This window comes from Sorex araneus, chromosome 1, assembly GCF_027595985.1.
Source record: "Sorex araneus isolate mSorAra2 chromosome 1, mSorAra2.pri, whole genome shotgun sequence".
Taxonomy (NCBI): domain Eukaryota; kingdom Metazoa; phylum Chordata; class Mammalia; order Eulipotyphla; family Soricidae; genus Sorex; species Sorex araneus.
The window spans coordinates 9,643,866-9,715,954 of NC_073302.1; the positions used below are offsets into that span (position 1 = coordinate 9,643,866).

The 72,089-nt window shown below is 39.9% G+C and overlaps 3 protein-coding genes across 3 annotated transcripts in view; all 3 read right to left on the reverse strand.

Moving 5' to 3' along the window:
* Positions 1-6,958: 6,958 nt before the first annotated feature.
* Positions 6,959-11,717, reverse strand: LOC129400973 (olfactory receptor 1J4-like). Its single transcript, XM_055124183.1, has 2 exons — positions 10,783-11,717; positions 6,959-7,007 (listed from the first exon to the last, which is right to left on the reverse strand). Exons 1-2 carry the CDS (start codon positions 11,715-11,717, stop codon positions 6,959-6,961), a joined length of 984 nt encoding a protein of 327 aa, XP_054980158.1.
* Positions 11,718-28,680: 16,963 nt separating this feature from the next.
* On the reverse strand, positions 28,681-48,081 carry LOC101538464 (olfactory receptor 2M2-like). Its single transcript, XM_004613525.2, has 2 exons — positions 47,147-48,081; positions 28,681-29,647 (listed from the first exon to the last, which is right to left on the reverse strand). Exons 1-2 carry the CDS (start codon positions 48,079-48,081, stop codon positions 28,681-28,683), a joined length of 1,902 nt encoding a protein of 633 aa, XP_004613582.2.
* A 21,540-nt stretch (positions 48,082-69,621) lies between these two features.
* The window catches only part of LOC129401586 (uncharacterized), a 17,214-nt gene continuing 14,746 nt past the window's right edge, over positions 69,622-72,089 (reverse strand). The window contains exon 3 of the mRNA XM_055124308.1: positions 69,622-70,638. Within this exon, the coding sequence (XP_054980283.1) occupies positions 69,622-70,638 (1,017 nt within the window). The remainder of the gene's footprint in view (positions 70,639-72,089) is intronic.

The following is a 72,089-nucleotide window of genomic DNA, read 5'->3' on the forward strand; positions in this document are numbered from 1 at the left end:
CCCATGTGTGAAGTTCTGGTTGCTTATTGACATGTACAATGTGTGTCCTAACATCCTCACTGTGAAACCAGAAGATTAACAGACCATGACTAACCAGGGACCTTGACAAGGCTGGACTTTGTGTAGAAAAAAGCTAAGCATGAGCTGGGGTAGGACAATTAGACTTTCCAAAAGTATGACAAGGGTTATGTGCGCATGACTCCTTAGCCTTCTCTCTGTAATGTCACAAACATGGGCAGATAAGAAACTCCATGATAAAAGCTCTTGATTTAGGGAAATATCATTAAGTACCTCCTTTTCACTAGCACCCATCATATGCCAGCTGTAGCATTGAGTAATTTGTGCATATTTCACAATTTAAGCCTATTATAATCAATAATTAATTCCCCTTTCTTTGTCAGTTAAAAAACTGGATCTCAGAATCAATTATATAAGTGCCAAACCAGGGTTAGACCTGAGTGTGATCTACTGATATAATTGTCATCACAGGATTCCATAATGCTGTTATGAATGCAAGGGCTTCCTATTTTTGGACATGCACACCAATCCACATGCTCACTGCAGAACTATGCCCTCCATGGAAAGTCTGCTAATCCAGTCATGTAGTCAGGTCCAATTTATTCACTGATACCACCACAGAAATGGTGGGCATAAAGGATGTCACTGAACACTTGTAAATACATAAACTTGGAGTGGCATGCAAAAATAACTAAATAACAAAAGGTAAGTTCACACATTGCCACATAACATATATTTCAAGCCATCTCTTTTGTCATGGTCATCTGTAAATTCAGAACACTTCTACTCCCTGTTGGAGAACACAGCTCTGTCTTTTTTAGAATCTGAAATCACATTACTTAACATGTGTTGGTGTACAAAGATAAAAATATGGTAGTAATAGAACAAGAGTAAGGCAGATATTGAGTACAAGATCCCCACACACATTATGAAGCAACTTAGCTTATGGGAGACGTTTTTTGTGCTGTGTTTTCTGATAAATGAGAGGAAAAGAATCAAAGTTAAGAGTCATTTATCTCTGTCAGAGTCTGTATTCTGCCTCTATCTTTCCTTTTTTCCCCTAACTTTCTCTGTATTTTTTCTCTATATACAGAAAATATGACAGAAATTTTGAAGAAATGTATGTGTGCCCACACTACGCCGGCCAGAATCAGCACAAATACATGGAATGTATATACAATTTTCTAAGAACATAGAGACATACCTCACTCTTCTAGATTCCCAAATTCATGCTGATCTCTCCACTCTTTGGTAGGTCAAGTGCCTTCTAATCCAGTTTCAGAGTTCTCAATTTCTATTATAGACATCAGGAATAAAAGAACTGGGAAAGGTTTCCATGACCCCATAACTTTCTGAGCTTCCTGTGTCTGTCCTTGAACTCCAGGGCAGTAAGGAGAATGCCATTTTATAAACCTCACAGAGGACCAAGGTAAAGTCCCTAAGCTCCTGGTTAAGGAAAGACAGTAAGGTAATTGCCTCTAGTCCAATCAGACCTTGGGGAAAAGCCAGTGCAGAAGCTAGAGGGACTGAACTGTGGCAACCACTTGAGAGAGTGTCTTTGGTGTCAGGGGCACCCTGAGATGATGCGTGTCTGTTCACAGTTACAGGTGGGAATAGGAGTGGATTGAATAATGCTCCTGTCTGAGCATGGCATTTGGCATTTGGCATTGACAACTAATGTTGTCAATGCAGCGATCTAGACAGGGCTGGAAGCAGGACTCTGCCTACCATTCATTGTTGACCCTAAGAAACTAAAGGAAATTTCATTAGCTTTGTTTCAACTGCTGTAAAATAAAATAACTATGTCATTCTGAAACTTTTATACAGATTTGGTATCATTTATGAACACAAATGCAAAATTAATGTCCATTATTTCTGTCATTAATTTTGCATATCTCAGTAATATATAAGTGCATCTATAGTCATGATGTTGCTATAGAATTGATAGTTATTGAAATACTTGGCCAATTGATTATCAATTTGCAGTTATAAATACCTCCCTCAGATTTCCAAGGGTAGGGAGTTCTGGTGCCAAAGACCTACAAAATCATGTGTTCTGGCCCAGTACATGACTGATAGACAGGTATGTTCTCGTGGGCTACCTGTGGCCTGTATGCATATATTAATTGTATGGCCCCCAAGTGATGTTATGCTTTTCCAACTGGGCATTTGGCAGAAAAAAGGGGTTTCCCTTTCCTGACATTGTCCAGATAAAACCACAACATTCTGACATATATATTTTATAAATCAGCCAATACAAGATGTCCCATATTTAACAGATATTTGCACATACTTCATAGTCAAGAGAGGGCTAAATTGCAATCAGATTTTAAAGAGTGGGGATTATTTGTTCATTATTCTCAAGTTTCCTTTCAACACATCTCATCCACCTCAACCTCAACCATCAGTTATTGTAACATATATAACTTGTTTCGGGAAGAGAGTGATGCAGAATCTCACACAGCAGAGCCTGGCCAGCTACCCGTGGTGTATTCGATACGCCAAAAACAGTAACAATAATGGGCCTCATTCCCCTGACCCTGAACAAGACAAGGAGGAATGGAGACGTTACTGGCGCCTGCTTGAGCAAATCGATGAACAACGGAATGAGAGTGAAACAGTGATATATCCTGCTCTACAGATTGAGACAAGCTTCTTTGTTATGTCTTCACAAATAACTGCACCTTAGAACAGAAGTATATAGTATAGTTCATTCCCTATTCAGAGCCTACCACAAGCCTAAACAATATTTATAATTTGCGTTTCCCCCATCAGTCTTGAATGTTTTTTTCTCATCATTTGTTTATGATAACTTTGCAATTATATGACCTGGTTTAGGGATTTTTAGGTGTTCCATTTTCTTCATGGACTTGTATTGTTGGTTCTTCTACATTTGAAAAGTTCTCAGATATTATTTACATTTTTTTAAAAAATGCTACCTGTTTCTTGTCTCCATGGCTTGGAGGCTGGTCTCTCATTCTGGGTAACTCAGGGAAGGGACCACCAAGTAAAATGTGGTCGGAGGTCATGTGGGGGAAGGGTGATGCGGGCCGAATATAGACTAGAGACTGAACACAATGGCCACTCAACACCTTTATTGCAAACCACAGCACCTAATCAGAGAGAGAGAACGAAAGGGAAGACCCTGCCATAGTGGCAGTGTGGGGTGGGGGTAGACAGGACTGGGGAGGTGGGAGGGATGCTGGCTTTACTGGTGGTGGAGAATGGGCACTGGTGAAGGGATGGGTTATTGAACTTTGTATGGGGGAAACATGAGCACAAAAATGTATAAATCTGCAACTGTACCCTCACGTTGACTCACTAATTAAAAATAAACTAATAAAAAATGCTACCTGTTCCTCCATAATTATTTTTTATTCATATGCAATATCCATTTGAACCCCTTCTTGCCCATATTTGTAGGCACCATGATTTACAATATTACTATTAATAGAGCTCCAGGTATACTGTGTTTCAACATTTACCCACCACCGAAGTGTCAGAATCCCCTCCCACAGACACCCACCCCAGCCCTTGGTAAGATCAATTCTTATAGGTCTCTTCTCAAGGTCTATTACTACCAGTTATTTGTTATTTACTTTCTGTGAATCTTTACATTCCACATATAAGAGAGGTAATTTTGCAATTTTCTTTTCCTGATTGACTTTACTTGGCATGATGGTTCTAATTCCATTTAATAGTCAAAGGTGCAGAGACATCTAAACCCAGATTTGTATTTTATCATATAACTTAGTGAATTGTTTGAAAAAATTCCAAGTGTTGCTACACACAACACACACATGCACATGCATTCACACGCACACACATACACACACACACACACACACACACACACACACACCCCTACGTCAAGACCTGAAATCAACCAGTGTCCATATACTGATGAGTATTAAATAAAGTGTGGTATTGACAGACAGAATAATTGTGCTAGTGTGGGATATAAAGAAAACCAACCAAAATATAAGACTAATACCCAAGGACAGTAGAAACAAGGGCCAGGTGAAGTGGTCCACAGCTGAAAGCCTGCCTCAAGTGCTGGGGAAGAAGGCAGTTGGGATAAAGAAGGGACAACTATGACAAGGATAGTTAAAAATAATCACTCTGGATAAGAATACTGTGCTGAAAATAGGTAAAGGAATGAACATAATAACCTCTCAGTATCCATATTGCATACTATAATGCCTAAGAGAAGAAAGAGAGAGAAAAAGAGAGAGAGATACAGAGAAAGAGAGTGAAGGAAAGTGCCTGCCACAGAGAGGTGGGGGGGTGATGGCAGGAGGGAAACTGGGGACATTGGTGGTGGGAAATGTATACTGGTGAAAGGATGGGTGTTGGAGCATTATATCACTGAAGTCTGACCATAAACAGCTCTGTAACTGTGACTCTCACAGTGAGTCAATAAAAGAAATTAATTTTTAAGTGTGATATTTATACTCAATGCAGTACTGCATAGAATATTTAAAAAATAAAATCTTGCATCTGGGAAAACATGGAAGACTGAGAGGGTTTTACGCTAAGTGAAATAAGTCAAACTGAGAAGGACAATTAGCACATGCTTTTATTCATATGTGGGATATAAAGAAACAAAGTTAAAAAACAAATCAAATAAGTGGGAAACCACAACAAACCACTCTTTTCACTGGACAAACCAACCAGATAGAAAATCAGGAAGGAAATATGAGCCAAAAATGGGGAACTGGGACGGAAAAATGATTCATAGCCATATATAGAATTTCCATCCCCCTAAAAATGGAATATATATCCTTTAGTAAACATAAAACATTTTCCAGGATAGAGTGCCTATTGGGGCACAATTCAAGCACTCATAAAGTCACAAAAATATTCACCATATCAGGCATATTTTCAGACCACAGTGACATGAAACTAGAAATTAACTACAAAAATAACCACAGAGGGACCCTCTGTGCCTAAAGACTTAGATTCCAGAGATTGGATATCCAGCGCAGCATCTAACAGCAATGCACTGGGACTGCGAACTGGGCTACAACTCTGTGCTGCCAGGGGGTGGATTTTTTTCCTCCCCACCCTGTCTTCCTGCACGGAAAACGGCGGGTTGGCGGCACCCACGTGGCAGGCGCCATCTTCCGAGACTCCAAACCCAGAGGTATTCGGTTTTTACTTTTGGGGCTCCCAGGAACTCATGGGAAGGGGCGTAACCGGCACGCCCTCGGCCCAGATAAATCCGGAGCCGCTGAGCATGAAGCGGACCCTCTGCGCCTAAAGACTTTGATTCCAGAGACTTCTTACAGCAATGCACTAGGACTGTGAGCTGGGATATGCAATTTCTGGCAGAATTTTCCCTGGACTTTATACAGAAATCCAAAACCATGCAGACACTGCCGCATCCGCGCGACTTAACATTTATAATTGTCAGCAATGTGAAACGGTTCCTTTTGAACAGGTCTGACTTGGGGGGAAACTCCAAATAATAACAGTAAGTTTTTGTTGAAATATTGAAGGTTATTAATGTAGCAGTCACCTCTCTGGACTGTGAACTAAGCAAAAGCCCCACGCTGCCTATGCGGCGTGGCATACACCATACTATGAGGCGCGGGAAGGGGGGTGAGGGGGATAAAAAAGGGAAAAGGAAAAAAGAAAAAAAAGAGAGAGTTATGTACTTGTAGCAGTGGGGCTACATATCTCTTCATTTCCAGCAATGGAAAACTAATTATCAAATGCTTCCTTGGTAGTAGGTCTGTCTCTCTTGTGTGGAAACTCCAACAACTATAGTGAGTTTTGTGTTGAATTATGGAATGTAGTCAAGGTAAAGAGAAAATGAAGTGAAATTCATTAGTTATACAGTAGGGGGTAGGGGTGGGGGCGGGGGGTATACTGGGGTTTTTGGTGGTGGAATATGGGCACTGGTGAAGGGATGGGTGTTTGAATATTGTATAACTGAGACATAAACCTGAGAACTTTGTAACTTTCCACATGGTGATTTAATAAAAAGTTTTTTTTTTAAAAAAAGAAACTTTAGCACTGTAACACTGTAAAAAAAATATGGAAGCATTGTTGAAGGTGTATGTTACCACAGCTCTATCCTTGTACTCTGTCCTTTAACTGGAAATGGGAATTGAGGAGGAGCTCAATTTCTTCATCTTTAAATAGTGCAGAATAAAATTTCCTTGAATAGTACCTATAGTCAATAGAATTAGAAGATTTTTCCACATGCTTATGTAAACTTGGGGAAATCTTTCCTCTTCCCAGTTCTTGTTTTTTTTTGTCTGTTTATCATTCATTTCATTTATGATTTATCATTTAATGAAATCATTCCATTTATTATCATTTGTTATCATTTCCACAAATGGAAATTTATTATTCCATTTTTTAATAAAGTATCTACAATTTGGTAGATTTAAAAAAATAACCACAGAAATAACTGCAGTTATGAAAGATTCTGCATTTGAAAATGGGACAATATAATGTAAAATAACTATTAGTCAAAGAGAACATCAAAGAATCCATGAAAAGTTTTTGAAATTAATGAGAATAAAGAAACCAGCTATTAGAACCTATGGTACTCAGAAAAAGCAATACCCAGGGGGAAGTTCATAACAATGCAATCTTACATCAGGAAACAAAACATATAAATAAATTCACCTCACAGTTTAAGAGTCTCAAGAAAGCATAAGAAATTATCCTAATGTAAGTGGAATAAAAATTTATAAAATTAGAGAGTCAATATGTGATGCAGAACTCAAGGAAACAATTCAAAGGGAAAATAATATCAGGAGGTATTCTTCAAAGTAGTAAACAATATTTATAGATTCTTAGCTAGATGTATGAATAAAAAAGCTATAAAACCTCAATGAACTGAGTCATAGTTGAAAGAGTAATAATTACAACAGAAACTTCAACAGATCAAAGATCATAAGAGGCCACTATAAACAACTTTAGGTCAGAAATTTGCAGATCCTAGAAGACATGAATTCTTAGAGACATAAAACCTTTAAAGATTGAATCAGGAGGACATAGAAAACATGATTATAATCATCATAAGTAATGGAATTTAGATGTAATTAAAAATCCCTAAGGAGTCACCCCCCCACACACACACACCTTCTACTGTCACCACCATGTCCACTCTTCAGATTCATGAATTAAATCTCTGAGGAGATACAGTCCAAGCTGCTAAAATTCAACTGGTATCACCATTAAAAACTCTGGGATTCTCTCAGGAGTGGGGTAGGCCAACTTCCTTCCCTGCCAAAGCCCTGTTAGACACACCCACAACACACTGGGGCCACCACACCAATGGCCCAGCTCTATAGCTTCAATAATAGCACTGTCGTCCCATTACTCATCGATTTGCTCAAGTGGGCGCCAGTAATGTCGCCATCATGAGACTTGTTGTTATTGTTTTTGGCATATCAAATACACCATGGGTAGTTTGTCAGGATCTGCCCCGAGGGCAGGACACTCTCCATAGATTGTTGAGCTCTCTGAGAGGGACAGAGGAATCCAAGTTGGGTCGGCCACGTGCAAGGCAAATGCCCTGTCCACTATGCTATCGGTCCAGTCCTTAACTTTACTAACAATCTCTACAGAAACACCAAACCATGAACATTCCAGGTATTCTAGTGTTCAGACTGAGAACTCTGGGGTCTTCTCAGAGTGGGGGCAGACAGTCTCCCCAACCCTTTCACACTTCCTGAAGCTCCAGAAGCCACCCGCCCCCTCCCCTAGCTGCTGCCATGAGGACTCACCTACTGACCCTGCTCTTCAGATTCGTGAACTAAATCTCTGAGGAGATGCAAGCAAAACCACCAAAATTCAAGGACATACCCAGTCTCCTGGATTTCAAAAACTGGAAAATCTGAAAACTCTGTGTCAACCCATCAGCCCAGTTTCATATATCATGAAATTACAGAACTTCTACAGGTCCTGACTGAAGTTACAGATACAGACTGAGTTCTACAAATCCTGAAGACCATAGTTCTATAGATCCTTCTACAGAAGACTAAGATCCTACAGACTCTAAAAACTCCGTGCCAACTCATCACCCCAGTTCTATAGACCCTGAAGTTTCTGTAGTGTCTGGTTATGTATGCCAAATATAATATAGTCCAAGTTCCACAATACTGAAATTCCAGTAGGAGCACAACAAATTATATAGGAAAGTAACACAGAAGAAAACTAAATTCAACAAACGAAAACAATAACACAAAAGGCTCAACTAACAACAGCTTAGTACATCCTCAGAAAAGTACTTTACAACTCTAGTGGTAAGATAAAAATAGTTTCAAAAATTTTCTTTTACTGAAATATTTTTGATAATTCCTTTAGCCATTTGGTTATAATAAAAAATGTAAAATATTATGATGTCCCTGCTAAAAACACAAGCTTGGAGGTAGTTGGTAAAATGGACAATGGTGGAGATAAGGTCAGTCAGGTTGGGGAGGGTAGGTGTCAGAATATCAACATTACAACTTTTTTTTTGTTGTTTTTTTGTTTTTTTATTTTAATTTTTTAACTGAGTCACCATGTGGAAAGTTACAAAGTTTTCAGGTTTAAATCTCAGTTATACAATGCTCGAATACCATCCCTTCACCAGTGCACATATTCCACCACCAAGAATCCCAGTATAGCTCCACCCCGCACCCCCACACCCCTAACACCTCCACGCCAAAAGCCCCCCACCCTTAACCCCCCCGCCTGTGTAACTAATAAATTTCACTTAACTTTCACTTTGATTGCATTCAATATTTCAACAAAACTCACTATTATTGTTTGGAGAGTCTCTCCCATAAAGTCAGACCTGCTGAAAAGGAAGCATTAGATAATTTGTTTTCCATTGCTGAGGATGAAGAGGTATGAGGTTGAGTGATAAGATATAGCGGTCTCTCGGTTTTGGATTTCTGTATTTTAGTATTTTAGTAACTAAGTCCAGAGAGATATCTGCCAGAAGTTGCATCATTGCCAACTTGTACTGCTCAGTTACATTATATTCCACATATGAGTGCAATCTTTCTATGTCTGTCTCTTTCTTTCTGACTCATTTCACTCAACATGATAATTTCTATGTTGATCCATTTATATGCAAATTTCATGATTTCATGTTTTCTGACAGCTACATAGTATTCCATTGTGTAGATGTACCAGAGTTTCTTTAACCAGTCATCTGTTTGGGGCACTCTGGTTTTTTCCAGATTCTGGCTATTGTAAACAGTGCTGCAATGAATATAGAAATACATATGCCATCTCTACTATGCCTTTTTGCCTCTCTGGGATATATTCCCAGGAGTGGTATCGCTGGGTCAAATGGAAGCTTAATATGTAATTTTTTGAGAATTGTCCATATTGTTTTCCAAAAGGGCTGAACCAGTCGGCATTCCCACCAGCAGTTAAGAAGAGTCCCTTTTTCCCCACATCCACGCCAACAACGGTTGTTTTTGTTTTTTGGGATGTGGGCCAGTCTCTGTGGTGTGAGATGATATCTCATGGTTGTTTTGATCTGCATTTCCCTGATGATTAGTGATGTGGAACATTTTCTCATGTGCCTCTGAGCCATTCGGATTTCTTCTTTAGGAAAGTTTCTGTTCATTTCATCACCTCATTTTTGATTGGGTTGGCAGTTTTCTTCTTGTGGAGTTCAACCTTGTATTCCTTGTTCAACATTGTATATCCTTGTTATCAACTCTTTATCGGATGGGTACTGCATAAATATCCTTTCCCATTCTGTAGATTGTCTTTGTACTTTGGTCACTGTTTCTCTTGAGGTGCAGAAGCTTCGTAGTATGAGATAGTTCCATTTATTTATCTCCGTTTTGACCTGCTTGGCCAGTGGCTTGTCAGCTTTGAAGATACCTTTGACTCCAATGTAGTGGAGGGTGTTGACGACCTTGTCTTTAATGTACCTTAGGGATTCTGGTCTGATGTTGAGGTCTTTAATCCATTTTGATCTGACTTTTGTACATGGTGATCGGTGGAGGTCTAAGCACATTTTTTGGCATGTAGCTGTCCAGTTTTGCCAGCAAAATCTGTTAAACATGCTTTCCTTGCTCCACTTTGCATTTTTTGCTCCCTTATCAAAGATTAGATGGTCATATACTTTGGGGGATGTGTCAGAGTATTCAACCCTGTTCCATTGGTCTGCTGCTCTGCCTTTGTTCCAGTACCAAGCTGTTTTAATGACTACAGATTTGTAGTAGAGTTGGAAGTTGGGGAGGTTGATTCCTCCCATTTTCTTTTCCCCAAGAATTGCTTTAGCTATTCGTGAGGGCTTATTGTTTTTTTAATTCGTGGGGCTTATTGTTCCATATGAATCTCAAAGGAGCCCAAAGCACCAAGCTTCAGCAGCTCAGGCAGCTCTCCACACGCTCAGGTGGAGCCTCACCCATGAGTGAATGTATTCCTGGACCTCTCATACTTTACACCACTAATATTCCAAGACTAGCACAACACATTTTATAAAGTTTAAAGTAACTTCTTTTTCATTCCTGCCAGTTATCATCTTTAACTCTTTCCCATTCCTAAACTCAACAAGCTGAAAAACGGCCCCATGAACGTTAATCATTGGTATGAAAATCCCCCCAGTCAGTGAAATCTGTCTGAGAAATGTCAGAAGAATGTGACGTGAGAATTCCAAACACTCTGACATGTGGGAGAAGACAGTTTCATCAGAACACTCAGAAGCCAGAGATTCCATGTATAATAGCTTTCATGTTTATATGGCTGTATATTTGAAAACACATTCATATTAAGTTATTGGAGCTACAAGACTTCATTCTGTTAACAAATAATTTTAGGGCCTGTTTTATATCTCTGTTTCTCAGGCTATAGATGAAAGGGTTCAGCATGGGGGTGACTATCATATACATCACAGAAGCAGCTATGTCTTTATTACTGGAGATGGATGATGAGGAGAAAAAGTATACTTCTAAAATTGTACCATAGAATAAAGACACAACAAGGAGATGGGAACCACAGGTAGAAAGGACTTTGAAGAATCTTTTAACAGAAGGATCCTTCAGCACAGAGGCCCATATCCAAATATAAGAGCCCACAATAGAGGCAAAAGGCAGGAAAACAATTACTCCAGTCTCAATGAAGATAAGCCATTCATTAACTGAGACATCTGAACAGCTCATCTTCAAGAGAACCGGGAGTTCACAGAAGAAGTGGGGGATGGTAATGTCATCACAAAAGGACACTCGAAGGAAGAGGAGGGTGTGCAACAGAGAGTGGAGAGAACAGTAGATCCAGGATGCAGAAACTAATGAGACACATTTCTCTTGCCTCATGATAGTGGCATAGTGAAGTGGGTGACAAATGGCCACATACCTGTCATAGGCCATCAATGTAAGAAGAAAGATGTCAACACAAGCAAACCATATGTAAAAATACATCTGTGACACGCACCCTGCATAGGGGATGGACTTATGAATGCTCTGCATGTCCATCAACATTTTGGGCACAGTAACAGATGAGAAGCATATGTCAGTGAGAGCCAAGTTGCTGAGGAAGAAGTACATGGGGGTGTGGAGACGAGAGTCCATCCGGATGAGCAGGATGATGAGCAGGTTCCCCAGCACCGTGGCCAGGTACATAACCAGGAATAAGGTGAAGAACAAACCCTGATGTTCTGGAGGTATAGGGAGTCCCAGAAGCAGAAATTCAGACACAGTGGTCCTATTACCTCTTTTCATGCTGCTCATGATTCCGCTGGGAATGAAATGGAGAGAAAACTCTATAACTTTTATAGCCATAACCTTACAATAATGCCATATTTATATGAAAGTGTTACATAGAAACAAGTCTCCTGTCTATTTCTCAAACCAGAGGATGCAAAAACCAGAGCCTGTACCATTCAGATGCCATTGATATATCACTTCACTATGACTAACAGATTTCCTTTTTGAACAGGAGGAAAATTTTCTTTTTCTCAGAAAAAAAAAGCATCAAACTATATCTTTGTGTCCCATGTACTACATAAAGCTCTCTAGGAATAACACGGTCTCAGTGTTGAATGAGCATTTACCTTGTGTCATGCCTGGAAATATTAGTAATTTACTATGATAACGTAAAGGTGGGATGGAGCGATAGCACAGCGGGTATGGTGTTTCCTTAGCATGTGGCCCACCAGGGTTAGATTCCTCCATGCCTCTCGGAACGCCTGGCAAGCTATTGAGAGTCTCCCCCTGCACAATATTCCATATTCCAAAACCAGTTACAACATTTCTCACAATGGAGACGTTACCGGCTCCCACTCGAGCAAATACACGAGCAACAGGATGGCAGGGACATGACAGTGACAACATAAAGATATGGACATCCAGAGCGGTAGCATGTGCATCATACTGATGTTCAATACCAGTACCTCAGATGGCTCTCTGAACACTGCCTGGAGTAAGCCCACGCATAGCGGGATGTGTCACATAGTAAAACAAAGCAAAATACATGAACATCAGGAGATAAATTTCAACACTTACCTTTAATATTACGTGAAACTACATTGGGAGAGAATTACTACCCTGAAAATTGTTGGATCTTCCCTGGTCAGATATATCGAGGCAGTATTTTTTTTACCAAAAATTAATATTAACATTAATAATAGTGGCAGATATTGATCCTTTATAGACACTATGCACACATCATTCCAAGGGATTTATATCACTGTATCACTGTCATCCCATGCTCATTATTTGCTCGAGGAGGCACCAGTAACATTTCCATTATAAGACTTGTTGTTACTGTTTTGTGCATAGTTTATATCCAATTTTATTTATAAAATCTCTACAGAGCACAAAAAAGCAGCATTAATCCATTTTAAAATCTGGGGACAATAGATATGTTATCTGAATATGCAAAATTACATCATTCATAAGTAAAATAGATGAAAATACATTATTTAGGGATAATACACCTTCTAACCACTGTATATAATTCAAATAATTCTTTTTATTATGGTATCCAGATATGTTTTATAATATCACTTCACTTCTAAAGTTATGATATTTATAAATCATATAATCCCCAGTGTTTTGAACATTTTAATTTTTTTTGTTTCCCTTAAGCAAAATATTCATTTTCATAGGCAATTTATCAAAACTTTTACAAGAGGAAAGAAATCATAATAACAATCATTTAGCTTTAGAATTTTCATACAAACTGGCACCTTGAAAAAATAAAGAAAAACCATTTTTTATAAAATGACTGATGTTTGCATATTTTTCTTCCCAAAGAATATATGTTTTCTGTTCGAATTAAATATGTTTTGTCATGCCATCAACTTTGTTACCCCGCAATAAAATTTATTTGCGAGCAATGAAAAGCTTGCATAAATGTAGACTTTTTATATCCAACTGAAACTTACATGCAATGTATCGGTTAACTATTTCTAATCAACTTTTTTTTTTTAATTTTTTATTGTGGAAAGTTACAAAGTTACAAAGTTTTCAGGTTTAAATCTCAGTTATACAATGCTCGAATACCCATCCCTTCACCAGTGCTCATATTCCACCACCAAGAATCCCAGTATAGCTCCACCCCGCCCCCTCACACCCCAAACACCCCCACGCCCCTAGCCCTCCCACCCTAAGCCCCCCCTGCCTGTGTAACTAATAAATTTCACTTTACTTTCACTTTGATTGCATATAATATTTCAACAAAACTCACTATTATTGTTTGGAGAGTCTCTCCCCTAAAGCCAGACCTGCTGAAAAGGAAGCATTAGATAATTTGTTTTCCATCGCTGAGGATGAAGAAGTATGAGATCGAGTGACCACACTTAGCGGCCTCTCAGTTTTGGGTTTCTGTAATTTAGTATTTTAGTAGCTAAGTCCAGAGAGATATCTGCCAGAAGTTGCATCGTTGCCAACTTGTACTTCTCAGTTACATTATATTCCACATATGAGTGCAATCTTTCTATGTCTGTCTCTTTCTTTCTGACTCATTTCACTCAACATGATACTTTCCATGTTGATCCACTTGTATGCAAATTTCATGACTTCATGTTTCCTGACAGCTACATAGTATTCCATTGTGTAAATATACCAGAGTTTCTTTAGCCAATCATCTGTTTTCGGGCACTCTGGTTTTTTCCATATTGTGGCTATTGTGAACAGAGCGGCAATGAACATGGAAATGCAGATATCATCTCTACTATACCTTTTTGCCTCTCCGGGGAACATTTTAATTTTAAATAAATATATATTCGGTGCTCTATGATATATAAAGCAACTTAAATGATATATATGACAGCATTATTTCAAAGATATGAACAACCTGATAGTTTAGACATAAGTGGAAAAAAGTTTGACCACAGCTCTCTAATGGTAGACTTCAAACTCAATATTCCTTAGAAGTTCTAAGGTTGAGGTTAGAATTGCCAAACAAATACTGCCAAGAATGAACCGTACTGACCTTTGTATTCAGGTATAGGAGAATATGGACAAGTCCACTAGGAACCATTATATTACTTAGGGACACTGACTATTTTGATTCGTGTCCACCTGGAATGACAGTGACTTGAGCCTTCCATCAAGGCCAGGATGCTCATGGACATGTTCTGTGTATGTCCTCCCTGGAAGAAACTAGAAGAAAATTAGCAGACCATTGTGGAAGATTCTATGCAGGCAAGACCTCAGAAGAGAGCTCAGCATAAGCTGGAAATGTCAGGCCGTGTCCAAGATTGTGAGAAGGGCCTGTATAGGAGTTTTCTTAAATTCCTTAGCTTTTTAACCTATGTTTACTCAGACATTGGAGAAATAAGAATCTTGATGACAATAACACTTCAACAGTTGGGGAGAGATAAGGGTTATACTTCATCTTCTTTGAGAACTTATTGTATGCCAGGCATGATACTAAATAACTTGTGTACATTTTTCATTTGAAGTTGTGATATTGTATTGCGATCAAATATTTACCCTTTAAAACTGGAAATTATTTCAGATACATATATGTAAGAATCAGACTTCAGATAATATCTTAATATTACATATTGAGGCACTGACACAGTAGGTATTATGTGATAGAGGTGGAAACACACATGAACATATTTAACCAGTGCAGTAATGTAATCACTATTGACAGTCCATTAGACATGCATTGGTGAGATAGGTGCTTCCTAGTCATTCACTTACACCACCACTACTTTTACAAAGACATGAGCAAATACAAAGAGTATAATAAATGAAAACTCAATAAGTCAATATTCAAGATCTCATATTACTAAGTGTTTTGAGCCTTTTTCCCATGTTGATTTTTGGCAAATTTAGAAAACTGCCCTCTGTAGGTGGAAACAAATTTGTCTGATCAGACATTACAGTCTCGTATTTAAATATTAGATCTGCACACAGAGGACAATATGTAAGTCACTGAAGGAGAACAGAGCAGGTTTTAACCACACATCCCAAAACACACTCAGAACTGCTCTTCATGTACTTAATGGAAATTTATTTGGCTCTGTGTTTTCTGATCAATGAGAGGAAAGAATCCAATCATGTATATCATGCATTTTCCACAGTCTCTACATCCATGTCTCTTCTTATCTCCTTCTGTTTTTGTCCATTTTCCTTTCTATCTAAGGAGATATATCACACACATCCAACACAATTTTTGAAGAAACATACAAATATTGACATCACACCAACAGGAATCAGCACATAGACTCATACGCAAATCACACATATTTCGAAACACACAGAGACACATATTTCTGTCCTGGATGCACACCTCACTCCTCACTATGTTCTCAGCACTCATGAGTAGCTCAGGTACCTTCCAATCCAGTTTCTCACTCACCACCTGCTATCATAGACATCAGAATAAAAAGAGTAGAAAGAAGCATCCGATAAGCCCTTCACCTCCTGAACTTTCGGTTCTGATACCCAGAACGTTAAGAAGAGCACCACTTTATAGATCTTATGGAGAAGAGCAAGCCAATCTCCCTAAGCTCCTGGTTAAGAAAAGAAAGTAGAGTAATTGCCTCCAGTCCAATCAGACCTTGGGGAATAGCCTAGGCAGAGGCTGGAGGGACTGACCTGCCTAGGCCACCTGAGAGAAGGTCCCAGGTATCAGGGGCATCTGGGCTGTTCCCTGCCTGCTTAATTCAGGCCGAAGCAGAAATCGCTGAGATGCTCCAACAAGAGCCAATCGGTTGGTAGCCAGGGCTGGATGCAGGATCCAACAGTCATTCACTGTTGACACTACTAAGTAAAGTAACTTACCCCATCTTTTGATCCAGCAGTTATAAAATTCAGAGTGTAAATAGTCAATCATCATGAAGCTTTCATTAAGTATCAATGAGGTCAATCATGCTTAAGGACTCAGATGCATAGCACATGCTCACTATTTCTATCACTTTGTATATTCCAACAAAAGAATAATGCATATAGAATCCTTGATATTGCTACACAATTGGAGTGACTGAATCACTCAGACAACTGGTTCCTATCACCCTCAGTTACATACTCCTACTTCCTTAATAAAGATCTAAGTATTTCTACAAATAGACATAGTTATAAGATACAAATATTCAGAAAATCAGCCCTCTGTATCTAACAGGCTTCCTCTAATCCTAACATATAGTGATACATATCCCACATGTTGGAGGTCGGATTGGGCCACTTTCAGACTTCCTGCAGAGAGACCATTTGCATATGATTCTTGGACCCTCCCTCTCCAAAAAAAATTTTCCCAATAGCACAGAGGATAAGCAACTTATTCTTCCCTCTCATACCTTATCGCAGCTTAGTATAATCCTGAAAATTTAGTAGGATTCAAATGAGGTCATGTTCTTTTAGTCTATACAAGCTTCCTTTAATGTATAAAAGCATCCCTGTCATCTCAATATTGATACCTGCTAATGGTGTCCCTTCTTTCACCATCTTTTAATTGTTCAGCCAGGGAAAGACAGAACTTATAATATGAAAGTTTTTTCTTAGTTCAAGCCTTTGACCCACTTTATTTGAATAACCTACCTGTGTAGGCACAGGTAGGTTATTCAAATACCCAAGTCTAGAAATGATAATCTAAAATTAATTTTCAAAGACAAGTGAAAAAGTAATAGAATAATAGGAATTCAAAAAAAATTGTTCAAGACAAGAAAAATATATCAAGGGCATACAGTAGGAAAGGAAGAGGCCAATTTATCACTATTTGCAGGGAATTTGATACTATACTTAGAAAACCCTAAAGACTCAACAGAAAAGCTCCTAGAAACAATAGGTCCATGTAGTAAAGTGGCAGGCTACAAAATTAACACCCCAAAATCCATGGCTTTCTTATATATGAATAATGAAAGAGAAGGGACAGTTTAAAGAGATTGTCAAGATGGCCAAAACTTTTGGATGTTTAAGATCTCCAGGGGTATCAACACAAAGAACATATAAACATTAAATGGTTTCACAACCTCCTGTGAGGCATCATGATGAGAAAATTCATGGAAATTCTCCATATTCAATGAATGAGAAGATTTTTCATTATCTCAACGCTACACAAGTCAGAACTGTGGACATTTGAAGCTAAGGAACATTTCTATTACATCAGGAATGGGGAGAATCGAAGTTAATAAAATGCAAGATATCAGCAATCTGATGAGCTGGTATTGGACAGAAACGTAGGACCAAGTGCATAAGGGAACTGAGCTAAAAGGACTTACAACATCAACTTTTATACTGCCAGTGGCTAATCTACTATTATTTATTTTTGGGGATTGATGCACAAGTGGTGATAACTAGAAAAATACTCCTGGATTAATTCCTTTAAGTTCCTGGAGCATGTGCTGTGCTAGAAAGTGTACATGAACCTCCTCCATAAGAAACGTCTGCTCCAGACCCTCAAGTCCTCTCCTAGACCCCCTTTGGATGGTGGTGCTCTTCTTTTTTTGACTATTGCTAAAGACTTGTCAATTTACTTGTCATTTCAAAGAACCACCTCTCAATAAGCTTCCTGTATTGGGTTTTTAAAAAATCTTTATTTTACAATGTTGAGTTTTGCTTTGATTTAAAGAAATTTTTAAAATAAAAAGCTAGGTTATTTATTTATGGTTTTAGTTTTCTTCTGAGGAAGGACCTCATACTTTCAGCTTTACTGCATCCAAAAAGTTTAGGAAGGTCATTATATTCATTTGCTTTGTCTCCAGGTTTTTCTCATTTTTCCTTTTTTTTATTAATCCAGTTATTGTTCAGGAACATGTTGCTTAATCTCCATATATTTGTGATCTCATTAAGCACTTCTCTGATTAATTTTGAGTTTCGTACAATTATTCTTAAATATTGATATGAATTTGTTTTTATTAAATTTATTGAAAGTTTTTCCTGTCTCAACATAACTTTTTTCTTCAGAATTTTCCAGGTTTACTCGAGAAAAATGTGTATTCTCTTGCTTTAAAAACTTATGCGACACTATTTCAAAAGAGTATACATGTTTCTCTGTCTCATTTATACTTCAATTTCTACAGGTAACATAATAGCAGAATGGTTTATACTGTTTTTCTCTAAGATATACATCTTGTTAATAGTAGTACTGTCACTGTCACTGTCATCCTGTTGCTCATCAGTTTATGCGAGTGGGCACCAGTAACGTCTCCAGTGTGAGACTGGTTGTTACTGATTTTGGCATATCTAATTCGCCACGGGTAGCTTGCCAGGCTCTGCCATGCGAGCGAAATACTCTCGGTAGCTTGCCAGACTCTCCAAGAGGGGCGGAGGAATCAAACCCCAGTCCGCCACGTGCAAGATAAACACCGCACCAGCTGTGTTATCGCTTCAACCCATCAGTAGTACTAAGAATCCAAAAATTTTTATTTTTTAATTTTTCTATTGAGTCACCATGTGGAAAGATACAAAGTTTTTACATTCAAAACTCATTTATCCAATGCTCGAACACCCATCCCTTCACCAGTGCATATATTCCACCACCAAGAATCACAGTATAGCTCCACCCAGTCCCCCCACACCCCTAGCACCCCCACACCCCTAGCCCCCCTACCACCCCTAGCCCCCCCCTTGCCTGTGTAACTGATAAATTTCTCTTTACTTTCACTTTGATTGCATTCAATATTTCAACAAAACTCACTATTATAGTTTGGAGAGTCTCTCCCCTAAAGTCAGACCTGCTGAAAAGGAAGCATTTGGCAATTTGTTTTCCATTGCTGAGAATTGAGAGGTATGAGGTCGAGTGACCACACCTAGTGGCCTCGCATTTTGGGTTTCTGTATTTCGGTATTTTAGTAACTAAGTCCAGAGAGATATCTGCCAGAAGTTGCATCATTGCCAAGTTGTACTTCTCAATTACATTATATTCCACATATGAGTGCAATCTTTCTTTGTCTTTCTCTTTCTTTCTGACTCATTTCACTCAACATGATACTTTCCATGTTGATCCATTTATATGCAAATTTCATGACTTCGTGTTTTCTGACAGCTGCATAGTATTCCATTGTGTATACATACCAGAGTTTCTTTAACCAGCCATCACTTTTGGGGCACTTTGGTTTTTTCCAGATTCTGGCTATTGTAAACAATAAACATAAAAATGCAGATGCCATCTCTACTATACTTTTTTGCCTCTCCAGGATATATTCCCAAGAGTGGTATTGCTGGGTCAAATGGAAGCTCAATTTCTAATTTTTTGAGAATCGTCCATATTGTTTTCCAAAAGGGCTGAACCAGTCGGCATTCCCACCAGCAGTGAAGAAGCGTCCCTTTCTCCCCACATCCACGCCAACACTGGTTGTTTTTGTTTTTGGAGATGTGGGCCAGTCACTGTGGTGTGAGATGATATCACATGGTGGTTTTGATCTGCATCTCCCTGATGATTAGTGATGTTGAACATTTTCTCATGTGCCTCTGAGCCCTTCGGATTTCTTCTTTGGGAAAATTTCTGTTCATTTTATCACTTATTTTTTGATTGGGTTGGCAGTTTTCTTCTTGTGGAGTTCAACCAGTGCATTTTATATCCTTGATATCAACCCTTTATCGGATGGGTACTGCGTAAATATCCTTTCCCATTCTGTAGATTGTCTTTGTACTTTGGTCACTGTTTCTCTTGAGGTGCAGAAGCTTCTTAGTTTGAGATAGTCCCATTTATTTATCTCCGTTTTGACCTGCTTGGCCAGTGACATGTCAGCTTTGAAGATACCTTTGGCTTCAATGTTGTGGAGGGTTTTGCCGACCTTGTCTTCAATGTACCTTATGGTTTGTGGTCTGATGTTGAGGTCTTTAATCCATTTTGATCTGACTATCGTACATGGTGATAGGTGGAGGTCTAAGCCCATTATTTTGCATGTAGCTGTCCAGTTTTGCCAGCACAATTTGTTAAACATGCTTTCCTTGCTCCACTCCACATTTATTGCTCCCTTATCAAAGATTAGATGGTCATATACTTGGGGGGATGTGTCAGAGTATTCAACCCTGTTTCTTTGGTCTGCTGCTCTGACTTTGTTCCAGTACCAAGCTGTTTTAATGACTACCACTTTGTAGTAGAGTTGGAAGTTGGGGAGGTTGATTCCTCCCATTTTCTTTTTCCCAAGAATTGCTTTAGCTATTCGTGGGGGCTTATTTTTCCATATGAATTTCAGGAGCGCTTGCTCCATTTCTTTGAAGAATGACAAGGGTATCCCAATAGGGATCGCATTGAATTTGTACAATACTTTGGGGAGAATTGCCATTTTGACAAAATTAATTCTTCCAATCCATGAGCAGGGGATATTTTTCCATTTCCTCATGTCTTCTTTTATTTCCTGAAGTAACGTTTCGTAGATTTCATTATAGAAGTCCTTTACCTCCTTAGTTAAACTGATTCCGAGGTATTTGATTTTTTGAGGCACAATTGTGAATGGGAATGCTTTTATCATGTTGCTTTCTTCTCTCTCACTATTTGCATATAAGAAAGCCATGGACTTTTGGGTATTGATTTTATAGCCTGCAACTTTACTATATGAGTCTATTGTTTCTAGGAGTTTATTGGTAGAGGTTTTAGGGTTTTCTAAGTATAATATCATATCATCAGTGAACTGTGAGAGCTTGATTTCTTCCTTTCCTACCTGAATGCCCTTAAAATCTTTTTCTTGCCTAATCGCAATTGCAAGTGCTTCCAGTACTATATTGAACAGAAGAGGAGAGAGTGGGCATCCTTGTCTTGTCCCTGTTCTCAGTGGGAAGGGTCTTAGATTTTCCCCATTGAGAATGATGCTTGCCGTAGGCTTGTGGTAGATGGCTTTGACTATATTGAGAACGGTTCCTTCTTTACCCATTTTTTTCGAGAGTTTTCATCATAAACGGGTGCTGCATCTTGTCAAAGGCTTTCTCTGCGTCTATTGATATGATTATATGATTTTATCTTTTCTTTTGTTGATATGATGGATTATGTTGATTGTTTTCCAAATGTTAAACCATCCTTGCATCCCCAGGATGAATTCCACTTGGTCGTGGTGTATGATCTTTTTGATGAGTTGTTGAGTACTGTTTGCTAATATCTTGTTGAGAATCTTCGCATCTGTGTTCATCGGGGATATTGGCCTGTAGTTTTCTTTTTTTGTGGTGTCTTTGTTTGCTTTATGTATTAGGGATATGTAAGCCTCATAGACACTGTTTGGTTGCATTTCTGTTTCTTCAATTACCTGGAAAAGCTTGACAAGAACTGGCAATAGGTCCTCTTTAAATGTTTGGAAGAATTTGCTAATGAATCCGTTGGGCCTGGGCTTTTGTTTTTGGGAAGAGTTTTGATTACCGTTTCAATTTCCTTGATGTTAATAGGACTATTCAGGAATTCCAGGTCTTCTTGGTTCAGCTTTGGGAGATTATAGGAATCCAGAAATTTATCCATTTCCTGTAGGTTCTCTTGTTTCGTGGCATACAGATTTTCAAAGTAGTCTCTGATAATCTTTTGAATTTTATTGTTTTCTGTTGCGATGTCCCCCTTTTCATTTCTGATTCGACTTATAAGTGTTCTCTCTCTCTCTCCATCTCTCTTTCTTTGTGAGTTTTGCTAGTGGTTTATCAATCTTATTTATTTTCTCAAAGAACCAGCTCTTGGTTTCATTGATCTTTCGAATTGTCTTTTGGGTTTCCCTGTCGTTAATTTCTGCTCTAAGTTTTAATATCTCTTTCCTTCTGCCTGGTTTGGGCTCCTGTTGTTTGTCCTCTTCTATTTTCTTGAGTTGTGAAGTCAAGTTTTTTATGCGGGCCCTTTCTTCCTCCTGAAATATGCTTGCAAAGCTATAAATTTTCCCCTTAAGACGGATTTAGCTGCATCCCACAGGTTCTGGTAGCTCGTGTCTTCATCCTCATTTGTTTCTAGGTACCTTTTGATTTCCTCCTTGATTTCCTTCCTGACCCACTCATTGTTCAACATCGAGCTATTTAATTTCCAGGTGTTTGATTTGGTTTTCTGCATCTGTCCATGATTAAATTTTATCTTCAGTGCATCATGGTCTGAAAAGATAGCTGGTACAATGTCTATCTTGTTGATTCTGTTGAGGTATGCTGTGTGGCCCAGTGCATGGTCTATTTTGGAAAATGTTCCATGTGCACTGGAAAAGAATGTGTATTCTTTTTTGGGGGGATATGAAGCCCTGTATAGATCTATTAGACCTCTCTCTTCTGTTTCTTCCTTCAAAGCCAGTATTTCCTTGGTGAGTTTTAATCTTCTTGATCTGTGCAGAGGAGAAGGGGCGGTGTTGAAGTCTCCAACTACTACTGTGTTGCTCGAGATGTCCTTCTTAAGGTCTCTTAGCAGCTGTTGGAGGAATTTAGCTGGTCCCTCATTGGGTGTATAGACGTTTAGGAGAGTAATTTCTTCTTGATGTACATATTCGTGATTAATAAAAAGTGGCCTTCACTATCCCTTCTAATCTTTTTCAACCTGAAGTCCATGTTGTCCAATACTAGTAAAGCCACCGCAGCTTTCTTGAGGGAGTTGTTTGCTTGCAGGATTGTTTTCCATCCTTTGACTTTGAGTCTGTGTTTGTTCTGGTTATTCAGATGTGTTTCTTACAGGCAGCAGAATGTTGGGTTGAGTCTCTGAATCCATTTTGCCAGTCCGTGTCTCTTAATTGGTGAATTTAGACCATTGACATAAAGGGAGATTTTTGTTATGGGATGTTGCGCTATCTTTGTGTAAGGGTTTGTTGTGCCTGTAGGGTTTCTTCTTGTCGTACATAAGCCCCCTTAGTGCTTCTTTTTGGTTTGGTTTTGAGTCTATGAAGTTCCTGAGCTGATGTTTCTCCGTGAAATACTGTATGATTCCTTCAAGTTTAACTGAAAGTTTAGCCGGGTAAAGTATTCTTGGAGAGGCATTCATTTCATTAAGTTTTTTCACTATATCCCACCATTGTCTTGGGGCTTGGAAGGTTTCTTCTGATAGGTCTGCTGTGAATCTAAGGGGTGCTCCTTGGTATATGATTTCTCTCTTTGATCTTGCTGCTTGCAGTATTGTGTCTCTATGCACGGCATCCATCATTCTGACTATGATATGACTTGGGGATATTTTATTTGGGTCCCTTTTAGCTGGCACCCTTCGGACTCCTTGGACCTGGATGCCTGTATTCTCTAGCTCTGGGAATTTCTTAGCAATGATGTCTTTGACTGTGTTTTTTTCATTTGGATTGGTTTCCTGTGGTTCTGGCATTACAATGATTCTTATGTTGCTTCTCTTGTGGTCATCCCCTAGTACTCTAATTCTCTCTAGAGCCATTTTGAGATCCTTTGCCATTATTTGTTGTTGCCTATATGCTTTCCGCAAGTCATCTTCAAGCTCACTGATTCTGTCTTAGACTGTAGCCATTCTATTATTGAGGGCTCCTACTGAGTTTTTCGTTTCATCTACCGATTCTTTTAATTGTGTAACTTCTGTTTGTAGCTTTGAGATTTCTGCTCTCATTTCTTCCTGGATTATCTTAGTGGCCCATTCCAACGCTGCACCCATATCCTCCCTTAATTGACTGGATATTTGTTCCATAGTTGCTTTGAGTTCGTGAACCATCTTGATGATTTCCTCTCTGAAATCTTTATCTGAGAGGAGATTGTATTTCTGGGAAGTTCCTGTTGGGATTTCTGAGATCCTCTCTCCCATTTCTCCTGGTGGTGGGGATTTTCTCTGTTTCTTCATATTGTTATGGGATTTACTGGCAGGCGCACTATCTTAGCTGATGAGGGATCTCAATTGAAGATGTGGGGCTACGATGGCTTTAAAATGGGCTTTTTGTTGCACTTGATGTGTTCACTGATAGTGTTTTTGAAATTAGGATGGGATAGGCTACATAACTATTAGCATATAGTGACTGAGATGAGCAGATATCTTAAAAGGAATAGGTTATACTGATTGTACCCAGGCACCATGCATGGAATGAAAGAAATAACTGCGGCCATATAAGGAGCAAAGTGGCCAGCGCTCCAGAATTAGGCCATGGCCACTTTGAGACCACACCCCCTGATGACAGGTCACACCCCTGAGCAGCAGGATTGGGGCTGGGCGCTTCCAAGCGGGCCCCCAAAGCTGGAAGGGACTGGAAGAGACCTTCTCCACGTGGGGCGGGGTCTCCAAGGGGAAATGCCAAATACCTGCAAGAAGGCAGGGGGGTCAGGCACAGGGCGAGAGATGGCTGAGAGCTGCCAGCCGGGGCTGGTGGCTTCCGAGCGGGCCCCCAAAGCTGCCAGGGAACGGGGGGAGATCTTCTACAAGTGGGGCAGGTCTCCCAGGGGAAATGCCAAATACCTGCAAGACTGTGGGTTGGGGCGGTCAGGCACGGGGCGCGAGATGGCTGAGAGCTTCCAGCCGGGGCTGGGGGCTTCTAAGCTGGCCCCCAAAGTTGGCAGGGGAATGGGGGAGAGCTTCTCCACGTGGGGCGGGGTCTCAAGGGGAAATGCCAAATACCTGCAAGAAGGCGTGGGGTCAGTCACAGGGCGGGAGATGGCTGAGAGCTTCCAGTCGCGGCTGCGGGCTTCCGAGCGGGCCCCCAAAGTTGGCAGGGGACCGGGAGAGAGCTTCTCCACGTGGGGCGGGAAGTTCCAGTGTCTGGTGATGAATGGGAACTACTCAGAGGAGTGATCATGACCGTATGGTAGTTCAGACAACTGTAGCTTCACAGTATTGCACTCCAGACTTGAGTCTATTATACAATAATATTACCTCAATAAAAAAAAGTCATTTCTCAGCTGAGACACCATCATAGGAGAACTGCTCACAGTACACTTCATCAGATTCCCATTTGAAGGCTATTCTTTGTCCTTGCCCCAATACAAGACACCAGAGGTCTTCCCCAGTAGGGCTAGATCCTTCTTCTTACACGTGTACTCACATGCAACTACCTCCCTAGTTCCCTCACTCTGAAACTGTCACAATGGGCTCCCAGTTCTCTAAGCTGTGTGTTTAGCTGGTGGTGTCGTCCTACAGATCTGAGTGGACAGGATGAGATTCCCATAGGCCACCAGCATCTTTTGGTCTTTACTTAGGGCTAATAGTAATCCTTTACAGAACTTATCAGTCTAGGTGCTGAAGAAAAAAACATGACCTTTGGGAATAATGGATGGACCACAGTATCAAAGTCCTGGCCTCTGCTTCTACATCTGCTTCTTACAGGTGCAAGTAAGCTACTCTCCAATAGCTTACACCTTCACTTGTGGGCTCCAGTTCTATGTCTTAGCCACAGAGTGGTCAGCATCATGCTTCAGCTCCCATTCTCGCTGTTCTGAAAGTTGTAGGACTAGTCACTGATTGTGGTCAAAAGCACATTCAAATGGATCCATCTCTAAAGGCCTAAGAAACCTTCCGTTGTTCAGAAAGGTTTGCGCAGATTTTCCTACCAGTATTTCTGGGTGCCTATCCTACGGCAATGTCAACTCTAAGGAGAACACAGAACAGGAAGTTCTGCTCACTCATCTGTGCTCATGTACAGCAGGTGCTCAGGAATATCTGATAAAGGAGGAGCAATCTGTTTCCCTGTCCACGTTTACAAGGACTTATTAAAACTATGGGAATTCATTCCCCTAACAAAAACCCCCAAGAATGGGAGAGACCCCTGTTAGACAAGATCCTTTAGCTATTAGACTGCAAACAGGTTGCAAAATACACCCAGGAAAGAATAACATAAGAGTAAAGAATAGAATAAAGGAAAAGCCACATGAAATGCACCAGGAAAGTATAGAATAAGACTATTTAGTGTCCTTGAGATGGAGTGACATCATGGACAAAAATGGAATAGGAAGCTGCTAGGACTTCATATTGTAAGGATGCCTTCTATCACTAAGTAAAATACCCCGGCCTCTGATCTTCATGTACTTGTACTTATTGATATTGATATGCATAGCAACTGTCATTTTTTGTCTCTTTCAAGAACAGCTTTGCCCAGCGAATGGAAAAGCAAGAGATATTGTACTAAATAAAGGACATGAGAGCACTATGGACTGCCTTGGAGACCTAAGGGTTGGACAGCCCCTGTATGTTTGTCTGTCTCATTCCCTGCAAATGACCCCACTGGACAGGGATTGAAAGTGTCAATTTGGTTTACTTCAGACATGAAACCATGAAAGGTGAAGCATAAAACTTTAAGGAAAAACCCTTAAGGGGTGTTTCCACGACATATGATCCTAAAGACACAGACCTCTCAGAGAGAATAGATCAATGATAATAGCTCTCACACCCTGTTTTAATAGAAACTGCATTGCCAAAGCAGTAAATGGGCTAAATGTTTTGTATGCAGGAATAATTAAAATGTTTCTTAGCTCTCTACTTTCCTTTTTTAATTCACTTTTTTTGTTGGATCACCATGAGGTACAGTTACAAAGATTTCATGTTCGAGTTTCAGTCATACAATGATTGCACACCCATCCCTGCACCAGTGCACATCTTCCACCACAATTGTCCCCAGTATATCCCCGTCTCGACTCACTCCCTGCCTCTATGGAAGACATTTTTCCCCCAGACTCTCTCTCTACTTTGGGGCATTATGGTTTGCAACACAGGTTCTGAGAGCTCTGTACTTTTTTTTCTGTTTGGTGCTTTTCTTCAAAAGAACCCCCACAACTAAGACCTGTTAAATATGATATCTGTCTTAAGAAGAAATAGAAAAAATGAATAATGATCAACAGGTAGATAGCTTGGTGATGTAATGGCCTCAAGGTTCCCAGCTTGTTTATCCCAGATCCACCTTCCATGATTCTTTAGGAAATAGGCAAGACAGAAATTTTCAGTTCTTCCTTCTGCCCATAAACATAATACCTAGATTGAGCATTGTTCCTACTTCCTTGCACTCTGGGGTGCAATAAAGTCTTTCACTTAAGAAACAAAGTCAAAAGAACTAAAGAGTAGAGCTAGATGGGGAATGTTAGGATTCTGGATCAGAGAGAACCCACAAAACAATAAGCTTTGCGGTATAAAGTTTATTCGTCACACGTCGAAGAAGCATTGAGTTCAGAAGCTGAAACAGCTGAGAAGGCTGAGAAAGCTGACCCATGTGGGCCATGCCCTCCAGTAGGAGGGACACCCTTCCCTTGTTTCCAGGGTCCTTTTATGCTCTAAGAAGACAAGGGGGTTTCCTGATCATCTCATACAACATCCTGGTGACACTTTTCCTTACTCAGTTCTGTAATTATCTCCACTGACTTCATGCAGGGTAATTCTGCCTTTTCAGCTGATTCCCATAAAGAGTGTCTGGTCCAACTGATGGTTTGGCAGAGTGAGGCAGATTCATTAGAGCACCGGTTAGAGCTACTTATTTCTGAAATGGCTGTGCTGATGCTAAGAAGAGCTAAGTATTGCCAAGAGGGGAGTGGGTCTCCACGGGAAGCAATAGGAATCAGCAAAAGGCCAAAGAAATGAATAGCGTATCATATAGCCAACAACTCTGAAAATAAGAGTTCCAAACTGCAACATACACACTTGAAAATGTGCCTGTCAAGGTGGCAGGTTGCAGGTGTGGGAGGAAAATGGAGGGAAACCTGGGGAAGGGCAGAGACACTGGTGATGGGGTTAGGACTGGAACATAATATGTCTAAAACTCAACTACGAATCATAGTATACCATGGTGCTTTAACAAAAAAAATTAAGAAATAAAATGTTTTTTTTCCGGCTAGTGCCCTGGACAGCAAGACTGCCTTTGTCTTCTTTAGTGGTATCCAAATTGCAGGAGTTGATGGGAATGTATTTTACTATTTGTGCCTCCAAATAACATTCTCCAATAACATCCTCAAGTTTCTTGAGTCACCCACATGGCTTGGAAACTGTACTCTGTTTCTTAGTTACCCGGGCATCAAAGGAGCCCAAAGTACCAAGATTCAGCAGCTCAGGCAGCTCTCCACACACTCAGGTGGAGCCTCACCCATGAGTGAATGTATTCCTGGACACCTCATACTTTACACCACTAATATTCCAAGACTAGCACAACACATTTTATAAAGTTTGAAATAACTTCTTTTTCATTTCTGCCAGTTATCATCTTTAAATATTTCCCATTCCTGAACTCAACAAGCTGAAATACGGCCCCATGAACGTTAATCATTGGTATGAAAATCCCCCCAGTCAGTGAAATCTGTCTGAGAAATGTCAGAAGAATGTGACGTGAGAATCCCAACCACTTTGACATGTGGGTGAAGACAGTTTCATCACAACACTCAGAATGCCAGAGATTCCATGTACAATAACTTCAATGTTTATACTAATATATATTTGAAAACACATTCATATTAAGTTATTGGAGCTACAAGACTTCATTCTGTTAACAAATAATATTAGGGCCTGTTTTATATCTCTGTTTCTCAGGCTGTAGATGAAAGGGTTCAGCATGGGGGTGACTATCATATACATCACAGAAGCAGCTATGTCTTTATTACTGGAGATGGATGGTGAGGAGAAAAAGTACACTTCTACAATTGTACCATAGAATAAACACACAACGAGGAGATGGGAACCACAGGTAGAAAGGACTTTGAAGAATCTCTTAACAGAAGGATCCTTCAGCACAGAGGCCCATATCCAAATATAAGAGCCCACAATAGAGGCAAAAGGCAGGAAAACAATTATTCCAGTCTCAAAGAAGATAACCCATTCATTAACTGAGACATCTGAACAGCTCATCTTTAAGAGAACAGGAAGTTCACAGAAGAAGTGGGGAATAGTAATGTCCTCACAAAAGGAAACTCGAACGAAGAGGAGAGTGTGCAACAGAGAGCGGAGAGAACAGTAGATCCAGGATGCAGAAACTAAGGAGACACATTTCTCTTGCCTCATGATAGTGGTATAGTGAAGTGGGTGACAAATGGCCACATACCTGTCATAGGCCATCAATGTAAGAAGAAAGATGTCGACACAAGCAAACCATATGTAAAAATACATCTGTGACACGCACCCTGCATAGGGGATGGACTTGTGAATGCTCTGCATGTCCATCAACATTTTGGGCACAGTGACAGATGAGAAGCATATGTCAGTTAGAGCCAAGTTGCTGAGGAAGAAGTACATGGGGGTGTGGAGACGAGAGTCCATCCGGATGAGCAGGATGATGAGCAGGTTCCCCAGCACCGTGGCCAGGTACATAACCAGGAATAAGGTGAAGAACAAACCCTGATGTTCTGGAGGTATAGGGAGTCCCAGAAGCAGAAATTCAGACACAGTGGTCCTGTTACCTCTTTTCATGCTGCTCAAGATTCTGCTGGGAATGAAATGAAGAGAAAACTCTATAACTTTTATAGCCAGAACCTTACAATAATGCCATATTTATATGAAAGTGTTACATTGAAACAAGTCTCCTGTCTATTTCTCAAACCAGAGGATGCAAAAACCAGAGCCTGTACCATTCAGATGTCATTGATATATCACTTCACTATGACTAACAGATTTCCTTCTTAACCAGGAGGAAAATTTTCTTTTTCTCAGAAAAAAAAGCATCAAACTATATCTTTGTGTCCCATGTACTACATAAAGCTCTCTAGGAATAACACGGTCTCAGTGTGATTGAGCGTTTACCTTGTGTCATGCCTGGAAATCTTAGTAATTTACTATGATAACGTAAAGGTGGGATGGAGCGATAGCAGAGCAGGTATGGTGTTTCCTTCGCACGCGGCCCACCAGGGTAAGATACCTCCATGACTCTCGGAAAGCCTGGCATGGTACTGAGAGTATCTCTCCCTGCACAATATTCCATATTCCAAAACCAATTACAACATTTCTCACAATCAAGACGTTACCGGCTCCCACTCGAGCAAATACACGAGCAACAGGATGGCAGGGACATGACAGTGACAACATAAAGATATGGACATCCAGAGAGGTAGCATGTGTATCATACAGATGTTCAATACCAGTACCTCAGATGGCTCTCTGAACACTGCCTGGAGTAAGCCTACGGATAGCGGGATGTGTCACAAGTAAAACAAAGCAAAATACCTGAATATCAGGAGATAAATTTCAACATTTACCTTTACTATAACGTGAAACTACATTGGAGATAATTACTACCCTGAAAATTGTTGGATCATCCCTGTTCAGAGATATATAGGCAGTATTTTTTTACCCAAAATTATTATTAACATTAATAATAGTGGCAGATATTGATCCCTTATAGACACTATGCACACATCATTCCAAGGGATTTATATCACTGTATCACTGTCATCCCATGCTCATTATTTGCTCGAGGAGGCACCAGTAACATTTCCATTGTAAGACTTGTTGTTTCTATTTTCTGCATAGATTATATCCAATTTTATTTATAAAATCTCAACAGAGCACAAAAAAATAGCATTTAATCCATTTTAAAATCTGAGGACAATAGATATGTTATCTCAATGTGCAAAGTTACATCATTCATAAGTAAAATAGATGAAAATACATTATTTAGGGATAATACATCTTCTAGCCACTGTATATAATTCTCATAATTCTTTTTGTTATGGTAACCAGATATGTTTTATAATATCACTTCACTTCTAAAGTTATGATATTTATAAATCATATAATCCCCATTGTTTTGAACATTTTAATTTTAAATAAATATTTATTTGGTGCTCTATGATATATAAAGCAACTTAAATGATATATATGACAGCATTATTTGAAAGATATGAACAACATGATAATTTAGACATAAGTGGAAAAACCTTTGACCACAGCTCTCCAATGGTAGACTTCAAAGTCAATATTCCTTAGAAGTTCTAAGGTTGAGGTTAGAATTGCCAAACAAATACTGCCAAGAATGAACCATACTGACCTTTGCATTCAGGTATAGGAGAAGATGGACAAGTCCACTAGGAACCAGTATATTACTTAGAGACACTGACTATTTTGATTCGTGTCCACCTGGAATGACAGTGACTTGAGACTTCCATCAAGGCCAGGATGCTCATGGACATGTTCTGTGTATGTCCTCCCTGGAAGAAACTAGAAGAAAATTAGCAGACCATTGTGGGAGATTCTATGCAGGCAAGACCTCAGAAGACAGCTCAGCACAAGCTGGAAATGTCAGGCCGTGTCCAAGATTGTGAGAAGGTCCTGTATAGGAGTTTTCTTAAATTCCTTAGCTTTTTAACCAATGTTTACTCAGACATTGGAGAAATAAGAATCATGATGACAATAACACTTCAACAACTGGGGAGAGATAAAGGTTACACTTAATCTTCTTTGAGTACTTATTGTATGCCAGGTATGATACTAAATAACTCGCGTACATTTTTCATTTGATGTTGTGATATTGTATTGCGATCAAATATTTACCCTTTAAAACTGGAAATTATTTCAGATACAGATATGTAAGAATCAGACTTCAGATAATATCTTTATATTATATATGAGACACTGTAACAGTAGGTATTATGTGATAGAGGTGGAAACACACATGAACATATTTAATCAGTGCAGTAATGTAATCACTACTGACAGTCCATTAGATATGCATTGGTGAGATTGGTCATTCACTTACACCACCTAGTCATTCACTTACACCACCACTAGTTTTACAAAGACATGAGCAAATACAAAGAGTATGCTAAGTGAAATACTCAATAAGTCAATATTCAAGATCTTATATTTCTAAGTGTTTTGAGCCTTTTTCCCATGTTCATTTTTGGCAAATTTAGAAAACGGCCCTTTTAGCTGGAAACAAATTTGTCTGATCAGACATTACAGTCTCGTATTTAAATATTAGATCTGCACACAGAGGACAATATGTAAGTCACTGAAGGAGAACAGAGCAGGTTTTAACCACACATCCCAAAACACACTCAGAACTGCTCTTCATGTACTTAATGGAAATTTATTTGGCTCTGTGTTTTCTGATCAATGAGAGGAAAGAATCCAATCATGTATATCATGCATTTTCCACAGTTCTACATCCATGTCTCTTCTTATCTCCTTCTGTTTTTGTCCGTTTTCCTTTCTATATAAGGAGATATAACACACATCCAACACAATTTTTGAAGAAACATACAAATATTGACATCACACCAACAGGAATCAGCACATAGACTCATACGCAAATCACACATATTTCTAAACACAGAGACACATATTGCTGTCCTGGATGCACACCTCACTCCTCACTCTGTTCTCAGCACTCATGAGTAGCTCAGGTACCTTCCAATCCAGTTTCTCACTCACCACCTGCTATCATAGACATCAGAATAAAAAGAGTAGAAAGAATCATCCATAAGCCCCTCACCTCCTGAAATTTCTGTTCTGATACCCAGAACGTTAAGAAGAGCACCACTTTATAGATCTTATGGAGAAGAGCAAGCCAATCTCCCTAAGCTCCTGGTTAAGAAAAGAAAGTAGAGTAATTGCCTCCAGTCCAATCAGACCTTGGGGAATAGCCCAGGCAGAGGCTGGAGGGACTGACCTCTTGGGCCACCTGAGAGAAGGTCCCAGGTATCAGGAGCATCTTGGCTGTTCCTTGCCTGCTCAATTCAGGCCAAAACAGAAATCATTGAGCTGCCCCAACACCAGCCAATGGGTTGGTAGCCAGGGCTGGATGCAGGATCCAACACGCATTCACTATTGACGCGACATAAGTAAAGTAACTTCCCCCATCCTTTCATCCAGCAGTTATAAAATTCAGAGTGTAAATAGTCAATCATCATGAAGCTTTCATTAAGTATCAATGAGGTCAATCATGCTTAAGGACTCAGATGCATAGCACATGCTCACTGTTGCTATCACTTGGTATATTCCAACAAAAGAATAATGCATATAGAATCCTTGATATTGCTACACAATTGGAGTGACTGAATCACTCAGACAACTGGTTCCTATCACCCTCAGTTACATACTCCTACTTCCTTAATAAAGATCTAAGTATCTCTACAAATAGACATAGTTATAAGATACAAATATTCAGAAAATCAGTCCTCTGTATCTAACAGGCTTCCTCTAAACCTAACATATAGTGATACATATCCCAAATGTTGGAGGTCGGATTGGGCCACTTTCAGACTTCCTGCAGAGAGACCATTTGCATATGATTCTTGGACCCTCCCTTTCAAAAAATAAATTTTCCCAATAGCACAGAGGATGAGCAACTTATTCTTCCCTCGCATACCTTATCACAGCTTAGTACAATCCTGAAAATTTAGTAGGGTTCAAAAGAGGTCAGGTTCTTTTAGTCTATACGAGCTTCTTTTAGTGTATACAAGCATCCCTGTCGTCTCAATATTGATACCTGCCAAAGGTGTCCCTTCTTTCACCATCTTTTAATTTTTCAGCCAGGGAAAGGGAGAACTTATAAATATGAAAGTTTTTTCTTAGTTCAAGCCTTTGACCCACTTTATTTGAATAACCTACCTGTGTAGGCACAGGTAGGTTATTCAAATACCCAAGTCTAGAAATGATAATCTAAAATTAATTTTAAAAGACAAGTGAAAAATAATAGGATAATAGGAATTCAAAAAATTGTTCAAGACAAGAAAAAGATATCAAGGGCATAGCATACAGTAGGAAAGGAAGAGGTCAATTTATCACTATTTGCAGGGAATTTGATACTATTCTTAGAAAACACCAAAGACACAACATAAAAGCTCCTAGAAACAATAGGTCCATGTAGTAAAGTGGCAGGCTACAAGATCAACACCCCAATATCCATGGCATTCTTATATATGAATAGTGAAAGAGAAGTGACAGTTTAAAGAGATTGTCAAGATGGCCAAAAATGTCAGTTGTTTAAGTGCTCCCGGGGTATCAACACAAACAAAATATAAATATTAAATGGCTTCACAACCTCCTGTGAGGCATCATGATGAGCAAATTCGTGTAAATTCTCCATATTCAATGAATGAGAAGATTTTTCATTATCTCAACGCTACGCAAGTCAGATCTGTGGACATTTGAAGCTAAGGAACATTTCTATTACATCAGGAAAGGGGAGAATCGAAGTTAATAAAATGCAAGATATCAGCAATCTGATGAGCTGGTATTGGACAGAAACGTAGGACCAAGTGCATAAGGGAACTGAGCTAAAAGGACTTACAGGACATCAACTTTTATACTGCCAGTGGCTAACCTATGATTATTTATTTTGGGGGATTGATGTACAAGTGGTGATACCGAGAAAATACTCCTGGATTAATTCCTGTAAGTTCCAGGAGCATGTGCAGAGCTAGAAAGTGTACATGAACCTCCTCCATAAGAAACGTCTGCTCCAGTCCCTCAAGTCCTCTCCTAGACCCCTTTTGGATGGTGGTGCTCTTCTTTTTTTGACTATTGCTAAAGACTTGTCAATTTACTTGTCATTTCAAAGAACCATCTCTTAATAAACTTCTTGTATTGACTTTTTAAAAAATCTTTATTTTATAATGTTGAGTTTTGCTTTGATTTAAAGAAATTTTTAAAATAAAAAGCTAGGTTATTTATTTATGGTTTTAGTTTTCTTCTGAGGAAGGACCTCATACTTCATCTTTACTGCATCCCAAAAGTTTAGGAAGGTCATTATGTTCATTTGCTTTGTCTTCAGGTTTTTCTCACTTTTCCTTTTTTTATTAATCCAGTTATGATTCAGGACCATGTTGCTTAATCTCCATATATTTGTGATCTCGTTAAGCATTTCTCTGATTAATTTTGAGTTTTGTACAATTATTCTTAAATATTGATATGAATTTGTTTTTATTAAATTTATTGAAAGTTTTTCCTGTCTCAACATAACATTTATTCTTCAGAATTTTCCAGGTTTACTCGAGAAAAATGTGTATTCTCTTGCTTTAAAAACTTATGGGACACTATTTCAAAGGAGTATACATGTTTCTTTCTTTCTTTTATATTTCAATTTCTACTGGTAACATAATAGCAGAATGGTTTATATTGTTTTTCTCTAAGATATACATCTTGTTAACAGTAGTACTGTCACTGTCACTGTCATCCTGTTGCTCATCAGTTTATGCGAGTGGGCACCAGTAACGTCTCCAGTATGAGACTGGTTGCTACTGATTTTGGCATATCTAATTCGCCAAGGGTAGCTTGCCAGGCTCTACCATGAGGGCAAAATACTCTCGGTAGCTTGCCAGACTCTCCGAGAGGGGTGGAGGAATCAAACCCCAGTCCGCCACGTGCAAGATAAACACCGCACCAGCTGTGTTATCGCTTCAACCCATCAGTAGTACTAAGAATCCAAATTTTTTTTTAATTTCTATATTGAGTCACCATGTGGAAAGTTACAAATTTTTTAAGTTTAAGTCTCATTTATACAATGCTCGAACATCCATCCTTTCACCAGTGCACATATTCCACCACCATGAATCACAGTATAGCTCCACCCCGTCCCCCCACACTCCTAGCACCCCCACACCCCTAGTCCCCCTACCCCTACACCCCTTGCCTGTGTAACTGATAAATTTCACTTTACTTTCACTTTGATTGCATTCAATATTTCAACAAAACTCACAATTATAGTTTGGAGAGTCTTCCCCCTAAAGTCAGACCTGCTAAAAAGGAAGCATTTGGCAATTTGTTTTCCATTGCTGAGAATGGAGAGGTATGAACTCGAGTGACCGCACCTAGAGGCCTCAGGTTTTGGGTTTCTGTATTTTAGTATTTTAGTAAGTAAGTCCAGAGAGATATCTGCCAGAAGTTGCATCATTGCCAAGTTGTACTTCTCAGTTACATTATATTCCACATATGAGTGCAATCTTTCTATGTCTCTCTCTTTCTTTCTGACTCATTTCACTCAACATGATAATTTCCATGTTGATCCATTTGTAAGCAAATTTCGTGATTTCATATTTTCTGACAGCTACATAGTATTCCATTGTGTATACGTACTAGAGTTTCTTTAACCAGTCATCAGTTTTGGGGCGGCACTTTGGTTTTTTCCAGATTCTGGCTGTTGTAAACAATGAACATAGAAATGTAGATGCCAACTCTACTATACCTTTTTACATCTCCGGGATATATTCCCAAGAGTGGTATTGCTGGGTCAAATGGAAGCTCAATTTCTAATTTTTTGAGAATCGTCCATATTGCTTTCCAAAATGGCTGAACCAGTAGGCATTCCCACCAGCAGTGAAGAAGAGTCCCTTTCTCCCCACATCCATGCCAACACCGGTTGTTTTTGTTTTTGGAGATGTGGGCCAGTCTCTGTGGTGTGAGATGATATCTCATGGTTGTTTTGATCTGCATCTCCCTGATGATTAGTAATGTTGAACATTTTCTCATGTGCCTCTGAGCCATTCGGATTTCTTCTTTGGGAAAATTTCTGTTCATTTTATCACCCCATTTTTGATCGGGTTGGCAGTTTTCTTCTTGTGGAGTTCAACCAGTGCATTTTATATCCTTGATATCAACACTTTATGGGGTGGGCACTGCGTAAATATCCTTTCCCATTCTGTAGATTGTCTTTGTACTTTGGTCACTGTTTCTCTTGAGGTGCAGAAGCTTCTTAGTTTGAGATAGTCCCACTTATTTATCTCCGTTTTGACCTGCTTGGCCAGTGGTATGTCAGCTTTGAAGATACCTTTGGCTTCAATGTTGTGGAGGGTTTTGCCGACCTTGTCTTCAATGTACCTTATGGTTTGTGGTCTGATGTTGAGGTCTTTAATCCATTTTGATCTGACTATCGTACAAGGTTTTAGGTGGAGGTCTACGCCCATTTTTTTGCATGTAGCTGTCCAGTTTTGCCAGCACAATTTGTTAAACATGCTTTCCTTGCTCCACTTCACATTACTTGCTCCCTTATCAAAGATTAGATGGTCATATATTTGGAGGGATGTGTCAGAGTATTAAACCCTGTTCCATTGGTCTGCTGCTCTGCCTTTGTTCCAGTACCAAGCTGTTTTAATGACTACCGCTTTGTAGTACAGTTGGAAGTTGGGGAGGTTGATTCCTCCCATTTTCTTTTTCCCAAGAATTGCTTTAGCTATTCGTGGGGGCTTATTGTTCATATGAATTTCAGGAGCACTTGCCCCATTTCTTTGAAGAATAACAAAGGTATTTCTATAGGGATCACATTGAATTTGTACAATACTTTGTGGAGAATTGCCATTTTGACAATATTAATTCTTCCAATCCATGAGCAGAAGATATTTTTCCATTTCCTCGTGTCTTCTTTTATTTTCTGAAGTAGCGTTTTGTAGTTTTCATTATCCATGTACTTTACCTCTTTAGTTAAGCTGATTCCGAAATATTTGATTTTTTTAGGCACAATTGTGAATGGGATAGCTTTTATCATGTTGCTTTCTTCTCTCTCACTATTTGCATATAGAAAGCCATGGACTTTTGGGTATTGATTTTATAACCTGCAACTTTACTATATGAGTCTATTGTTTCTAGGAGTTTCTTGGTAGAGGTTTTAGGGTTTTCTAAGTATAATATCATATCATCAGCGAACAGTGAGAGCTTGATTTCTTCCTTTCCTACCTGAATGCCCTTAATATCTTTTTCTTGCCTAATCGCAATTGCAAGAGCTTCCAGTACTATATTGAACAGAATAGGAGAGAGTGGGCATCCTTGTCTTGTCCCTGTTCTCAGTGAGAGGGGTCTTAGATTTTCCCCATTGAGAATGATGCTTTCTGTAGGCTTGTGGTAGGTGGCTTTGATTATATTGAGGAAGGTCCCTTCTATACCCATTTTGGTGAGAGTTTTCATCATAAACGGGTGCTGGATCTTGTCAAAGGCTTTCTCTGCGTCTATTGATATGATTATATGATTTTATCTTTTCTTTTGTTGATATTATGGATTATGTTGATTGTTTTCCGAATGTTAAACCATCCTTGCATCCCCAGGATGAATCCCACTTGGTCGTGGTGTATGATCTTTTCGATGAGTTGTTGAATTCTGTTTACTAATATTTTGTTGAGAATCTTCGCATCTGTGTTCATCAGGGATATTGGCCTGAAGTTTTCTTTTTTTGTGGTGTCCTTATTTGCTTTTGGTATTAGGGAGATGTGAGCCTCATAGAAACTGTTTGGTAGGGTTTCTTTTTTTTCAATTTCTTGGAAAAGCTTGAGAAGAACTGGCAATAGGACCTCTTTAAATGTTTGGAAGAATTTGCTAATGAATCCCTCTGGGTCTGGGCTTTTGTTATTGGGAAGACTTTTGATTACTGTTTCAATTTCCTTGACTTTAATAGGAATATTCAGAAACTCCAGGTCTTCGTGATTCAGATTTCGGAGATTATAGGAATCCAGGAATTTATCCATTTCTTCTAGGTTCTTTTGTTTTGTGGCATACAGATTTTCAAAGTAGTCTCTGATGATCTTTTGAATTTCATTGGTTTCTACTGCGATGTCCCCCTTTTCATTTCTCATTCGATTTATAAGTGTTCTCTCTCTATCTTTGTGAGTCTTGCTAGTGGTTTATCAATCTTATTTATTTTCTCAAAGAACCAGCTCTTGGTTTCATTGATCTTTCGAATTTTCTTTTGGGTTTCCCTGTCGTTAATTTCTGCTCTAAGTTTTATTATCTCTTTCTTTCTGCCTGCCTTGGGCTCCTTTTATTTGTTCTTTTCTAAGTCTTGAGTTGTGAAGTCAAGTTATATATGCGGGCCCTTTCTTCCTTCCTTAGATATGCTTGCAGAGCTATAAATTTTCCCCTTAAAATGGCTTTAGCTGCGTCCCACAGGGTCTGGTAGCTCATGTCTTCATTCTCATTTGTTTCCAGGTATCTTTTGATTTCCTTCTTGACCCACTCATTGTTCAACATTGATCTGTTTAATTCCCAGGTGTTTGATTTATTTTTCTGCATCTGTCCATGATTAGCTTCTATTTTCAGTGCATCATGGTCTGAAAAAATAGCTGGTACAATGTCTATTTTGTTGATTCTGTTGAGGTATGTTCCGTGGCCCAGCGCATGGTCTATTCTGGAAAATGTTCCCTGTGCACTGGAAAAGAATGTGTCTTCCCATTTTTTTGGATATAGAGCTCTGTATAGATCTATTAGACCTCTCTCTTCTATTTCTTCTTCTAAAGCCAGTATTTCCTTGGTGAGTATTAATCTTCTTGATCTGTGCAGAGGAGACAGGGCAGTGTTGAAGTCTCCAACTACTATTGTGTTGCCCACAATGTCCTTCTTAAGGTCTGTTAGAACCTGTTGTAGGTATTTAGCTGGCCACTCATTGGGTGCATACACGTTTAGCAGTGTGATTTCTTCCTGCTGTACATGTCCCTTGATTAATAAAAAGTGGCCTTCACTATCCCTTCTAATCTTTTTCAACTTGAAGTCTATGTTGTCTGATACTAGAAAATCCACCCCAGCTTTTTTGAGGGAGTTGTTTGCTTGCAGAATTGTTTTCCATCCTTTGACTTTGAGTCTGTGTTAGTTCTGGCTATTCAGACGTATTTCTTGTAGGCAGTAGAATATTGGGTTGAGTCTCTGAATCCATTTTGCCAGTCTATGTCTCTTAATTGGTGAATTAAGACCATTGACATTGAGAGAGATTATTGTCATAGGGTTTTGTGCCATCTTTCTGTAAATGTTTGTTGTGCTTGTAGGGGTTTTTCTTTTCTTATAGTAGCCCCTTTAGACCTTGTTTTCGGTTTGGTTTAGAGTCTATGAAGTTCCTGAGTTGTTGTTTATCCCCAAAATAATGTATAATTCCTTCGAGTTTGAATGAGAGTTTGGCCGGATAAAGTATTCTTGGTGAGGCATTCATTTCATTGAGTTTTTTCACTATATCCCACCACTGCCTTTGAGCTTGAAGGGTTTCTTCCAATAGGTCTGCTGTGAACATAAGGGGTGCTCCATTGTATGTGATTTCCTTCCTCGACCTTGCAACTTGCAGTAATGTGCCTCTATCTGTTATGTCCATCATCCTAACTATGATATGTCTTGGAGTTTTTCTGTTAGGTTCTCTTTTAGCTGGTAACCTTCTGTCTCCTTGAATCTGGATGTCTGCATTGTCCAGCTCTGGGATCTTTCCAGAAATGATTTTTTTGACTGTGGCTTTTTCATTGGGCTTGTTTCCCTGTCCTTCTGGTAGTCCAATGATTCTAATGTTGTTCCTCTTGAATTCATCCCCTAGGACTCTAATTCTCCCTAGAGCTATTTTGAGGTCTCTCCCCATTGATTGTTTTTGCCTATAGGCTTCCTGGAGCTGATCTTCAAGCTCACTGATTCTGTCCTCTGCTGCAGTCATTCTATTGATGAGGGCACCCACTGAGTTTTTTAATTCATCTACGGAATCCTTTACTTGTGACATTTCCTTCTGTAGGTTTTTTCTTTCTGTTCTCATTTCTTCCCGTAATTTCTCAGCTGTCTGTTGTATCGTTTCTGTGAGGTCCTCCTTTAATGTGACGAATACCTTGTCAAACTTTCGATTGAGTTGATTGAACATCTTGAGGATTTCACCTGTGAATTCTTTATAGGAGAGCTCCAGTTTGTAGGTAAGGTCTACTGATGCATCAAGACTCTTTTCTTCGTCCTCCCCTTGTGGCGGGGATTTGCGCTGTTTCTTCATATTGCTGTGGTAGTATAGAAAAGGGGCCTTGAAGTTCACCTCTGGTTGTGAAAAAGGATTCTGAATGCGCTTGGTCAGTGGTGATCAATGTCTTCCGTACTCCCTCTAGAACATGTCCCTCTCTGAAGTTCCTCTATTATTTATGTGAAAGTTCAAGCAATACTTTTTGACTGTGAGGTCTGTTAGCTTTGGCTTGAATAGCTGCTTCTATTCATAGGTAGTTTTCGAAATTTGGAATTATCTAGGAACTTATTTAGGAAGTATTTTAAGGCCCTCTAAGATGCTAATCAGGGATAGAGGTGATGAATATTGAGAAGTACCAAATAATTGCTCGGTATGTGAAAAAAAAATAACTGCAGGTCCGGAGAAGGCCACACCCACTTTGTTGAAGCCACGCCCACTTTTCTGAGGCCACTCCCACTAACACAATGTGGCTGAGTGACCTCGCGTGGGGGAGGTGCAGGCGCAGATGGGATGGCACCCGATCACTCCACTAACCTGAAAAAGGGAACGGACCAGTGGGCCTGCGATGGAAGGTGATGAAGGCCTAGGTGGGCGTTGCTCAGAAATGGTGGAGCTAGGGTCAGAGGAAAACTGCGCGAGGGTGGGAGGTGCAGGCACAGATGGGAATGGCGCCCTTTCACTCCACTAACCTGAAAAGAGGGAGCCAACATTACAACTTTATTATGAACAACTTTGTAAACCATGGTGTTTACATAAAGCATCTTTTAAAAATACTGAAAGCAGTATCCAACAACAGAAAAAAACCAAAAGGAAAGATAAAATCATGTGGTTTGCTGAAACCTGGATGGAATTGGAGGGTATCATATTAAGCAAAGTAAATCTGGGGGAAAAAGGCAAATGCCAGATGATCTCAATCATTCTTGGAATCTAGAAAGAAAGATAAGGCTGGAGAGATAGCACAGTGGCAGGGCATTTGCCTTGCACACAATCAACCTGGGTTCAGTTCCTCCATCCCTCTCAGAGAGCCCAGCAAGCTACGAGAGTATCCCGTCTGCATGGCAGAGCCTGGCAAGCTCCCCGTGGCATATTTGATATGCCAAAAACAGTCACAAGTCTTACGATGAAGACATTACTGGTGCCCACTCGAGCAAATGGATGAGCAATGGGATGACAATGATACAGTGACAGAAACATAAAAAGGAAATTGATAGTATTGAACAATGACTGACTTTCAGTCTTGAAGGTGAACCTTGAGTACCCGGCCGTGAGGAGGAGAGATGCAGGCTAAGATCAGTCCAAGTCCACGCTTACATGCCACTCTTTGGCGGTAGTGAAAGCATAGTGTCATGTACATCAAAATTATAAACTTAGTTATAATGATGTTACTTTATAACAAAAAATAAAACACCAACCAGAAAAGATCTGTTAGATAGAATTAATAGATTAGTAGTGACTGGATAGGGGAAAAGCTAGGAATCTGTGAAATGGGCCAAGAAGTTCCAGCGTCTGGTGATGAATGGGAACTACTCTGAGGAGTGATCATGACCATAAGGTAGTTCATACAATTGTAGCTTCACAATATTGCACACCAGACTTGAGTCTATTATACGATAATATTACCTCAAGAAAAAAAGTAATGTTTTTACTTTTTAAAAAATTTTTTTAAGCAGCTGAGACACCAACGTAGGAGAACTGCTCACAGTACACTTCATCAGATTCCCATCTGAAGGCTATTCTTTGTCCTTGCCCCAAGACAAGACATCAGAGGTCTTCCCCAGTAGGGCTAGATCCTTCTTACACGTGTACTCACATGCACCTACCTTCCTAGTTCCCTCACTCTATGATCCTGTCACACTAGGCTCCCAGTTCTCTAAGCTGTGTCTGTAGCTGGTGGTGTCGCCCTCCAGATCTGAGTGGACAGGATGAGATTCCCATAGGCCACCAGCATCTTTTGGTCTTTACTTAGGGCTGATAGCAATCCCTTACAGTACTTATCAGGTTAGATGATGAAGAAAAAGACGTGACCTTTGGAAATGATGGATGGACCACAGTACCAAAGTTTTGGCCTCTGTTTCCACATCACTCTCCAATAGCTTACCCCTTCACTTGTGGGCTCCTGTGCTATGTCTTGGGCACAGAGAGATCAGAACCATGCTTCAGCTCCCATTCTCGCTGTTCTGAATGTTGTAGGACTAGTCACTGATGGTGACTAGTTGTAGGACTAGTCACCCATTCAAATAGATCCACCTTGAAAGGCCTAAGAAACATTCCCTTGTTCAGAAAGGCTTGCAGATTTCCCTGCCAATATTTCTGCGTGCCTATCCTACGGCAATGTCAACTCTAAGGAGAACACAGAACAGAAAGTTCTGCTCACTTCTCTGTGGTCATGTACAGCATGTGCTCAGAAATATCTGATAAAGGAGGAGCGATCTGTTTCCCTGTCCACGTTTACAAGGACTTAATCAAACTATGGGAATTCATTCCCCTAACAAAAACCCCCAAGGATGGGAGAGACCCTGTTAGACAAGATCCTTAAGCTATTAAACTGTAAATAGGTTGCAAACATGCACCCAGGAAAGAATAATAAAAAGAGGAAAGAATAGAATAAAGGAAAAGCCTCATGAAATGCACCAGGAAAGTATAGAATAAGACTATTTAGTGTCCTTGAGATGGAATGATATCATGGACAAAAATGGAATAGGAAGCTGCTAGGACTTCATATTGTAAGGATGCCTTCTATCACTAAGTAAAATACCCCGGCCTCTGATCTTCATGTACTTGTACTAATTGGTATTGATATGCATAGTAACTGTCATTTTTTGTCTCTTTCAACAACAGCTTTGCCCAGCAGATGGAAAAGCGAGAGACATTGTACTGAATAAAGAACAGCCTATGAGAGCACTACGGACTGCCCAGGCGACCTACGGCTTGGACAGTCCCTGGGTGTTTGTCTGTCTCATTTCCTGCAAATTACCCCACTGGACAGGGATTGAAAGTGTCAATTTGATTTGCATCAGACATGAAACCATGAAAGATGAAACATAAAACCTTAAGGAAAAACCCTCAAGGGGTGTTTCGACCACATATGATCCTAAAGAAACAGGCCTCTCAGAGAGAATAGATCAATGATAATAGCTCTCACACCCTGTTTTAATAGAAACTGCATTGCTGAGGTAGTAAATGGGGAAATGTTTTGTATGCAGGAACAATTAAAATATTTCTTAACTCTCTACTTTCCTTTATTTTAATTGACTTTTTTTGGTTGGATCACCATGAGGTACAGTTACAAAGATTTCATGTTTGAGTTTCAGTCATACAATGATTGCACACCCATCCCTGCACCAGTGCAAATCTTCCACCAAAATTGTCCCCAGTATATCCCCATCTCGACTTTCTCCGTGCCTCTATGGAAGACATTTTCCCCCAGACTCTCTCTCTACTTTGGGGCATTATGGTTTGCAACACAGATTCTGAGAGCTCTGTACTTTTTTTTCTGTTTGCCGCTTTTCTTCAAAAGAACCCCCACACCAAAGACCTGTTAAATATGATCTCTGTCTTAAGAAGAAATAGAAAAAATGAATAATGATCAACAGGTAGATAGCTTGGTGATGTAATGGCCTCAAGGTTCCCAGCTTGTTTATCCCAGATCCACCTTCCATGATTCTTTAGGAAATAGGCAAGACAGAAATTTTAAGTTCTTCCTTCTGCCCATATACATAATACCTAGATTGAGCATTGTTCCTACTTCCTTGCACTCTGGGGTGCAATAAAGTCTTTCACTTAAGAAACAAAGTCAAAAGAACTAAAGAGTAGAGCTAGATGGGAAATGTTAGGATTCTGGATCAGAGAGACCACACAAAACAATAAGCTTTGCGGTATAAAGTTTATTCAGCAGAAGTCTAAGAAGCATTGAGTTCAGAAGCTGAAACAGCTGAGAAGGCTGAGAAAGCTGACCCATGTGGGCCACGCCCTCCAGTAGGAGGGACACCCTTCCCCTGTTTCCAGGGTCCTTTTATGCTCTAAGAAGACAAGGGGGTTTCCTGATCATCTCATACAACATCCTGGTGACACTTTTCCTTACTCAGTGCTGTAGTTATCTCCACTGACTTCATGCAGGGTAATTCTGCCTTTTCAGCTGATTCCCATAAAGAGTGTCTGGTCCAACTGATGGTTTGGCAGAGTGAGGCAGGTTCATCTGAGTGCCGGTTAGAGCTGCTTCTTTCGGAAATGGCTGTGCTGATGCTAAGAAGAGCTAAGTATTGCCAAGAGGGGAGTGGGTCTCCACGGGAAGCAATAGGAATCAGCAAAAGGCCAAGGGGCCGCTCTTCAAAAAAATGAAGAGCGTATCATATAGCCAACAACTCTGAAAATAAGAGTTCCAAACTGCAACGTACACACCTGAAAGTGTGCCTTTCAAGGTGGCAGGGTGCAGGTGTGGGAGGTAAATGGAGGGAAACCTGGGGAAGGGCAGAGACATTGGTGATGGGGTTAGGGCTGGAACATAATATGTCTAAAACGCAACTATGAATAATTGTATATCATGGTGCTTTAACAAAAAAATTAAGAAATAAAATGTTTTTTTCCCTCTAGTGCCCTGGACAGCAAGACTGCCTTTGTCTTCTTTAGTGGTATCCTAATTGCAGGATTGATGGGAATATATTTTACTATTATTTGTGCCTCCAAGTAACATTCTCCAATAACATCCTCAAGTTTCTTGAGTCACCCACGTGCCTTGGAAACTCTACTCTGTTTCTTAGTTACCCGGGCGTCAAAGGAGCCCAAAGCACCAAACTTCAGCAGCTCAGGCAGCTCTCCACACGGTCAGGTGCAGCCTCACCCATGAGTGAATGTATTCCTGGACATGTCATCCTTTTTACCACTAATATTCCAAGACTAGAACAACACATTTTTTTTTTAATTTTTTTAAATTTATTTATTTATTTATTTATTTTTTTTTATTGATGGGATTACAATAAATCTGTTTATTAGGACTGAGTCTGTAATCTTTTTTTTATTATTATTTTTTTAATTTATTTATTTTTAATTAGAGAATCACCGTGAGGGTACAGTTACAGATTTATACACTTTTGTGCTTATACTTCCCTCATACAAAGTTTGGGAACCCATCCCTTCACCAGTGCCCATTCTCCACCACCCGTAAACCCAGTGTCCCTCCCACCCTCCCCAATCCCATCTCCCCCCCACCCCACCCTGCCACTGTGGCAAGGCATTCCCTTCTGTTTTCTCTCTCTAATTAGCTGTTGTGGTTTGCAATAAAGGTGTTGAGTGGCCGCTGTGCTCAGTCTCTAGCCCTCATTCAGCCCGCAACTCCCTTCCCCCACATGGCCTTCGACTACAATGTAGTTGGTGATCCCTTCTCTGAGTTGACCTTTCCCCGGAACGTGAGGCCAGCCTCGAAGCCATGGAGTCAACCTCCTGGTACTTATTTCTACAGTTCTTGGGTGTTAGTCTCCCACTCTGTTATTCTATATACCATAGATGAGTGCAATCTTTTTATGTATGTCTCTTTCTGACTCATTTCACTCAGCATGAAACTTTTCATGCCCATCCACTTGACTACAAAATTCTTGACCTCCTTTTTTCTAACAGCTGCATAGTATTCCATTGTATAGATGTACCAAAGTTTCCTCAACCAGTCATCCGTTCTGGGGCATTCGGGTTTTTTCCAGATTCTGGCTATTGTAAACAGTGCTGCGATGAACATACATGTGCAGATGTTGTTTCGATTGTACTTTTTTGCCTCTCTGGGATATATTCCCAGCAGTGGTATTGCTGGGTCAAATGGGAATTCAATATCTAATTTTTTGAGAGTCGTCCAAATTGTTTTCCAGAAGGGCTGAACCAGTCGGCATTCCCACCAGCAGTGAAGAAGGGTCCCTTTCTCCCCACATCCTCTCCAACAGCGGTTGCTTTTGTTCTTTTGGATGTGTGCTAGTCTCTGTGGTGTGAGGTGGTATCTCAAAGTTAGAACAACACATTTTATATAGGTTAAAGTAACTTCTTTTCCATTCCTGCCAGTTACCATCTTTAACTCTTTCCCATTCCTAAACTCAACAAGCTGAAATACGGCACCATGAACTATAATCATTGCTATGAAAATCCCCCCAGTCAGTGAAATCTGTCTGAGAAATGTCAGAAGAATGTGACTGAGAATCCCAACCACTCTGACATGTGGGTAAAGACAGTTTCATCAGAACACTCAGAATGCCAGCGATACCATGTACAATAGCTTCCATGTTTTTAATAATATATATTTGAAAACACATTCATATTAAGTTATTGGAGCTACAAGACTTCATTCTGTTAACAAATAATTTTAGGGCCTGTTTTATATCTCTGTTTCTCAGGCTGTAGATGAAAGGGTTCAGCATGGGGGTGACTATCATATACATCACAGAAGCAGCTATGTCTTTATTACTGGAGATGGATGGTGAGGAGAAAAAGTACACTTCTGCAATTGTACCATAGAATAAACACACCACAAGGAGATGGGAACCACAGGTAGAAAGGACTTTGAAGAATCTCTTAACAGAAGGATCCTTCAGCACAGAGGCCCATATCCAAATATAAGAGCCTACAATAGTGGCAAAAGGCAGGAAAACAATTATTCCAGTCTCAATGAAGATAAGCCATTCATTAACTGAGACATCTGAACAGCTTATCTTCAAGAGAACTGGGATTTCACAGAAGAAATGGGGGATGGTAATGTCATCACAAAAGGAAACTCGAATGAAGAGGAGGATGTGCAACAGAGAGCGGAGAGAACAGTAGATCCAGGATGCAGAAACTAATGAGACACATTTCTCTTGCCTCATGATAGTGGCATAGTGAAGTGGGTGACAAATGGCCACATACCTGTCATAGGCCATCAATGTAAGAAGAAAGATGTCGACAGAAGCAAACCATATGTAAAAATACATCTGTGACACGCACCCTGCATAGGGGATGGACTTATGAATGCTCTTCATGTCCATCAACATTTTGGGCACAGTGACAGATGAGTAGCATATGTCAGTAAGAGCCAAGTGGCTGAGGAAGAAGTACATGGGGGTGTGGAGACGAGAGTCCATCCGGATGAGCAGGATGATGAGCAGGTTCCCCAGCACCGTGGCCAGGTACATAACCAGGAATAAGGTGAAGAACAAACCCTGATGTTCTGGAGGTATCGGGAGTCCCAGAAGCAGAAATTCAGACACAGTGGTCCTATTACCTCTTTTCATGCTGCTCATGTTTCCTCTGGGAATGAAATGAAGAGAAAACTCTATAACTTTTATAGCCATAACCTTACAATAATGCCATATTTATATGAAAGTGTTACATTGAAACAAGTCTCCTGTCTATTTCTCAAACCAGAGGATGCATAAACCAGAGTCTGTACCATTCAGATGTCATTGATACATCACTTCACTATGACTAACAGATTTCCTTCTTAAACAGGAGGAAAATTTTCTTTTTCTCAGAAAAAAAAGCATCAAACTATATCTTTGTGTCCCATGTACTACATAAAGCTCTCTAGGAATAACACGGTCTCAGTGTTGAATGAGTGTTTACCTCGTGTCATGCCTGGAAATCTTAGTAATTTACTATGATAACATAAAGGTGGGATGGAGCGATAGCACAGCGAGTATGGTGTTTCCTTAGCATGCGGCCCACCAGGGTTAGATTCCTCCATGCCTTTCGGATAGCCCGGCATGCTACTGAGAGTGTCTCCCCCTGCACAACATTCCATATTCCAAAACCAGTAACAACATTTCTCACAATGGAGACGTTACCAGCTCCAACTCAAGCAAATCCATGAGCAACAGGATTGCAGGGACATGACAGTGACAATAAAGATATGGACATCCAGAGAGGTAGCATGTGTATCATACTGATGTTCAATACCAGTACCTCAGATGGCTCTCTGAACACTGCCTGGAGTAAGCCCGGGTACAGAAGGATGTGTCACAAAGTAAAACAAAGCAAAATACCTGAACATCAGGAGATAACTTTTAACATTTACCTTTAATATAACGTGAAACTACATTGGGAGAGAATTACTACCCTGTAAATTATTTGATCCTCCCTCGTCATAGATATCTAGGCAGTAGTTTTTTACCAAAAATTATTATAAACATTAATAATAGTGGCAGATATTGATCCTTTATAGACACTATGCACACATCATTCCAAGGGATTTATATTAGTGTATCACTGTCATCCCTTGCTCATTATTTGCTTGAGGAGGCACCACTAACATTTCCATTGTGAGACTTGTAGTTACTGTTTTCTGCATAGTTTATATCCAATTTTATTTATAAAACCTCAGCAGAGCATAAAAAAGAAGCATTTAATCCATTTTAATAACTGGGGACAGTAGATATGTTATCTCAATGTGCAAAATTACATCATTCATAATTTAAATAGATGAAAATACATTATTTAGAAATAATACATCTTCTAGCCACTGTATATAATTCTCATAATTCTTTTTGTTATGGTAACCAGATATGTTTTATAATATCACTTCACTTCTAAAGTTATGATATTTATAAATCATATAATCCCCAGTGTTTTGAACATTTTAATTTTAAATAAAGATTTATTTGGTACTCTATGATATATAAGGCAACTTAAATGGTATATATGACAGCATTATTTCAAAGATATGAACAACCTGATAATTTAGACATAAGTGGAAAAATCTTTGTCCACAGCTCTCTAATGGTAGACTTCAAACTCAATATTCCTTAGAAGCTCTAAGATTGAGGTTAGAATTGCCAAACAAATACTGCCAAGAATGAACCATACTGACCTTTGTATTCTGGTATAAGAGAGATGGAAATGTCCACTAGGAACCAGTATATTACTTAGAGACACTGACTATTTTGATTTGTGTCCACCTGGAATGACAGTGACTTGAGCCTTCCATCAAGGCCAGGATGCTCATGGACATGTTCTGTGTATGTCCTCCCTGGAAGAAACTAGAAGAAAATTAGCAGACCATTGTGGGAGATTCTATGCAGGCAAGACCTCAGAAGACAGCTCAGCATAAGCTGGAAATGTCACGCTGTGTCCAAGATTGTGAGAACGGCCTGTATAGTAGTTTTCTTAAATTCCTTAGCTTTTGTAACCTATGATTACTCAGACATTGGAGAAATAAGAATCTTCATGAGAATAACACTTCAACAGTTGCGGAGAGATAAAGGTTATACTTCATGTTCTTTGAGAACTTAATGTATGCCAGGCATGATACTAAATAACTCGTGTACATTTTTCATTTGATGTTGTGATATTGTATTGCGATCAAATATTTACCCTTTAAAACTGGAAATTATTTCAGATACAGATATGTAAGAATCAGACTTCAGATAATATCTTAATATTACATATTGAGGCACTGTCACAGTAGGTATTATTATATAGAGGTGGAAACACACATGAACATATTTAATCAGTGCAGTAATGTAATCACTATTGACAGTCCATTAGATATGCATTGGTGAGACAGGTGCTTCCTAGTCATTCACTTACTACACCACTACTTTTACAAAGACATGAGCAAATACAAAGAGTATAATAATGAAAACTCAATAAGTCAGTATTCAAGATCTCATATTACTAAGTGTTTTGAGCCTTTTTCCCATGTTTGTTTTTGGCAAATTTAGAAAACTGCCCTCTGTAGCTGGAAACAAATTTGATGAGACACTACAGGCTCATATTTAAATATTAGATCTGCACACAGAGGACAATATGTAAGTCACTGAAGGAGAACAGAGCAGGTTTTAACCACACATCCCAAGTCACACTCAGTACTGCTCTTCATGTTCTTAATGGAAATTTATTTGTCTCTGTGTTGTCTGACCAATGAGAGGAAAGAATCCAATCATGTATAGCATGCATCTTCCACAGTCTACATCCATGTCCCGTCTTATCTCCTTGTGTTTTTCTCCATTTCCTTTTTTATATAAAGAGATATATCACACACATCCAACACAATTTTTGAAGAAACATACAAATATTGACATCACACCAACAGGAATCAACACATAGACTCATAAGCAAATCACACATATTTTGAAACACACAGAGACACATATTGCTGTCCTGGAACTCACACCTGACTTCTCACTCTGTTTTCAGCACTCATGAGTAGCTCAGGTACCTTCCAATCCAGTTTCTCAGTCACCACCTGCTATCATAGACATCAGAATAAAAAGAGTAGAAAGAAGCAGCCGATAAGCCCTTCACCTCCTGAACTTTCTGTTCTGATACCCAGAACGTTAAGAAGAGCACCACTTTATAGATCTTATGGAGAAGAGCAAGCCAATCTCCCTAAGCTCCTGGTTAAGAAAAGAAAGTAGAGTAATTGCCTCCAGTCCAATCAGACCTTGGGGAATAGCCTAGGCAGAGGCTGGAGGGACTGAGCTGCTTGGGCCACCTGAGAGAAGGTCCCAGGTATCAGGGGCATCTGGGCTGTTCCCTGCCTGCTTAATTCAGGCCGAAGCAGAAATCGCTGAGCTGCTCCATCACCAGCCAATGGGTTGGTAGCCAGGGCTGCATGCAGGATCCAACACGCATTCACTGTTGACGCGACATAAGTAAAGTAACTTCCCCCATCCTTTGATCCAGCAGTTATAAAATTCAGAGAGTAAAAACTCAATCATCATGAAGCTTTCATTAAGTATCAATGAAGTCAATCATGCTTAAGGACTCAGATGCATAGCACATGCTCACTGTTGTTATCACTTTGTATATTCCAACAAAAAAATAATGCATATAGAATCCTTGATATTGCTACACAATGGGAGTGACTGAATCGCTCAGACAACTGGTTCCTATCACCCTCAGTTACATACTCCTACTTCCTTACTAAAGATCTAAGTATCTCTACAAATAGACATAGTTATGAGATACAAATATTCAGAAAATCAGTCCTTTGTATCTAACAGGCTTCCTCTAATCCTAACATATAGTGATACATATCCCACATGTTGGAGGTCGGATTGGGCCACTTTCAGACTTACTGCTGAGAGACCATTTGCATATGAATCTTGGACACTCCCTCTCCAAAAAAAATTTTCCTAATATCACAAAAGATAAGCAACTTATTCTTCCCTCGCATACCTTATCACAGCTTAGTACAATCCTGAAAATTTTAGTAGGGTTCAAATGAGGTCACATTCTTTTTGTCTATTCAAGACTCTTTTAGTGTATACGAGCATCCCTGTCGTCTCAATATTGATACCTGCCAAAGGTGTCCCTTCTTTCACCATCTTTTAATTGTTCAGACAAGGAAAGAGAGAACTTATAAATATGAAAGTTTTTTCTTAGTTCAAGCCTTTGACCACTTTATCTAAATAACCTACCTGTGTAGGCACAGGTAGGTTATTCAAATACCCAAGTCTAGAAATGATAATCTAAAATTAATTTTAAAAGACAAGTGAAAAATTAATAGGATAATAGGAATTAAAAAAATTGTTCAAGACAAGAAAAAGATATCAAGGGCATAGCATACAGTAGGAAAGGAAGAGGTCAATTTATCACTATTTGCTGGGAATTTGATACTATTCTTAGAAAACCCTAAAGACACAACAGAAAAGCTTCTAGAAACAATAGGTCCATGTAGTAAAGTGACAGGGTACAAAATCAACACCCCAAATTCCATGGCTTTCTTATATATGAATACTGAATGAGAAGCGACAGTTTAAAGAGATTGTCAAGATGGCCAAAACTGTCAGATGTTTAAGATCTCCCGGGGTATCAACACAAAGAACATATAAACATTAAATGGTTTCACAACCTCCTGTGAGGCATCATGATGAGCAAATTCATGGAAATTCTCCATATTCAATGAATTAGAAGATTTTTCATTATCTCAACGCTACACAAGTCAGATCTGTGGACATTTGAAGCTAAGGAACATTTCTATTACATCAGGAAAGGGGAAAATCGAAGTTAATAAAATGCAAGATATCAGCAATCTGATGAGCTGGTATTGGACAGAAACGTAGGACCAAGTGCATAAGGGAACTGAGCTAAAAGGACTTACAGGACATCAACTTTTATACTGCCAGTGGCTAATCTACTATTATTTATTTTGGGGGATTGATGCACAAGTGGTGATACCTAGAAAAAATACTCCTGGATTAATTCCTGTAAGTTCCTGGAGCATGTGCAGAGCTATAAAGTGTACATGAACCTCCTCCATAAGAAACGTCTGCTCCAGACCCTCAAGTCCTCTCCTAGACCCCTTTTGGATGGTGGTGCTCTTCTTTTTTGACTATTGCTAAAGACTTGTCAATTTACTCGTCATTTCGAAGAACCATCTCTTAATAAACTTCCTGTATTGGGTTTTTAAAAAATCTTTATTTTATAGTGTTGAGTTTTGCTTTGAGTTAAAGAAATTTTTAAAATAAAAAGCTAGGTTATTTATTTATGGTTTTAGTTTTCTTCTGAGGAAGGACCTCATACTTTCACCTTTACTGCATCCCAAAAGTTTAGAAAGGTCATTATGTTCATTTGCTTTGTCTCCAGGTTTTTCTCACTCCTTTTTTTTATTAATCCAGTTATTGTTCAGGACCATGTTGCTTAATCTCCATATATTTGTGATCTCGTTAAGCATTTCTCTGATTAATTTTGAGTTTTGTACAATTATTCTTAAATATTGATATGAATTTATTTTTATTAAATTTATTGAAAGTTTTTCCTGTCTCAACATAACATTTATTCTTCAGAATTTTCCAGGTTTACTCGAGAAAAACGTGTATTCTCTTGCTTTAAAAACTTATGCGACACTATTTCAAAAGAGTATACATGTTTCTTTCTTTCATTTATATTTCAATTTCTACTGGTAACATAATAGCAGAATGGTTTATATTGTTTTTCTCTAAGATATGCATCCAGTTATCAGTAGTACTGTCACTGTCACTGTCATCCTGTTGCTCATCAGTTTATGCGAGTGGGCACCAGTAACGTCTCCATGTGAGACTGGTTGTTATTGATTTTCGCATATCGAATTAGCCATGGGTAGCTTGCCAGGCTCTGCCACGAGGGCAAAATACTCTCAGTAGCTTGCCAGACTCTCCAAGGGGGGCGGAGGTATCAAACCCCAGTCTGCCAAGTGCAAGATAAACACCGCACCAGCTGTGTTATCGCTCCAACCCATCAGTAGTACTAAGAATCCAAAATTTTTTTTAAAATTTTTTTTATTGAGTCACCATGTGGAAAGTTACAAAGTTTTTAGTTGTCTCATTTATAGTTTTTTTTTTTCTGCTGCCGCGCGAGATTGACCCCGGAGGCAACTGAACCACTTTGGACACGAGCAGTACCCCCGATATGCCTCCAAACTGTGTGCTCGGAGCTACTGGCCCAGGCGCCGCCAGCGGGGTATGGTCTTTTCTCTGTCAACTCTTTCTTTTTGAACACAGCGAGGCAATAGCCAGGTTTTAGACTATGCAGGAAGCCCGGGAAAGCTGATGGGGCCGGACTTCCGGATCCGCCCTGTGCCGATACTTAAGCACAGAGCCATGTGGGTACCCTCTTTCCTGCCCCCGCGCAGATCGACCCCGGAGGCAACTGAACCACTTTGGACACGAGCAGCGCTCCCAAAATGCCTCCAAACTGTGTGCTCGGAGCTACTGGCCCAGGCACCGCCAGCAAGTGATGCAATTGCCAAAAGAATTTTCCCTGGACTTCATATAGAAATCCAAAACCATGTGGCTGTGATAGCAGCCGCGCGACCTAATATCTCTCGATTGTCAGCAACGTGTAATTGTTCCTTTTTAGCAGGCCTTACCATGGGGGGAAACTCCAAACAATAGTACTGAGTTTTTTGTTGAAGGGTAAAAGATTGTAGCGATAGAATTTTAGGCAGAATTTTCCCTGGACTTTATATAGAAACCCAAAACCGCGCAGCCGCTGCCGCGGCCGCGCAACCTAATGTCATCTAATCATCAGCAATATGAAATGGTTCCTTTGTAATGGGTTGGACTTTGGGGGGACCATAATAGGGTTAAAGTTTGTAGCGACGTGTAATTTCTGGCTGTACTTTCCCTGGACTTTATACAGAAATTCAAAGCCATGAGGCCGCTGCCATGGCCGCATGACCTAATGTCATTTAGTCATCAGCAATATGAAATGGTTCATTTTTAATGTGTCGGACTTTGGTGGGAAATCCTAACAAGAATAGTAAGTCTTTTGCTGAAATATTGAAGGCAATCAAAGTGGTAGCCATCTCTATAGACTGAACTAAGCCATATCCCCACGCCGGCTGAGAAGAAATATACTTCTTTCTCGGGAAGAAACGCAGCATGGTGTTAACCATAGTATGATGTCCATTAATCTGACATGGACCTGGTGGCATGGGAATGGGATACAAGGGAATAAATTATTATGTACTTGGAACAGCGGGACGCTGGTGCAATCTCGAGCCGGGGCCGATACCAGCATATTACCTTTGTTTCCAGAAACTGCTTGCAGACATTCTACCAGACTATCAACTAAACCAGTGCCCCACGCCGGCTGATGACGGGAAATAACCATCTTTTTCGTTTTTTTTTCCCTTTGTCAGGCAGCGTGGTGATTACTAAACAGGCATGAACTCGGTGGCGCGGGACGAGGGGGGAAAAAATAGAAAAGTTATGTAACAAACAGCGTGACTTAATATCTCTACATTCTCAGCAATGGAGAGCTATCAAATGCTTCCTTGACAGTAGTCTTTTCTTTTTTGGGGGGAAACCCTAGCAACAATAGTGCGTTATGTGTTGTACAAATTCAATGCGATCCCTAGAGGAATACCCTTGACATTCTTCAAAGAAATGGAGCACACGCTCCTGAAATTCATATGGAACAATAAGCCCCCACGAATAGCTAAAGCAATCCTTGGGAAAAACAAAATGGGAGGAATCAACCTCCCCAACTTCCAACTCTACTACAAAGCGGTAGTCATTAAAACAGCATGGTACTGGAACAAAGGCAGAGTGGCAGACCAATGGAACAGGGTTGAATACTCTGACATACACCCCCAAATATATGATCATCTAATCTTTGATAAGGGAGCAAGAAATGTGAAGTGGAGCAAGGAAAGCATGTTTAACAAATTGTGCTAGCAAAACTGGACGGCTATATGCAAAAAAATGGGCTTAGACCTCCATCTATCACCATGTACAAAAATCAGATCAAAATGGATGAAAGACCTCAACATCAGACCAGAATCCCTAAGGTACATTGAAGATAAGGTCGGCAAAACCCTCCACGATATTGAAGCCAAAGGTATCTTCAAAGCTGACACGCCACTGTCCAAGCTAGTGAAAACAAAGATAAATAAATGGGACTATCTCAAACTAAGAAGCTTCTGCAACTCAAAAGAAACAGTGACTAAAATACAAAGACAATCTACAGAATGGGAAAGGATATTTATGCAGTACCAATCCGATAAAGGGTTGATAACAAGGATATACAATGCACTGGTTGAACTCCACAAGAAGAAAACTGCCAACACGATCAAAAAATTGGCTGATGAAATGAACAGAAACTTTTCCAAAGAAGAAATCCGAATGGCTAAGAGGCACATGAGAAAATGTTCAACATCACTAATCATCAGGGAGATTCAGATCAAAACAACCATGAGATATCATCTCACACCACAGAGACTGGCCCACATCTCCAAAAACAAAAGCAACCTGTGTTGGCGTGGATGTGGGGAGAAAGGGACTCTCCTTCACTGCTGGTGGAAATGCCAACTGGTTCAGCCCTTTTGGAAAACAATATGGACGATTCTCAAAAAGTTAGAAATTGAGCTCCCATTTGACCCAGCAATACCACTCCTGGGAATATATCCCGGAGAGGCAAAAAGGTATAGTAGAGATGACATCTGCATTTCCATGTTCATTGCCGCTCTGTTCACAATAGCCACAATATGGAAAAAACCAGAGTGCCCGAAAACAGATGATTGGCTAAAGAAACTCTGGTATATTTACACAATGGAATACTATGTAGCTGTCAGAAAACATGAAGTCATGAAATTTGCATATAAGTGGATCAACATGGAAAGTATCATGCTGAGTAAAATGAGTCAGAAAGAAAGAGACAGACATAGAAAGTTCTCATTCATATGTGGAATATAAAGTAGCTGAAAGGTACAAGCTTACAATGTTGTGATTCGTGGCAGACATTTCACTAGACTTAGTTACTAAAATACAGAAATCCAAAACTATGCTGATACTAGTGCGGCCTCCAGACCTCATGTCTCTTCATTCTCAGCAATGGAAAACAAATTACCAAATGCTTTCTTTTCAGCAGATCGACTTTAGGGGGGAGAAACTCCAAATCAATAATAGTGAATTTTTTTATTGAAATATTGAATGTAATCAAAGTAAAGTGAAAGTAAAGTGAAATTTACCAGTTACACATGCGGGGTGGGGGGCTGGGGAGGCGGGGGGAAGGGGGGAGGTATATTATGATTCTTGGTGGTGGAATATGTGCACTGGTGAAGGGACGGGTGTTTGAGCATTGTATAACTGAGACTTAAACCTGAAAGCTTTGTAACTTTCCACATGGTGAACTAATAAAAGAAAAAAAAATAGTGAGTTATGTGTTGAAACATGGATTGTAACCAAGATAAAGCGTAAACGAAGTGAAACTTATCACTTACAAGGGCGGGGATTGGGGGGCGGGAGGGGGCGGGAGGTATAATGGGGTGGTTGGTGATGAAATATGGGCACTGGTGAAGGGAAGGGTGTTTGAGTATTGTATAACTGACATAATCCTGAGAACTATGTAACCCTCCACATGGTGATTCAATAAAATTTTTTAAAAAAGGGGGTCCCCCAATACATTTTACAAATAAGATAAAAAATAGTATATAAATATTTGTAAAAGCCGGAAGATTTGTGAAGAAATTGTTAGAATGGATAAGTGAGTTTGCCAATGCTACTGGAGAGAACACTACCTAAAATTCTGTTTCTCTGCAGTTCCACATCTATTGATGAGAAACAAATCACGTTAATGCTTCATGGTTTGAAATAAAAATTATCATGTCTTGTGAAAAAAAAAGTCTCATTTATCCAATGCTCGAACACCCATCCCTTCACCAGTGCACATATTCCACCACCAAGAATCACAGTATAGCTCCACTGCGTCCCCCCACACGCCTAGCCCACCCACACCCCTAGCCCCCCTACCAACCCTAGCCCCCCCCCTTGCCTGTGTAACTGATAAATTTCATTTTACTTTCACTTTGATTGCATTCAATATTTCAACAAAACTCACTATTATAGTTTGGAGAGTCTCCCCCCTAAAGTCAGACCTGCTGAAAAGGAAGCATTTGGCAATTTGTTTTCCATTGCTGAGAATGGAGAGGTATGAGGTCGAGTGACCAGACCTAGTGGCCTCAGGTTTTGGGTTTCTGTATTTTAGTATTTTAGTAACTAAATCCAGAGAAATATCTGCCAGAAATTGCATCATTGCAAACTTGCACTTCTCAATTATATTATATTCCACATATGAGTGCAATCTTTCTTTGTCTGTCTCTTTCTTTCTGACTCATTTCACTCAACATGATACTTTCCATGTTGATCCATTTATATGCAAATTTCATGACTTCGTGTTTTCTGACAGCTGCATAGTATTCCATTGTGTATACGTACCAGAGTTTCTTTAACCAGTCATCAGTTTTGGGGCACTTTGGTTTTTTCCAGATTCTGGCTATTGTAAACAATGAACATAGAAATGCAGATACCATCTCTACCAAACTTTTTTGCCTCCCCGGATATATTCCCAAGAGTGGTATTGCTGGGTCAAATGGGAGCTCAATTTCTAATTTTTTGAGAATTGTCCACCTTGTTTTCCAAAAGGGCTGAACCAGTCAGCATTTCCACCAGCAGTGAAGAAGAGTCCCTTTCTTCCCACATACACGCCAACACCGGTTGTTTTTGTTTTTGGAGATGTGGGCCAGTCTCTGTGGTGTGAGATGATATCTCATGGTTGTTTTGATCTGCATCTCCCTGATGATTAGTGATGTTGAACATTTTCTCATGTGTCTCTTAGCCATTCGGATTTCTTCTTTGGGAAAATTTCTGTTCATTTTATCACCCTATTTTTTGATTGGGTTGGCAGTTTTCTTCTTGTGGAGTTCAACCAGTGCATTTTATATCCTTGATATCAACCCTTTATCGGTTGGGTACTGCGTAAATATCCTTTCCCATTCTGTAGATTGTCTTTGTACTTTGGTCACTGTTTCTCTTGAGGTGCAGAAACTTCTTCGTTTCAGATAGTCCCATTTATTTATCTCCGTTTTGCACAGTGGCGTGTCAGCTTTGAAGATACCTTTGGCTTCAATGTCGTGGAGGATTTTGCCGACCTTGTCTTCAATGTACCTTATGGTTTGTGGTCTGATGTTGTGGTCTTTAATCCATTTTGATCTGACTTTTGTACATGGTGATAGGTGGAGGTCTAAGCCCATTTTTTGGCATGTAGCCGTCCAGTTTTGACAGCACAATTTGTTAAACATGCTTTCCTTGCTCAACTTCGCCTTTTTTGTTCCCTTATCAAAGATTAGATGGTCATATACTTGGGGGGATGTGTTAGAGTATTCAATCCTGTTCCATTGGTCTGCTGCTCTGCCTTTGTTCTAGTACCAAGCTGTTTAAATGACTACCGCTTTTTAGTAGAGTTGGAAGTTGGGGAGGTTGATTCCTCCCATTTTCTTTTTCCAAGAATTGCTTTAGCTATTCGTGGGGGCTTATTGTTCAATATGAATTTCAGGAGCGCTTGCTCCATTTCTTTGAAGAATGACAAGGGTATCCCTATAGGGATCGCATTGAATTTTTACAATGCTTTGGGGAGAATTGCCATTTTGACAATATTAATTCTTCCAATCCATGAGCAGGGTATGTTTTTCCATTTCCTCGTGTCTTCTTTTATTTCCTGAAGTAGCGTTTCGTAGTTTTCATTATACAAGTCCTTTACCTCCTTAGTTAAGCTGATTCTGAGGTATTTGATTTTTTGAGGCTCAATTATGAACGGGATAGCTTTTATCATGTTGCTGTCTTCTCTCTCACTATTTGCATATAAGAAAGCCATGGACTTTTTGGTATTGATTTTATAGCCTGCAACTTTACTTTACTATACGAGTCTATTGTTTCTAGCAGTTTCTTGGTAGAGGTTCTAGGGTTTTCTATTATCATATCATATCATCAGCGAATAGTGAGAGATAGATTTCTTCCTTTCCTACCTGAATGCACTTAATTTCTTTTTCTTGCCTAATCGCTACTGCAAGTACTTCCAGTACTATACTGAACAGAAGAGGAGAGAGTGGGCATCCTTGTCTTGTCCCTGTTCTCTGAGGGAAGGGTCTTAGTTTTTCCCCATTGAGGATGATGCTTGCTTTAGGCTTGTGGTAGATGGCTTTGACTATATTGAGGAAGGTCCCTTCTATACCCATTTCATCATAAACGGGTGCTGGATCTTGTTAAAGGCTTTCTCTGCATCTATTGATACGATTATATGATTTTTATCTTTTATTTTGTTGATATGATGGATTATGTTGATTGATTTTCGAATGTTAAACCATCCTTGCATCCCCAGGATGAATCCCACTGGTCGTGGTGTATGATCTTTTTGATGAGTTGTTGAATTCTGTTTGCTAATATTTTGTTGAGAATCTTCGCATCTGTATTCATCAGAGATATTGGTCTGTAGTTTTCTATTTTTGTGGTGTCATTGTTTGATTTTGGAATTAGGGAGATGTGAGCCTCATAGAAACTGTTTGGAAGGGTTTCTGTTTCTTCAATTTCCTGGAAAAGCTTGAGAAGAACTGGCAGTAGGTCCTCTTTAAATGTTTGGAAGAATTCGCTAATGAATCCGTATGGGCATGGGCTTTTGTTTTTGGGAAGACTTTTGATTACCGTTTCCATTTCCTTGACGTTAATAGGAATATTCAGAAACTCCAGTTCTTCGTGGTTCAGCCTTGGGAGATTATAGGAATCCAGGAAATTATCCATTTCTTCTAGGTTCTCTTGTTTCGTGGCATAGAGATTTTCAAAGTACTCTCTGATGATCTTTTGAATTTCATTGGTTTCTTTTATGATGTCCCCCTTTTCATTTCTGATTCGATTTAAAAGTGTTCTCTCTCTCTTTCTTTGTGAGTCTTGCTAGTGGTTTATCAATCTTATTTATTTTGTCAAAGAACCAGCTCTTTGTTTCATTGATCTTTTGGATTGTCTTTTGGGTTTCCATGTCGGTAATTTCTGCTCTAAGTTTTATTATCTCTTTCCTTCTGCCTGGCTTGGACTCCTTTTGTTGGGTCTTTTCTAAGGTCTTGAGTTGTGAAGTAAAGTTACTTATGCGGGCCCTTTCTTCCTTCCTTAGATATGCTTGCAGAGCTATAAATTTCCCCCTTAAAACGGCTTTAGCTGCATCCCACAGATACTGGTAGCTCGTGTCTTCATTCTCATTTGTTTCCAGGTACCTTTTGATTTCCTCCTTGATTTCCTTCCTGACTCACTCATTGTTCAACATTGAGCTATTTAATTTCTAGTTGTTTGATTTATTTTTCTGCATCTGTCCATGATTAACTTCTATTTTCAGTGCATCATGGTCTGAAAAAATAGCTGGTACAATGTCTATATTGTTGATTCTGTTGAAGTACGTTGCTTGGCCAAGCTCATGGTCTATTCTGGAAAATGTTCCACGTGCACTGGAAAAGAATGTGTATTCCCCCTTTTTTTTGGATATAGAGCCCTGTATAGATGTATTAGCCCTGTCTCTTCTTTTTCTTCCTTCAAAGCCACAATTTCCTTGGTGAGTTTTAATCTTCTTGATCTGTCCAGAGGTGATAGGGCGGTGTTGAAGTATCCAATTACTACTGTGTTGCCCACAATGTCTTTTTAAGGTGTGTTAGCAGCTGTTTTAGGTATTTAGCTGGCCCCTCATTGGGTGCGTACACGTTTAGGAGTGTGATTTCTTCCTGCTGTACATGTCCCTTGATTAAAAAAAAGTGGCCTTCACTATCCCTTCTAATCTTTTTCAACCTGAAGTCTATGTTGTCTGATAATAGTAAAGCCACACCAGCTTTTTTGAGGGAGTTGCTTGCTTGCAGGATTGTTTTCCATCCTTTGACTTTGAGTCTGTGTTTGTTCTGGCTATTCAGACGTGTTTCTTACAGGGAGCAGAATGTTGGATTGAGTCTCTGAATCCATTTTGCCAGTCTGTGTCTCTTAATTGGTGAATTAAGACCATTGACATTGAGAGAGATTATTGTCATATGGTTTTGTGCCATCTTTCTGTAAATGTTTTTTTTTGTGCTTGTAGGGGTTTTTCTTTTCTTATAATAGCCCCTTAGACCTTGTTTTTGGTTTGGTTTAGAGTCTATGAAGTTCCTGAGTTGTTGTTTATCCCCCAAACAGTGTATAATTCCTTCGAGTTTGAATGAGAGTTTGGCCGGAAAAATTATTCTTGGTGAGGCATTCATTTCATTGAGTTTTTTCACTATATCCCACCAATGCCTTTGAGCTTGAAGGGTTTCCTCCGATAGGTCTGCTGAGAATGTAAGGGGTGCTCCATTGTATGTGATTTCCTTCTTCAACTTTGCGGCTTGAAGTAATGTGTATCTGTTATGTCCAACATCCTAACTATGATATGTCTTGTAGTTTTTCTGTTAGGTTCTCTTTTAGCTGATACCCTTCTGTCTCCTTGAATCTGGATGTCTGCATTGTCCAGCTCTGGGATCTTTTCAGGAATGATTTTTTTGACTGTGGCTTTTTCATTGGGCTTGGTTCCCTGTCCTTCTGGTAGTAAAATGATTCTAATGTTGTTCCTCTTGAATTCATCCCCTAGGACTCTAATTCTCCCTAGAGCTATTTTGAGGTCTCTCCCCAATGATTGTTGTTGCCTGTAGGCTGCCTGGAGCTGATCTTCAAGCTCACTGATTCTGTCCTCTGCTGCAGTCATTCTATTGTTGAGGGCACCCACTGAGTTTTTTAATTAATCTACAGAATCCTTTACTTGTGACATTTCTTCTGTAGGTTTTTTTTCTGTTCTCATTTCTTCCCGTAATTTCTCAGCTGTCTGTTGTATCGTTTCTGTGAGTTCCTCCTTTAATGTGACGAATAGCTTGTCAAACTCTCATTGAGTTGATTAAACATCTTGAGGATTTCACCTGTGAATTCTTTATAGGAGAGCTCCAGTTTGTAGGTAAGGTCTACTGGTGCATCAAGTCTCTTCTTCGTCTTCCCCTTGTGGCGGGGATTTGTGCTGTTTCTTCATATTGCTGTGGTAGTATGGAAAAGGGGCCTTGAAGTTCACCTCTGCTTGTGAAAAGGATTCTGAATGGGCTTGGTCAGTGGTGATCAATTTTTTTCTGTACTCCCTCTAGAACATGTCCCTCTCTGAAGTTCCTCTATTATTTATGTGAAACTTCAAGCAATACTTTTTGAGAGTGAGGTCCGTTAGCTTTGGCTTGAATAGCCGCTTCTATTCATTGGTAGTTTTCGAGATTTGGAATTAGCTAGCAACTTATTTAGGAAGTATTTTAAGGCCCTCTAAGATGCTAATCAGGGATATAGGTGATGAATATTGAGAAGTACCAAATAATTGCTCGGTATTTGAAAAAAAATAACTGCAGGTCCGGAGAAGGCCACACCCACTTTGTTGAAGGCAAGCCCACTTTGTTGAGGCCACGCCCACTAACACAATGTGACTGGGTGACCTGGGGCGGGCGGGAGGTGCAGGCGCAGATGGGATGGCACCCGTTCACTCCAGTAACCTGAAAAATGGAGCGGACCAGTGGGTCAGCGCTGGAATGTGATGAGGGTCTAGGTGGGCATTGCTCAGAAAGGGTGGAGCCAGGGTCAGAGGAAAACGGCGCGAGGGTGGGAGGTGCAGGCGCAGATGGGATGGCGCCCGTTCACTCCACTAACCTGAAAAACGGAGCGGACCAGTGGGTCAGCGCTGGAATGTGATGAGGGTCTAGGTGGGCATTGCTCAGAAAGGGTGGAGCCAGGGTCAGAGGAAAATGGCGCGAGGGTTGGAGGTGCAGGCAGAGATGGGATGGCGCCCGTTCACTCCACTAACCTGAAAAAAGGGAGCCAACATTACAACTTTATTATGAAAAACTTTGTAAACCATGGTGTTTACATAAAGCATCTTTTAAAAAATACTGAAAGCTGCATCCGACAACAGAACAAAAACAAAAGAAAAGATAAAATCATGCGGTTTGCTGAAACCTGGATGGAATTGGAGGGTATCATATTAAGCAAAGTAAATCTGTGCGAGAAGGGCAAATGCCAGATGAACTCAATAATTTTTGGCATCTAGAAAGAAAGGTAAGTCTGGAGAAATAGCACAGTGGCAGGGCATTTGCCTTGCACACGACACACCCTGTTCAGTTCCTCCATCCCTTTCAGAGAGCCCAGCAAGCTACCGAGAGTATCCTGTCCGCACGGCAGAGCCTGGCAAGCTCCCCGTGGCATATTCGATATGCCAAAAACAGTCACAAGTCTCACGATGGAGACATTACTGGTGCCCACTAGAGCAAATGGATGAGTAATGGGATGACAGTGATACAGTGACAGAAAGATAAAAAGGAAATTGATAGCATTGAACAATGACTGACTTTCAGTCTTGAAGGTGAACCTTGAGTACCCAGCCATGAGGAGGAGAGATGTGGCTAAGATCAGTCCAATCCACGCTTACCTGCCACTCTTTGGTGGTAGTGAAAGCATAGTGTCTTGTACATCAAAATTATAAACTTAGTTATAATGATGTTACTTTATAACAAAAAATAAAACACCAACCAGAAAAGATCTGTTAGATAGAATTAATAGATTAGTAGTGACTGGATAGGGGAAAAGCTAGGAATCTGTGAAATGGGTCAAGAAGTTCCAGCATCTGGTGATGAATGGGAACTACTGTGAGGAGTGATCATGACCATAAGGTAGTTCATACAACTGTAGCTTCACAACATTGCACACCAGACTTGAGTCTATTATACAATAATATTACCTCAAGAAAAAAAGTAATGTTTTTACTTTAAAAAATTTTTTTTACTCAGCTGAGACACCAACATAGGAGAACTGTTCACAGTACACTTCATCAGATTCCCATCTGAAGGCTATTCTTTGTCCTTGCCCCGAGACAGACATTAGAGGTCTTCCCCAGTAGGGTTAGATCCTTCTTACACGTGTACTCACATGCACCTACCTTCCTAGTTCCCTCACTCTATGATCCTGTCACACTGGGCTCCCAGTTCTCTAAGCTGTGTCTGTAGCTGGTGGTGTTGTCCTCCAGATCTGAGTGGACAGGATGAGATTCCCATAGGCCACCAGCATCTTTTGGTCTTTACTTAGGGCTGATAGTAATCCTTTACAGTACTTATCAGGCTAGGTGATGAAGAAAAAGACGTGACCTTTGGGAATGATGGATGGACCACAATATCAAAGTTTTGGCCTCTGTTTCCACATCACTCTCCAATAGCTTACCCCTTCACTTGTGGGCTCCAGTGCTATGACTTGGCCACAGAGTGATCAGAACCATGCTTCAGCTCCCATTCTCGCTGTTCTGAAAGTTGTAGGACTAGTCACTGATGGTGACTAGTTGTAGGATTAGTCACCCATTCAAATAGATCCACCTTGAAAGGCCTAAAAAACATTCCCTTGTTCAGAAAGGCTTGCAGATTTCCCTGCCAATATTTCTGCGTGCCTATCCTACGGCAATGTCAACTCTAAGGAGAACACAGAACAGGAAGTTCTGCTCACTCCTCTGTGCTCAGGTACAGCATGTGCCCAGGAATATCTGATAAAGAAGGAGCGATCTGTTTCCCTGTCCACGTTTACAAGGACTTAATCAAACTATGGGAATTCATTCCCCTAACAAAAACCCCCAAGGATGGGAGAGACCCCTGTTAGACAATATCCTTTAGCTATTAGAATGCAAATAGGTTGCAAAATACACCTAGGAAAGAATAATATAAGAGTAAAGAATAGAATAAAGGAAAAGCCACATGAAATGCACCAGGAAAGTATAGAATAAGACTATTTAGTGTCCTTGAGATGGAATGATATCATGGGCAAAAATGGAATAGGAAGCTGCTAGGACTTCATATTGTAAGGATGCCTTCTATCGCTAAGTAAAGTACCCCGGCCTCTGATCTTCATGTACTTGTACTAATTGGTATTGATATGCATAGTAACTGTCATTTTTTGTCTCTTTCAACAACAGCTTTGCCCAGCAGATGGAAAAGCGAGAGACATTGTACTGAATAAAGAACAGCCTATGAGAGCACTACGGACTGCCCAGGCGACCTACGGCTTGGACAGTCCCTGGGTGTTTGTCTGTCTCGTTCCCTGCAAATGACCCCACTGGACAGGGATTGAAAGTGTCAATTTGATTTGCATCAGACATGAGACCATGAAAGATGAAACATAAAACCTTAAGGAAAAACCCTTAAGGGGTGTTTCCACCACCTATGATCCTAAAGACACAGGCCTCTCAGAGAGAATAGATCAATGATAATAGCTCTCACACCCTGTTTTAATAGAAACTGCATTGCTGAGGTAGTAAATGGGGAAATGTTTTGTATGCGGAATAATTAAAATGTTTCTTAGCTCTCTACTTTCCTTTATTTTAATTCACTTTTTTTTGTTGGATCACCATGAGGTACAGTTACAAAGATTTCATGTTCGAGTTTCAGTCATACAATGATTGCACACCCATCCCTGCACCAGTGCAAATCTTCCACCACAATTGTCCCCAGTATATCCCCATCTCGACTTTCTCCCTGCCTCTATGGAAGACATTTTCCCCCAGAATCTCTCTCTACTTTGGGGCATTATGGTTTGCAACACAGATTCTGAGAGCTCTGTACTTTTTTTTTCTGTTTGCCGCTTTTCTTCAAAAGAACCCCCACAACAAAGACCTGTTAAATATGATCTCTGTCTTAAGAAGAAATGGAAAAAATGACTACTGATCAACAGGTAGATAGCTAGGTGATGTAATGGCCTCAAGGTTCCCAGCTTGTTTATCCCAGATCCACCTTCCATGGTTCTTTAGGAAATAGGCAAGACAGAAATCTTAATTTCTTCCTTCTGCCCGTATACATAATACCTAGATTGAGCATTGTTCCTACTTCCTTGCACTCTGGGGTGCAATAAAGTCTTTCACTTAAGAAACAAAGTCAAAAGAACTAAAGAGTAGAGCTAGATGGGAAGTGTTAGGGTTCTGGATCAGAGAGAACACACAAAACAATAAGCTTTGCGGTATAACGTTTATTCAGCACAAGTCTAAGAAGCATTGAGTTCAGAAGCTGAAAAAGCTGAGAAGGCTGAGAAAGCTGACCCATGTGGGCCATGCCCTCCAGTAGGGGAGAGACTCTTCCCCTTGTTTCCAGGATCCTTTTATGCTCAAAGAGGACAGGGGGCTTTCCTGATTATCTCATACAACATCCTCCTGACACTTTTCCTTACTCAGTGCTGTAGTTATCTCCACTGACTTCATGCAGGGTAATTCTGCCTTTTCAGCTGATTCCCATAAAGAATGTCTGGTCCAACTGATGGTTTGGCAGAGTGAGGCAGGTTCATCTGAGCGCCGGTTAGAGCTGATTCTTTCTGAAATGGCTGTGCTGATGCTAAGAAGAGCTAAGTATTGCCAAGAGGGGAGTGGGTCTCCACGGGAAGCAATAGGAATCAGCAAAAGGCCAAGGGGCCGCTCTTCAACAAAATGAAGAGCGTATCATATAGCCAACAACTCTGAAAATAAGAGTTCCAAACTGCAACTACACACTTGAAAATGTTCCTTTCAAGGTGGCAGGATGCAGGTGTGGGAGGGAAATGGAGGGAAACGTGGGGAGGGGCAGAGACACTGGTGATGGGGTTAGGGCTGGAACATAATTTGTCTAAAACTCAACTACGAATCATTGTATATCATGGTGATTAACAAAAAAAATTAAGAAATAAAATGTTGCTTTGCGGCCCCGCGCGAGATCGACCCCGGAGGCAACTGAACCACTTTGGACATGAGCGGCGCCCCCAAAATGCCTCCAAACTGTGTGCTGGGAGCTTCTGGCCCAGGCGCTGCCAGCGAGTGATGCAATTACCAAAAGAATCTTCCTTGGACTTCATATAGAAATCCAAAACCTAATATCTTTTGACTGTTTGATTGTCAGCAACGTGTAAATGTTCCTTTTTGGCAGGGCTTAACGTGGGGGGAAACTCCAAACAATAGTGCTAAGTTTTTTGTTAAAGGGTAAAAGATTGTAGGGATAGAATTTTAGGCAGAATTTTCCCTGGACTTTAACGGGTCGGACTTTGGTGGGAGATCCTAACAAGAATAGTAAGTCTTTTGCTGAAATATTGAAGGCCACCAAAGTGGTAGCCATCTCTATAGACTGAACTAAGCCATATCCCCACGCCGGCTGAGAAGAAATATCCTTCTTTCTCGGGAAAAAACGCGGCGTGGCGTTAACCATAGTATGATGTCCATTAAGCTGACACGGACCTGGTGGCGTGGGAATCGGATGCAAGGGAATAAATTATTATGTACTTGGAACAGCGGGACGCTGGTGGAACCTTGAGCCGGGGCCGATACCAGCGTATTACTTTTGGTTCCAGAAACTGCTTGCAGACATTATACCAGACTATCAACTAAGCTAGAGCCCCACGCGGGCTGATGACGAGAAATAACCATCTCTTTTGGTTTGTTTCCCTTTGTCAGGCAGCGTGGTGATTACTAAACAGGCGTGATCTCGGTGGCGCGGGACGAGGGGGGAAAAAAATAGAAAAGTTATGCAACAAACAGCGGGACTTAATATCTCTACATTCTCAGCAATGGAGAGCTATCAAATGCTTCCTTGACAGTGGGACTGTCTTCTCTTTTTTGGGGGGAAACCCTAGCAACAATAGTGAATTATGTGTTGAAACATGGACTGTAACCAAGATAAAGCGTAAACAAAGTGAAACTTATCACTTACAAGGGCGGGGACCTGGGGGGTGGGAGGGGGCGGGAGGTATAATGGGGTGGTTGGTGATGGAATATGGGCACGGGTGAAGGGAAGGGTGTTTGAGTACTGTATAACTGACATAATCATGAGAACTTTGTAACCCTCCACATGGTGATTCAATAAAATTTAAATTAAAAAAATTATATTACTAGATTAAAAAAAAAAAAGAAATAAAATGTTTATTCCCTCTAGTGCCCTGGACAGCAAGACTGCCTTTGTCTTCTTTAGTGGTATCTCAATTGCAGGAGTTGATGGGAATGTATTTTACTATTTGTGCCTCCAAGTAACATTCTCCAAATAACATCCTCAAGTTTCTTGAGTCACCCACGTGGCTTGGAAACACTACTCTGTTTCTTAGTTACCCGGGCGTCAAAGGAGCCCAAAGCACCAAACTTCAGCAGCTCAGGCAGCTCTCCACATGCTCAGGTGGAGCCTCACCCATGAGTGAATGTATTCCTGGACATGTCATCCTTTACACCACTAATATTCCAAGACTAGAACAACACATTTTACATTGGTTAAAGTAACTTCTTTTTCATTCTTGCCAGTTATCATCTTTAACTCTTTCCCATTCCTAAACTCAACAAGCTGAAATAAGGCAACATGAACTTTATTCACTGGTATGAAAATTCCCCCAGTCAGTGAAATCTGTTTGAGAAATGTCAGAAGAATGTGACGTGAGAATCCCAAACACTCTGACATGTGGGAGAAGACAGTTTCATTAGAACACTCAGAAAGCCAAAGATTCCATGTACAATAGCTTCCATGTTTATACTAATATATATAGAAAAAACATTCATATTAAGTTATTGAAGCTACAAGACTTCATTCTGTTAACAAATAATTTTAGGGCCTGTTTTATATCTCTGTTTCTCAGGCTGTAGATGAAAGGGTTCAGCATGGGGGTGACTATCATATACATCACAGAAGCAGCTATGTCTTTATTACTGGAGATGGATGGTGAGGAGAAAAAATATACTTCTGCAACTGTACCATAGAATAAAGACACAACGAGGAGATGGGAACCACAGGTAGAAAGGACTTTGAAGAATCTCTTAGCAGAAGGATCCTTCAGCACAGAGGCCCATATACGAATATAAGAGCCCACAATAGTGGCAAAAGGCAGAAAAACAATTATTCCAGTCTCAATGAAGATAACCCATTCATTAACTGAGACATCTGAACAGCTCATCTTCAAGAGAACCGGGAGTTCACAGAAGAAGTGGGGGATGGTAATGTCATCACAAAAGGACACTCGAACCAAGAGGAGGGTGTGCAACAGAGAGCGGAGAGAACAGTAGATCCAGGATGCAGAAACTAATGAGACACATTTCTCTTGCCTCATGATAGTGGCATAGTGAAGTGGGTGACAAATGGCCACATACCTGTCATAGGCCATCAATGTAAGAAGAAAGATGTCGACACAACCAAACCATATGTAAAAATATATCTGTGACACACACCCTGCATAGGGGATGGACTTGTGAATGCTCTGCATGTCCATCAGCATTTTGGGCACATTGACAGATGAGAAGCATATGTCAGTGAGAGCCAAGTGGCTGAGGAAGAAGTACATGGGGGTGTGGAGACGAGAGTCCATCCGGATGAGCAGGATGATGAGCAGGTTCCCCAGCACCGTGGCCAGGTACATAACCAGGAATAAGGTGAAGAACAAACCCTGATGTTCTGGAGGTATAGGGAGTCCCAGAAGCATAAATTCAGACACAGTGGTCCTATTACCTCTTTTCATGCTGCTCATGTTTCCGCTGGGAATGAAATGGAGAGAAAACTCTGTTACTTTTATAGCCATAACCTTATAATAATGCCATATTTATATGAAAATGTTACATTGAAACAAGTCTCCTTTCTATTTCTCAAACCAGAGAATGCAAAAACCAGAGCCTGTACCATTCAGATGCCATTGATATATCACTTCACTATGACTATCAGATTTCCTTCTTGAATTGGAGGAAAAATTTTTTTTTCAGTAAAAAAGCATCAAACTATATCTTTGTGTCCCATGTACTACATAAAGCTCTCTAGGAATAACACGGTCTCAGTGTTGAATGAGTGTTTACCTTGTGTCATGCCTGGAAATCTTATTAATTTACTATGATAACATAAAGGTGGGATGGAGCGATAGCAGAGCAGGTATGGAGTTTCCTTAGCACACGGACAACTAGGGTTAGATTCCTCCATGCCTCTTGAAGAGCCTGGCTTGATACCGAGAGTATCTCCCCCTGCACAACATTCCATATTCCAAAACCAGTAACAACATTTCTTACAATGGAGACGTTACTGGCTCCCAGTCGAGCAAATCCATGAGCAAAGGATGGCAGGGACATGACAGTGACAACATAAAGATATGGACATCCAGGAGGTATCATGTGTATCATACTGATGTTCAATACCAGGACCTCAGATGGCTCTCTGAACACTGCCAGGAGTAAGCCCGGGCATAGCAGGATGTGTCACAAAGTAAAACAAAGCAAAATACCTGAACATCAGTTGATAACTTTCAACATTTACCTTTAATATAACGTGAAACTACATTGGGAGAGAATTACTACCCTGTAAATTGTTGGATGCTCCCTGCTCAGAGATATCAGGCAGTAGTTTTTTTTACCAAAAAATTTATTAACATTAACAATAGTGGCAGATATTGATTCTTTATAGACACTATGCACACACCATTCCAAGGGATTTATATCACTGTATCACTGTCATCCCTTGCTCATTATTTGCTCGAGAAGGCACCAGTAACATTTTCATTGTAAGACTTGTTGTTACTGTTTTGTGCATAGTTTATATCCAATTTTATTTATAAAATCTCAACAGAGCACAACAAAAAGCAGCATTTAATCCAGTTTAATAACTGGGGACAATAGATATGTTATCTGAATATGCAAAGTTACATCATTCATAAGTAAAATAGATGAAAATACATTATTTAGGGATAATATCTTCGAACCACTGTATATAATACTCATAATTCTTTTTGTTATGGTAACCAGATATGTTTTATAATATCACTTCACTTCTAAAGTTATGATATTTATGAATCATATAATCCCCAGTGTTTTGAACATTTTAATTTTAAATAAATATTTATTTGGTTCTCTATAATATATAAAGCAACTTAAATGGTATATATGACAGCATTATTTGAAAGATATGAACAACCTGATAATTTAGACATAAGTGGAAAAACGTTTGACCTCCGCTCTCTAATGGTAGACTTCAAACTCAATATTCCTTAGAAGT

What these genes read in the sequence shown, in the direction of transcription:
- LOC129400973 (XM_055124183.1), bottom strand. Translation starts at nt 11,717, where the DNA reads ATGAGCAGCATGAAAAGAGGTAATAGGACCACTGTGTCTGAATTTCTG. An exon ending in TTATTTGTTAACAGAATGAA is followed by an intron (nt 7,008 to 10,782) that starts GTCTTGTAGCTC and finishes CAATCTTTAAAG; the next exon opens with GTTTTATGTCTCTAAGAATT.
- LOC101538464 (XM_004613525.2), bottom strand. Translation starts at nt 48,081, where the DNA reads ATGAGCAGCATGAAAAGAGGTAATAGGACCACTGTGTCTGAATTTCTG. An exon ending in TTATTTGTTAACAGAATGAA is followed by an intron (nt 29,648 to 47,146) that starts GTCTTGTAGCTC and finishes CATTCCCAGCAG; the next exon opens with AATCTTGAGCAGCATGAAAA.